Consider the following 72089-nt stretch of genomic DNA (forward strand, 5'->3'; position numbering starts at 1 on the left):
AATCGGTCCAGCCGTTTAAAAGCCTTATGGTGACAAACGTACACATAGAAGATTTTTATATATTAAGATATTAGCAAAAAATTGGATTGCGGGAAAATAATAAGATAACAGCTGTCTCATGACTTTAAGATATTTTTTAAAAAAAATCAATATAAGGGGGAAGGGAGCGAAACAAGATTTGTGCATTTGTAAAATTAAATTGATAATTTCATTAAATTTTAAAGGATTGTCAGCATAGTAAGATAAAAATATAATCTGCACCACACACAACTATCTGCAGGTATTTAAAAAAGTAAAGTTTTCAGTAACGCTATGCTTATTTTGTTTTCAATCTTGTATCTCTGAAAGCAAGAGATTAATTTCATTAGTTTATCTACAGATTTTCAAGATATCAATTGTTTAATATGGATATTAATTAATGATGTAAAATACCTGGGTATTTATTTTTAGGGGAAATACCCAAGGTATATACCCGGGTAAATACCCAAAATGGGTATTTACCCAGGTATTTATTTCAAAAATTTATATTCAACTAAAAAATACTTTTCTGTCTATTCCACTATGTATATATATATATATATATAACCAACCATATACAAAACAATACATTTTTGCCCCAAAATTGTATTTTGATCATATTTAAAGAATTATTGTGTGAAACAACTTAGCAATCTAATATGATATTCACATTAAATGTGTTGGATATGCCTAATCATTGTCCAGATCTTTCTGTTTTTTTTCACTTTTCAAAGCAAAATTTAAAGTTTTACCAGTACAAATACAAAGTGAGTGACAAACTAACGCCTCCTAAATACTAAATGCCTATCGCGGTCTCCCTTTTAACATAGAGCAAAAAGATCCCAGTAAGCATATTTTCGTAGGTCTGGCTACTGCCAACTATCGAAGGTCGAAAGCATTAGAAATTAAAAGCGGAGAAAACAATTGGTTAACTTCTAAATTTAAATTTTAAAATTGACCAATTAACGATTTGATTTGAATTGTTTGGATCCATCGTCATAGCAACACCATCCATGTATTGCCGTCAGGTAGTAGCGTTGTTTGTGTACTGGTGGAGGATCACTTTTAAATTAAAAATTTTAAAATTTCAAAATTTCAGCAGAGCCAAACATTTTCTGTGAACATTGTTCGTGCATTTGTCTATATTATGCAAGACTCTGTCCCCTTCTTTGACCAATGAACAATTTATTCAAACCATCAATTGCAGAAATGCTTTACAATTTTTTTCTTAAATATTACAGACGTACCGAGTACTCGGTAACTAGTCAGAACTCAGCCTACTTGGCCAATTTGCCGAGTACTCGGTACTCGATCAAATTTTGATCAGGTACTCGGCCAATACTGAGTAGTAGTAAAAAATTGAATATTGTTCAAAGCATATTTTACAATTAATAAAAAAGTGCAAGCATATAATATACTGCAATCATTTACAATTCAATTTTAAGAGTAAAATTTAAATTTTGAGAAGAATGGAGTTTGTTATGTTTTAATTAGGGATGCACCGGATAGTGATTTTGCCGGATACCGGATATCCGATGCCCCCTTACCTGCCGGATTCGGATATCCGGTATTTCGATTGCATTGCATGTTCCCATATTTTTCTACAACGCCTACAATAAATCAAACTTATTCCACATATCACTTCTTTAAAAACATATTAAGTACATTCAAATGTACTTTTTTTAGAGCCTCTATATTTTAATTTAGGAATTGTGCTATATATAAAATGAAACATTAAAATATTGTTTTATTTCGACAGATTTTTTTGAAAGAGACAAACTTTCGGCAAAAATTAATTCTGTATGTAATGTACACATGGTTTAAACTTTTAATTACTCATAGTTGAAATCTTAAAGGTCGTATAATGAGTCGTATTTGTTATTAGATTTGCATGATGTGTAGAAATTTTTTTAAACTTCATCATAAAGTAATACATTTTCTTGTTTCCAATTTAGAAATAACAAAAAATAAAACTTTGCTTAGAAATCATTTTTATTACAGATAATACACGTGTAAAATTTTTCTAACATACAAGTTAAAAAAGAAAATATTAAAACAGGGCCAGTTTGACTCAAAAAATATATAAATAAACTTAAATAATCAACTTAAAATTTTACTTTAATTCCAGAAATAAAGGTACATTTTCTCTAAAGATGCAAATTAGCATCTTAAATACAGGGGTGCCCCCCCCCCAAGAGCAAGGGCCCATCCCCTAAAAACCATAAATATCCCCCCAAATAGAAAGCCCTCCAAAAAAAAGAGAAAATACCCCCAAAACACCCCCCCCCAGATGGGCAACCCAGTTAACAAATTAATAAACTTATGCTAAAATAAACAACTGAAAATTTTACTTTAATTCCAGAAAAGAAAAGATTCACTCTCTTAAAAGATGCAAATTAACATCTTAAATACAGTATTAAGAGTCATTCTCAACGCGTTCACTTTTTAAAAACATTAATAAATTTACGCTTAAATAATCAACTTAAAATTTCCCTTTAATTCCAGAAAATAAGGATGCACGTTATTAAAAAATGCAAATTAATATCTTAAATATATTATTAAAAGTCGTTCTCAACATGTTAACAATTTTTTTTAAACATAAATAAAATTATACTTAAATAATCAACTGAAAATTTCGCTTTAATTTCAGAAAAAAAAGATTCACATTCGTAAATGATGCAAATTAACATTTTAAACAAACTATTAAGAGTCGTGTTAAACACGTTCACGCTTTTATAATACAGCTTCTTTTATGCAAGAAACGGTAATATATAGTTCAGAAATGGTTCAAAATAGTGTGAGAGGTATTCAGTGGCGTACCAAGACGGATGGGGGCCTGGGGCGCTACTCAAAATGGGGGGCCTATCTGGCATTCAAACTAAAGTTTCTCAAACTATGTGTACGTACCATATATTACAGTAATTACTTTAAGTGGTACATTTTTACATATTTCAGGTAGTGTTCATTTGATTTCGGACACTATTGTAAATACCACAGTAAAACACATGGTTTTAAGTGAAATTAAGTAAATACTATATTTTTAATAAAATTGTGCTTTGTCAGAAAATATCAAAAAAAGAAAAAAGTCTTAAAATTATATTGTATCTTAAAAATTTATTGCATCTGAACATCCAAGTATATATTTAAAAACATATAAAACAAATTAAAGCAACTAATTCTAATGTAGTTGTATAGAAGCAGTGGCGGATACAGGCGGCGGGTAACCGGGCGTTTGCCCGGTGGGCCGGTCATGCTTCGGGCCGATCAACTAACAGCGAAGTCTTTCGGGCCTTTCTACTAACAGCAAAATGTAAATTTTGCGTGCATGTGTTTAGAATAAAGCAAATTTGCAAAACACAACTCAGCTCCTCTTTACGCATGGCCTAAAGCTTGTTTGTGGAGGGAGGTAGGGCCGTCACCAAGAGGTGGGGAGGGGGATTTCTGAAATGGGACTTCCCAGGGCCTTATTAACACACAGGCTGACTAGGCCTAGGCCTGGGGCCCCACGTTCCTAAGGGGCCCCAAATTTTTTAAAGAATTATGCATAGCATTGCAACGATATGAAAAATACATGTATTTTTTAAAAAATAAAAAATTATGACTAATTAATTGCAAAAAAAATTCTTTAAAGGGGAATTTTTAATCATTTTGCCAGTAATGAATTTACTTGGTCACGATTATGAGGGGACCCAAAGGGGATTCATAAATGCACATAAGTGATTTATACATAGTTGTGTGATTAGACAAAGAGGCCTCCAAAAGTGCATTCGTGCTTTAAAAATGTAAATCAAACACTGCAGTCTCCAGGGGGCCTCCAAATTAATGTGGGCCCAAGACCTCTTTTTTAGTTAGACGGGTCCTGGGGCTGCCAATATATTTTTACTGGTATAATAAAAAATAAATGAATAAATTAAAAAAAAAAACAGGGAAACCTCAGCGTTTGAAAAAAAGTTAAAATACTTTTGGTCTCTTTGACGCTTTTATTTATAAATGACAATTCAAAATTGCTATAAAATGCAACTTACAACAAGGGTCGACGTGAGGTCATGAGGCAATCTTAAAGTACCAATGAGGAGCATGAAATACTCTACATTATTAAGATTACCAAATCAAAGACCAAAGGCCGCCGAAATGTGAGTTTCAAACAATTTTGACGAAACATGAAGTATTCTGTACGCTGTACAAACTCTCGGTTTCGGGCCCCTCAGTTTAAAAAGAAAATAAGTTGATAAAAACCAATGTCGAAAGAATTTCGGTGGTCCCCAGAACCTCCCCCCCCCCTCCTAATATCATCAAAGATCGTATAAAATTTAAACTTTTGGGCTTCAATAACTTCGTAAGAGAGCAGCCGAATCCACTCCCACCATAACATGGAATTCCAGTTTCGAAAATTTGCTGGAGGAAAGTATTCAGACCTCTCCAATTTTTTTAAACATTCCCAAAGATTGTCTAAAACTGTGTTTTTAAAATAACATTATCAAATTAACATTATCAAAAATTTTCTGGGAAAGTGCCCCGTCCCCTCCTCTCTCTTGGCATCATCAATGAAGAACGTTTTAAATCTCGTTTTTAGTACTTCAATTTAGAAAATTTTCCGGGGTGAGTCTACTGAAAACTCCTTTTCCTAACATCACTGAAGGTCAGCAAAAATTTCGCTTTTGGAACTTTTCGAGTAACTGCCGGTGCTCTAGTCTTTACCAAAAAAGGCTTTTAAGACTTCAATTTGAAAATTTTCTGGTGGATGGTATCGGAATCTATCTCGACTTAAAATCACCAAAGATCTTCTGAAACTGTGTTTTCAGAAGATAATTTAAAATTCTGTTTTTGGATTTCCACTTTCGAAAAACTGCAGCAGGAGAAACCCTGAACCTACACTTCCCTAACATCACCAAATATTGTCAAAAATTGAGTTTTTAAGACTACAATTTCAAAAAAATTTCCGGGGGAGAGACCTCCCAGACCCCCCTATTTCAGACTCAATGTTAATATTTCTATTAAGTTTATATTGCTAATACTTTAATGACTCCCAGAAGCCAGAAAGCTAAAGTCCACTCTCTCTCTTTGTATTGATACATGCGTTTGAAAAAAAATTAAGGGGCTGCCAAACTCGTACCCGACCCCAGTCTTGCATAATATAGACGAACGCGCAAACGGCGTTCGCAGAAAATTTTGAGCTCTGCAGAAATTTTTTTTCAAACTGCTAACGTTGATTTAAAAAAATTTTTTTTTTTTAGAGGAATTTTTAAGAAAATCCCAGAGTTTATTTCTGTTAAAGCCTTTTAAAGCACATGTGTAAAAAAAAATAATGGTTTTGGCAGTTTTCTTCAGTTAGTAAAAAATAAGCAAACTATATGTTATTGTAAAAAAAAAAATTAAAAGGTTTAAAGCACTTTTTTGTCTCTTTCATATTTGAATATAAATTTAATTTTTTATTCAAGGGTGAGTTAGGCAAAATAATTATTTGCAGAAAATTTTCCAGTTAGGATTTGTGTTCCCAGAAAGCTTTTCATTTTATCTAAGTCTGCCCGATCCCTCCCACCAGGTTTTTGACCTCGCATCGAGTCTGGGGGTCGTCAGGGTATGGCAGTGTAAAAAAAGTAATGTTTATGACAGGGCCCAGTAATACATGTTTGTGTCGAGGGACCCATCACGTTCTAAGACGACCCTAGTATTTCACCCATGAACATTGTTAGATCAGTTTCATAAAAACAGGGCAATTAAGTTACTTGTTATGACCGCAGAAAAGGACATACTAGCCAAACAGTGTTATCATTACGGAAATATTCAATCAAGTTCCGGGCATTATAAAAATACTTAAAAATGGACAATTACAATCACAATTTCCCCCCAAAATAAGGTTTAGCTAATACTGTACACCATTAAAGTGCAGAAGTGTTCCTATCTGTTGAATCTTGTTTAAACAAAACATATTTATTTGTTAAGAATAATTTCCTCACATTTAAGTGATATCCCAATCGTTAAGTTTAATACCTATAAGAGCTATGGGGCCGCTACATCTAATAATGCCAGGGCCGATTTTTTCAACCAATCCGCCACTGTATAGAAGTTGCAATTCTTCATTACAAAATTCAATTAGTACTCATGAATTGAAATATTTTTTTAAAATATTAGTAACTACATTTTACTGACCTTTTATGCATGTGTAGAAATGAGAGAATTCAAAATATAGAACCGATTTCTAAAGCGAAGAGCGTAATTTCCCCCAATTATCGGACAAAGCGCTAGGAACTATTTCTTTCGCTTGGCCGCAGCTCATTTCTCCATAGTCAAGTAAGCTTGCAATCGAGTATGGAATGGATGGGAGGAGGTATTATGCAGTCAAGGTCAAAAGTCCCGAAGGATTGACCAATTAAACAGTTTTATGCTGTCGAAAGGGGCATAGCAAAAAGGAAGTCCCCTTTGCTTGAGTCAGAAGGGGTCCGTCCGATTTGCTCTTAGAAGTTATATATATAGCTTCGGGCAGAAGACGAAACTTAAAACCACAGAAGTGCAGCTGGTAAAATGAAAAATTTATCTGGCTGATTGTTCCAATGCTACAAAGGAGAGACAACTGCTCATTTAGGAATGGATTTTCTTGGTTATATGTTTGAATTTGGTTTCAAAAATAGTGTATGAATTAAGACTAGACCATCATAGTCTTAATACACAAAACAAAACATAAAACAGATATTTTAGCTGTATACTGTAATGATCAAAAATTATAAACGTGCATCTGTTATGCATTCGTTTTTTTTTTTTTTTTATATAAATTGTTTGAAAAAAAATGCATAAAGTTTTGCTGAAAGCACTTATCGAAATAAAAGCAAACGATTTTTATAGGTTTGGTTAATTTAAAAATTTGGGGCCCCATTAAATTCGTGGCCCAAGAGCTCATGTGCCTTTGTACACTTTGACGGGTCACTGTGAAAAAAAAAGTCATATTTAACAAAATTTATGATATATACTCGCATATATAGGTAACTGATTAATATTTCTAATCATGATGTATATGACAGGTCTATTGGGAAAAAATAAGATACAATTTCGGGGCCTATGTCAAAGCGGGGCCTGTGGGACATAATTTGCCCTCTCTTTGTTTAGGCAAGAGGCACTGAGAAAATATTAATTCTGCGTAAAAAGACAACTTTTTATTTATCTAAACCATGACATAAGGCAGGTCTGGCGAAAAAGAAAACGAATTAAAACTTTGGGGCCGATGTCAAAGCGGGGCCTGGGTATCATAAACCCTCCATTGATCCCGAAGAGGAGTCATTGTGAACAAATATGATTTATTAAAAAAATTATGATTTATTAAGCCAACTTGTTTAAGCATTCAAACGAAGATATGCGACAATATTGGTGAAAACCAAAAATTGAAATTCAGGGGCCTATGTCAAAGCGGGGCCTGGGGCGGACCGCCCCCCCTTCGGTACGCCACTGGAAGTATTTACAAATGCCTAAAATTTTTTATTGTGTTTCTAAAAATCCGAATTCATACATTTTTCTACTACGCTAAATTTCAACTTACGCGAGAGGAGTAGTGGAATGCATTCCTCCCGCAAGTCGGAACTTGACTGTATTTTAATTTTCAACACGGCCGCTCCTCCAACTTCAAGCTTTTTGATATGAACCATTTCAAGGTCGACTTTTCACTTCAGCGTGTTTTAAAGCAGAGAGAGTGAGAGAGGGAGGGAGAAATTACTGGCAACATACCGTCAGCAGATTCGCGAAGGAGAGGGGGGGGGGGATGATGCAGGGGAATGCCAGAAGCTAGGTTTGAAGAGGAATGGTCGTTTTTGAACCAGCAATTAAAAGAGAAAGCATCATCGAAAAGTTTATGAAACAGTGAAAGCTTTAACTGGAATTTTTGCAAAAGTAAATTCAAAATTAAACCCTCATTTCGTACCGGATAACCCCACATCAACCCCGGATATCTCTCACGTTTTTACCAGATAACTGCCCGGATATCCAGTAAAAAACTGTCGGATATCCGGATCCGGATACCTCATAGTTCTGGATAGAACTAGGTCTTCTGGATAGAATCTAGTTTAAAAATCAACCGGATAGGCCGGATACCGGATAGTTACCAGATATCCGGTGCATCCCTAGTTTTAATGTAGTAAATCTTTTATTTTTAATACCTCAAAGTTAATGAAATTTATTTATGAAAAATTGGGCAAAAAAGGAAAGTACAGAAAATAGGAAATTTTTGTATTATTTTTGCTACAAACAAAATTATTCATAAGAAGCATAAAAAGACCATTTTTTAAAAAATAAAACAACGTTAAAAACACAAATGTGCAGGAACACAGTAGACACATGTTTTGGCATTATAAAGAACGCTTTTTTCAATGCACAAAATATGAGCTTATAGATTTAAAGACATACCACAAAAGTCGGATTTTTTTTACATTCATTAGCTCACATTTTTTGCACTAAAACAGACATTCCTTGTAATCGGGGTTGGCTTTCTGCCGGCAGAAACTAGTTTTTGCCCTGCCAGTGGCATAAACTGGTTATAATCGGCAAAAACCTGCAGAAACTGGCAAAAACTAAAAAGCGTCTTTGAAAATTCGAGTAATTACTAAATGATATTTAAGTAAACTAAAAAATGAAACTTTATTTCATCATTGTAAAAAATAAAATCCATAGCTAGTGCCGTTGATTTAGTTCAGAAAGAGAACTTTTCAACTGCAGATGCTCGTAATATTCGGATTAGTTCAACAAAGGACGAAGTTCTTATAGGTGCTTAGGAAAGAGGAGTGACACACAGAATTAAACAGGCATTACTGATTGTAATTTGCTTGCTTAGGTGCTTCATCTAAATTGCTTGTGATAGAAATTATTATGTGCTTCAAGAAGAAAGTGTCGGAATTTCAATTGCCAATACTAACCTAGATTTTGTGTCTAATGTCACAGCTTTGCAAAACAAATTGGCCCCATTTCCGTATTTTCCCAGTCAAATTTTTATCACTACCCCAGTTACTACATGGTGGAACAGTTAAAAAAATATACAACAGAAGAAAGTTTCACAAATATTGCTTGTTCCTTAATGCATTGCCTGCTATCTCTTGTGCTGCAAGAATTCTAAAGAAGTTTCTCATTTGTGCATATTAAATTGAGAAACTTTCGATTTTCGAAATCACCTTGCCTAAGAGGCAACTGCAGAGTCCAAACAATGTAACATTTGGTTTTGAATTGTGACAATATTGAAACTAAATTGTGCTTTGGTTAAAATTAATTATTTTCTCCTTGCATTTTCTATTGTACGTCAATAACTACATTTTATGTCATTTTCTGAGTTTCTGCTGCAAATATGGCAGAAAGTGGTTTTTGCTATGCCTGTTTTAACCGGTTTCTACTAGTGGTTTTAACCGCCTTGGCAGAAACTTGCCAACCCTGCTTATAATACAGAAACTTGTGTCTGCAGTGCTACTGCACATTTGTGCTTTTAACTTTGTTTCAGTTGCTTTTAAAAATTATTTACCTTTGGCGGACCAGAAGTATATAGATTGATATACAATTTGTTTTATATAATTCCAACTTGATTAACCCTACTTTTTATATATTTGTTTGTTTTTAATTTAAAAAATAACTTACTTGAAAAATTATTAACACAAACAAAATATTTTAAATAATGTGTAATTAAATTTCAGCTAGAATTTTGTTTTAAAAAACTAATATTTTGACATGGAGGTTTATACTATTACTCCAATGAGTTCAAAATTCGTCACGTATGTGTCGTTGTTTCTTCTTAACACATAATTGAAACTCGGTACTCGGCAAAAGTGCGACTTGGTACGTCTCTATTAAATATTTGTCTCAACTGTACTAAATTTGCACAAAAAACTGTTTCTTGTTAGCATTAAAAATGGCAATTTGTTGGCATCATTATTGGTTTGTAGTGCCGTCTCACTATTTGGCTTCATACTTGGCAAGATAATATTTAGAAATTATATATTGCCTTGAAAATTTGCATAGAAGAAAAGCATAAATATGTTCCACGAATTCAAAGATTTTCAGATATTTACATAAAGTATAATTGCAAAGAATTTTGAAAAGAAAGCTAAAACGAATAAGAGAAACCAACAAGATCAAATTTAGTCAAGTTTATCAGAAATTTCAAACCTAAGGGATATTAAAGAGTAAACATAAACCCCTCCTGTTTGAGAGAAAATGACATTAATATTGGAAAAGTATCGTCTCTCAGGAAAAAAATTTCAACTAACTTTAAATTAAAAAAAATAAAGAAATACACACAATACAAAAGAGAAACACACACACACAAAAGGGTTTATCCAAAAATGACATGCAACAGACTGAATTTTTTTGAAGACAAAGCACTTTTAGGCAATTAAATTAGAGGAGGTGTATCATGCATTGTCAACAGTAACACCGACCTGAGTGAATACAGAAAAAAGAGTTTCAACTTTAGGAAAGTCGAGCACTAAAATGACTTAGAGACAATTCATTAGATGAATTTTTTTAACAAAATTTGATTTTTTATTCCTCACATTGTCTCCTTATCTTAAGAAAGATATTAATGTATTGGAAAGGGTTCAAAGGCGGGCTACAAAGCTAATAAACGGACTTTCTCATTTAGACTATGATTCCAGGCTTAGAAGGCTAAAAATGTACAGTCTTGAGCAAAGAAGAGACCGAGGGGACATGATTCAGTTGTTTGAATTTATTAAAATGAAAGATGTTACGGGGTTGAAGTTTAGCACAGAAAACAGGACAAGGGGCCATTGTTTTAAGCTATTTAAATCTCAGGCTAACACGGATATTAGGAAAAATTATTATCATAGCAGGGTAGTGGAACCTTGGAACAGCTTACCGGAAGAGGTGGTAATGAGCACGGGAGTATATAGTTTTAAGAGGGCCATTGATCTTCACTGGGGATTGTAAATTGACTAGGACCAGTCTAGCTGGGCCCAGAGCCTGTTGCTGGTCGTCACTTTTGTATTTGTATTTTAAATTTGTTCATAAAACGTTTCCATAATACAATTTTTGTACAAAATTATGAAATGTGGCAACAAAACAATAATTTTTCAAGCAATTTTTGAGAAATTTTAAATACCGGCATTCCGGTATCACGTTTTAAAAAAGCCGAATATCGGTATTAAATTTTTGATCCGGTATTGCAATCCCTAGTAATGAGATTGAGCAGTTTATTAGAAGGAAAAGGAAATATGAAAGGCAACTTAAAATGAATCAAAATCTATCTCCATGACGGGTGAAGGGCTTTTAAAATGCAAGATTGACATTTGTTCAGCCTGAGTGAAAGGTCTCACGGAGGTGATAGATTTTTGGAAAGTGATAAATTTAGCAAAAACAAAAATTGTAAAGAATCGATTGAACTATCACAAAATATTTTTAATGCAATTGAATAAAATGGAAGAATATGGCAAGAAAACACTTACTTTTGGCATTTTTAAGCTTTAAATTTCATTACAAACAACCAACTTTCTTTTAAAATCAGTAGCGCGCATAGACTAATAATAAGAATAAGAGTAGACCGAGCTTTCTCATTCTTGCTGATAAAGAAAATTGGTTCATAGATGTATCACGTGACTAGTGGAAGGGCTTGGCAAAGACTTGGGCAGCATGGTTGCTAGATGGCAGCATTATCTATAGTTTGGCACTCGACATGTATTTTAAGACAATGTGTTTTCATTTAAAAAAACTTCCAGGTGCAGAGATTGAACTGTTTTTCTTTTAGTTATGCATTATTTTGACACTAGTAATAGTTTTTGATCAGTTTTTGGCAGCTTTTATTTCATTTGGAGCTGTCAGCGTTGGCGTGAACGAAATGGCGTAAACGTTTTGCGTTAACGCAAAAATGTACTAATCGGTATCTTAAATTGAAACTGTAGGTAAAAATCTTACAGTTTGCTGATTACTCTTGGTCGCTTGCATCTTTTATTGCTTAGAGTTATTGAAATTGACTAAAGAAAATGCACAATACTATCTAAGCGAAAAACTCACTATATTAACAAAATATTTACAACTTAGAATAACAAATTTACAAATCGGACTCCATAAAAGATCATTCTTCCGTGTTCCATCAATTCTATTTATTTTATTTCGCGCTGGCGTTGATCGTCTGCTACGATTAACGCCCGCTGTTGCTAGGATATCCACTAGTCACATGGTTTGGTTTATGAGCAGCAAAAGGGTTGCCATAGCTCGGTCTACTCTTATTATTAGTCTATATGGTAGCGCGTACCCGCGAACTCGTCTTTTGAAATTGGGATTACAGTTTCAGTTAAGCAGTAAGTTGCACCGGTTTTTTGGAGTAGCTGATTTTGCTTACGTTCGACGAGAATGACCGGTAGCGACGGGTTGGTTAATCACGTGACAACAATGACGTCAGCGATTACTAACCAAAGACGACTCGTATACTGGGGCCCTACAACGTAAGTAACGTTCCATTCTGGTGACGACGTTTTCTCTCTCACGAAAACCGAGAACAACCGAGAAAATAGTCGGTTCCTCCCGTTTGCTCTTACCACCATTGTATCGAGTGAGTATTTTGTCTCTGTTTCCAGCGTTCCGAGAACTACTCGCGACGCGGGAAAGGAATCTCTTCAGTCGGACTGGAGTTCTTTTTTCCTACGGCAAAAGAGGCTTGCAACTCCGTTTCCCACGGCATTTGCGGTTTCCCGTACTTATTGAGTTTTTTCAACCACAGCAACGGGGATCCGCAACTTTTAATTCCACGGCGTTTCGGGATCCGAGGAGTTATCTCATGGTCAAACAAATTGGCAAATACATTTCTTGATATGTCATAACCAACTTTTTTTTTTCATTTGTGTTTACGCATTTTATTAATTTTATTTTTGGCTTATTTTTTTCTTTTAAAAATATTCTTTCGAAAGAATACTTTAAAATGCAAAGTGCCTTTTTGTTTGCCTTTTGTTTATGATACATCAGCTTTCAAAATCTTTTCACGGTAAGTAAGCGAATAAAATTTGACAATGGTCTAGTTTTAAGATTATTCCCCCCCCCCTAAATCGTTGATAATGACTCACCCTTACTGTTATGTTTCGTAAAATTAGAAATGCAGATTTGCGAAACACGGTTGCTTTAGTTTGAAACTAGTGATTTTAATCTTCGTTTACACCAAGAATTCTCTTTTGGCATGAACTTTCATGCGCCACGTATTTAGGTGGAATCTGTTTAATAATTTTTTAAAAAAAAGAAAAAACCCCTAAGCAATTGTTATATTTTTCAAAAAAATAAACGATGGACTCGCTCTTGATTATCTTTGAAAAGCAAAACAAAGGGCTTTTAAGAACCATTTGACAGAATTTTTTGGTCCATAATTACCCGACTAGAAACCGTGAAAACATTATACCTATTAACGCAAAAACAAATCTATTGTTTAATGGCATTAACTCTTACGGACCAAGATTGTGGACACCTTACCCAATTTTTTAAAAGCCATTAATAATCGAAATTTGTTTAAGAAAAGGCTAAAAATTTTTATACTCAATTCTACTGCAGTCAATTTAGGATATAGTAGCATATTTGTAATATAGTATATTTGGGTTCTGTTATAAAATTAGACGTACTTTATTGCATTGCTTGTGTTTATGTGTTCTTTGTATGATTATGCATTTATTTTCTTTTAATTCTATCTTATGTTATAAACAGGCTCTAAATTAAGTTCTTTTCTGAGTGGTGGGAGCTACTGGCTGGGAGCTATTCAGGCTACTGTCATAGCCTTTACTCCCATCTACTCAATCAGGGATTTTCAAATAGACAGAGTGAAATATATTTAAAAGAAAAAAAAATTATTTAATGCAAATTTGAAGAATAATAGATAAATAATAAAGCTGGTGAATTCAAAAACGATCGTTTTGAATTGACTACAATGCCCTTTCTCATTACTTCTAATGAAAAAACAGTGGTCCAGCAAATCAATTTTGCTAGAATAGTGTATAACTTAACATGAAAAGTGCTGTGGGTTTTAAAGTTTATTTCTTTAAATTAATTACATGGAAAGTGTTTCGCGTTGATTTTGTACTGAGGTTACAACAAAACAATGTGTAAACATACTGCGGGAAAAAAACTGAATGCAATTTGATTCGAAAAATAAAGATTGATATTTTATGAAATGTAAAATTAAAAGACATTTGGTTGGTGAAAAATTTCTAAGGATCTTGAGGTTCTATTAACCAAAGTCTACTGACCAAATGTCATACCCTTCTATTTATTAAGGCAAAATTGTGTGTACAAAAATAAAGGGGGGGGGGACTGTAAAAATATTCTCAGTTATTTGAAAACGCCTACCTGTAGAGCAACGTTGCTCAACGTCGCAAAATTGAATCCAGCAACATGCATGTCAAAACTATCAAAATATGTAATTTAAAGGCCGAAACACCAATATGTAAACCAAGAAATGAGTCATTTCTCGCGATCGAAATTGTTAAAAAGTGTATCTATTTGCCCTCATCATAATTAATGTTTATTTAAAAACATCCATATTCGGGGAATGAGCCTAAGAAAAATATGTTCGTACCACTCTATAACGAAAATATGTTCATAATATTTTGAAACCGAAGATATTTAATTTAAATTACTAACCGATTTAAACCATGCGTCAGTGTTTAATGAAAACCATGTTCCTATAATAATATTACTATTATTGAAAGTAACTTGGCTGTAATAATTCCTAGACTTCTCCTCTTGCAAAATTACGAGCATTAAATCCCACAATTGCAAAATTTTCATCACTACGCAAGTGTAAACAGTCACACCGCTTCTCTGGCCACCGCCATCTTGACGAGGAAGCGCTTCTCGCCTCCCGAGAAAGCCATCTCACCACCTGCCAACCGGGTGAAAACGAGAATGGTCCTCGGCTTGATAAAATCTTGCTACAATATAAAGTCCCATATCCATATGGGTGTATTTCCCAGACATTTTTTAACAATCAAAATAAATAACACCTTTCTTTTTTCTAAGAAAAAAAAAAGGAAATAGTATGGAATTATGTAAAGTGAGAAAGAATAAAAATAGCGTAGAACATTGAACTATTTTCCTTTTTTTTTTTTTCCTGGAAAAATAACACCTGAAATAAAATGCACGAAGAAAAAAAGGAAACCATATGCTTCTTGTATTATAAATATTTTAATAAAACTTATCAAGGACTGAAAAGACTTTTTTTAGAATTTTTATCTTATAAAACGCATGCATTTTTTTTATTTTTTCACTGTTTTGACTTACTGTAAGTTGAGGATGATTGTATGTTAATTTTTTAGTGAATAAGTAAATAGTTTAACTAGGGTGGTTCAAAAATACACGTAAAAAAACATTTCTCGTAGATAACAGGACACCCCTCAATATTTTTAGACTTGTAGATAGTAATATACCGGAAGAATTTTGACTTCTTATTTCAACTGAAAGAGGGTGCTCAACTCCCTCCCCCAAACATTGTAAATATGGGGAGAGGCGTTAAAAATTATTGAACTGAAAAAACAATGTTACATATTATAATATACGAAATTAATGTGCATAATTGCATATACATTGCAAAAAAAAAATTATTTACAAAAACACAGCTAGGGAAATTAAGTGTTTCAAAATTTGTGACATTTTCCATGCTACGACTAATGTTAAATTGAGCACTCTCTTAAAATTTAAGTAAGAAACTAAAACTTTTACAGCATAATACTATTAGTAAGTCTAAAAAAAAAAGGGTGTGTCCTGGACTTTTGCTAATAAAAGGTTTTTTTTTTGAACCATTCTAAGTTTAACTCTTAATAGGTACATATCCAATTTAATTTATTATTTTTAATTTCATTGAAATAAGGTAATCTCGTTTCATATATATATATATATATATATATATATATATATATATATATATATATATATATACACTTTGCAAGTTCTTTCTCTTTTAATGTTAATTGCTACTATGATTTTTTTAATATTTTTCTTTGGTTTCAATTAAATTTATTTAATAACAATATTTTTTTTTTTGTTTCTTTTAGTAAGATTACTTATAATTAATACTTGTTTGTTCATTGTTTTTCTAATAAAAATACTCTGAACTTCATGTCTATCAAACTCAGCCTTTTGAACTTTTAAAAATTTTATCTTGCATGATTTTTGTGAATCAATGAATTATTTTTAAATCAACTGATTTAAATCACTCAACCCTGCTTCATAAGAGAAAATAAATAAAACTTTTATGCATCATTTTTCATTTACAATGTCACATTTATTTTTAACAAAACAAACAGTCTGCAAGATGATCCTCTAATTTTAATAACATGAAACAAATTTATTTGCACTATTTATCACTTCTGTATGTTGTATCCAACAAGAATGCTGTGTTGCATTTGAGTAAACTTCGGACAGATTTATTTATTACATAAAAAGTTAATTGTACATATTTCACAAGCAATCTGTTATCATAGAGTTCGATAATAGTTTGAAATATATTTTTATCAAATGCAAAATTGTTCATTTTTGGTAAACACTAACACAAGCATGAATAATAGATTTTTTTTTTTAAATTACTCATCTAAAAAATTTTAAACTTTGATTAAGTGCGGCTGCTCTGTTTGTGCAACTGTATAATGAACAAGATTTTACCATTTTAAAAACATAAACAAAGGCGAAAAGCAGAATTAAAATCTTTTAGTCGACTCGAACTCAATACAATGTCCTGTATTCTGTCACTCTAATTTTCCCCCTTACTGGAACATGGAACTGTTGCCAGATTCATTCTCTACCCTATTATAGAACTCTTTGTTACTAACCGGTTGTTTACGAACCAATGCTTCATCGAACGCTTTCGGTTGATCACCGGTTACTTGCGCAGACCATAGACTAATAATAAGAATAGACCGAGCTATGACAACCCTTTTGCTGCTCATAAACCAAACCATGTGACTAGTGGATATCCTAGCAACAGCGGGCGTTGATCGTAGCAGACGATCGAAATAAAATAAATAAAAATTGATGGAACACGGAAGAATGGTCTTTTATGGAGTCCTATTTGTAAATTTGTTATTCTAAGTTGTAAATATTTTGTTAATATAGTGAGTTTTTCGTTTAGAAAGTATTGTGCATTTTCTTTAGTCAATTTCAATAACTCTCTAAGCAATTAAATATTCAAGCGCCCAAAAGAATCGGCAAACGGTAAGATTTTTACCTACAATTTCAATTTAAGATACCGATTAGTACATTTTTCTGTTAACGCAAAACGTTTACGCCATTACGTTTACGCCAACGCTGACGTAGTAGTTCCGAATGAAATAAAAGTTACTGAAAACTGTAACCAAAAACTATTACTAGTGTCAAAATAATGCATAACCAAAAAAAAAAAAAAAACTGTTCAATCTCTGCACTTGGAAATTTTTTTTTTTTTTAATGAAAACGCATTGTCTTAAAATACATGTCGAGTGTCAAACTATAGATAATGCTGCCATCTAGCAACCTTGCTGCCAAAGTCTTCGCCAAGCCCTTCCACTAGTCACGTGATACATCTATGAACCAATTTTCTTCATCAGCAAGAATGAAAAAGCTCGGTCTACTCTTATTATTAGTCTATGGCGCAGACATGACGCGACGAATAACACGCATTTGAAAAATACATATAATTGGTCAAAAATGTCACGTGGTTCCATCAACCAATCAACCAACTAGAGTTGCGGTCGACCGGTAGATCAACCGGTGAGGCTCATAAAACGATATTGGAAGTAACCAGGTAACCGGTAGTTCTCAACAACGCTGTGGTTAGCAACCGATTAACGCCGACCGTCAAACGCAAGCTTTGCTCAACCGGTAGCGACCGGCGATTGATCACTTGACATCTAATGATGTCAGCCAATGCTACAGCTTAGGAGGTGACATCATTAGTTGTCATATGATCAACCCAATGGTCAGCCACAGGTCGCCTAAAGAACACCCCCCCCCCTCCATTGCTTACGTTCGACAAGCGCTACCGGTAGCTACCGGTGCTTAATCACGTGACAGCAAATAACATCACCGTATGCTCAGGCATTGGAGTTGACGTCATTATTTGTCATGTGATCAACCGAACGGAGAGCTACCGGTCGCTCATCGAACGCAACCTTTGAGGAGTGCTTGAGTAGAAACTTCTTGTTGGAGTCGCTATTATTGATATCTGGAGTAGTGACTCTATTCGGAACTCCAGCGCTCGAATACGCTACCTTGCGGTGATTTATAAAACTGCCGATGAAACTAAAACATTGCCACGTTGCGTTCCACGTGTGTCTGTTGACGTAAACACAGGCAGTTTGTTCTGAGTATTTATTAACGCAATCGATGTGTCTTAGTTTGCTTTCAGCTACAGAAATTAATTCGTCCCTTAGTAGTATTCTCGAGCTTCTCAAAATAATGTTAGTTTTCCTTATTTCCTTCAAAAAAGTATTAAATGGTGGAAGCGTAAACAAGAAAACTCTGGATTAACAAAATTGGATAACGTTATACCAGGTAAAATTTTTTATTGTTTTGTATGAATTTGTAAGAATATGAGTTTTTTTTAATCTTAAATTAATTTAACTAATCATATTTTACAGCAGCATTTAGTTGGAATGGACAGTATGCAAAATATTTTCTTGAATTTATTATCGTAGAACAAAATGAAAAATGTTTAACCGAGAAAGAATTTACTTTATTGAGCAATCACGATTGCTTATTGTTCTCACTTGACTGTCCTTGATGTTCCGGTTCCTTTTTCAGCTTGGACCAGGCCTGCAGCGCCACCGTCCACCGGCGGCGGCGCGGCTGGTCGGTGGTGCTAATTTTACCTGGTAGCACTGTCCCCCGGAATCCACTTTTGCTGGGCGGTGGCGTCCATGTCCTACACATACATGCCTGCACACAGACACAAACACATGCCTACATACACACACACACACCTTTTTTACTACAGTATCCTACTGAAATAGACAGTATGCAAATAAATTTTCTTGAAAATATTTATCGCAGAACAGATTGAAAAATCCAGAAAGAACGTTAAGAATTTGAACAATAAAAAATAAAGGTTCGCCAAAAATCTGTTTATAGGGTTATGGTTTTAAAATTGTGTGAAAGAATAATGTATCTTGACAAGATTTCGCATATCAGGTAAATCATTTCCATGACGAATGAATTAAATGCATGATTTCTTTGGATATCCAATCATATAGTCATAGAAATAAATTATCTAGTGTTAAACGTTACTCTTGACAGTCTGCCACGTATGTGCACTATGTGACAAAAATGTCAACAAATGCCGGAAATGTCACGAAACTGAACTTAATATGTACTAATGTATAGAAAAAACGGTACAAAATGAAAATGCCGTTCGAAGCGAACCAAAAATTTATGAATTCCGAATTCAACATAGTGAAAATGGCTGCTTCAGAACAACTTACTGTGTGTTCTGCATTAATTGTTTACTTTCGTAATACTTTTTGGTTTCTAATCTCTTTCTATATGGGTCAGAATAACCAAAAGACTTTGAAAAATCTTTTCAAATGAATAAAGCGAAAAATATCATACATACGAGCAAAAATCACAACACTTTTAGCATTTTCTTCGTTACCCCATGCGTTTGTTTTAGTTTTTAAGTCGGCCATTAGGCAGTGACTGCAGTGCCCCCTATAGTTCGTTGGAGTTGCGAATGGATAGCTGCTTTACTTTTTTCTTGTAAAGGTCAGAAAAGAAAAAAAAAGCATGAAAGAAGGCTTAAAGCATCATAAAAAAATATCACTAAAAACAAAAAAAAGAGTCAAAAATAAATAAAATAATTAAATAGCAATCGAAAAATTAAAAATTGGAAATTAGGGTATTGAGATGGGGGAAAATGTTTGACGGTTTGCCTGTTTGTCTGTCCGTCTGTCCCTTCCCCTTCCTCCAAATAACTTTTGAGAAAAAAGTCCAATTTGAACAATTTTTTTTACCCGACGACGGCAAAGCCGAAACGAAGAGTTATGATTTTAGCGGTCTATGAATGTTAGGATTTACGGTGTGCCACGGTAGCGCCTAAACTATTCATCCGATTTTGATAAATAAGGTGTCATTCGTTTCGTAATTGTGACACGAGTGACGCAGGCTACATTTTAACCGACTTCAGCAATTCGCAACTCCAGCGCTCGAATACGCTACCTTGCGGTGATTTACAAAACTGCCGAAAAAACTAAAACATTGCCACATTGCCTTCCACGTGTGTCTGTTGACGTAAACACAGGCAGTTTGTTCTGAGTATTTATTAACGCAATCGATGTGTCTTTGATTGCTTTCAGCTACAGAAATTGTTTCGTCCCTTAATAGCATTCTCGAGCTTCTCAAAATAATGTTTTCCTTATTTCCTTCTAAAAAGTGAGTTGATTGAGAAATGGTGAAAGCTTTAACACAAGAAAACTCTGGATTAACAAACTTGGATAACGTTATACCAGGTAAAAATGTTTATTGCTTTGTGTGAATTAGTAAGTATATGGTTTAAAAATAAATTAATTAATTAACTAGTTGACCCGTGCGGAACTCCGCACTACGCTTCAAATCGTTTAGTGCGGCCTTCAATTCTCTAAAAGTTTGGAATAATGACATTATGAAGAAGTATAGAAAATTTAAACGGGTGTTACCATAAAAAAAGACATGCAAGTAGAACATCTCAGAACAAATAAATGTTACAATTTATTTACAGAAGTAATATAATAAAACATACCGATAACATTTATACATTTACAAAACCTCTTTATATACAATGTTGGAAGTGATGATGTGATCATCGTTCACTTTTTGGCTGTATGTATCTTTAATACACACACGAATATCATTATTTTGTTTTACTCTTGAAAAAGCTACATATAATTGTCCGTGCGAAAAAACAGGTTGCGGCAAGTATAACCCTGCCTTTGTAAGTGTTTGACCTTGTGCTTTATTAATTGTCATGGCAAAGGCTACCTTTATTGGAAATTGTTTCCTGACCAGTTTGAACGGCATAGTTGAATCAGAGGGAGTGAGTATGATTCGAGGAATTATTGCTGTTTTGTCAGAATCGAGGAATTTTGCAGTTATTGAGTATTCTCCTAAATTAGTTATTAATAATCTTGCACCATTAATTAATCCATGTTTAGCGTTAAGATTTCTAATTAGCATTATAATAGTACTAGTTGACCCGTGCGGAACTCCGCACTACGCTTCAAATCGTTTAGTGCGGCCTTCAATTCTCTAAAAGTTTGGAATAATGACATTATGAAGAAGTATAGAAAATTTAAACGGGTGTTACCATAAAAAAAGACATGCAAGTAGAACATCTCAGAACAAATAAATGTTACAATTTATTTACAGAAGTAATATAATAAAACATACCGATAACATTTATACATTTACAAAACCTCTTTATATACAATGTTGGAAGTGATGATGTGATCATCGTTCACTTTTTGGCTGTATGTATCTTTAATACACACACGAATATCATTATTTTGTTTTACTCTTGAAAAAGCTACATATAATTGTCCGTGCGAAAAAACAGGTTGCGGCAAGTATAACCCTGCCTTTGTAAGTGTTTGACCTTGTGCTTTATTAATTGTCATGGCAAAGGCTACCTTTATTGGAAATTGTTTCCTGACCAGTTTGAACGGCATAGTTGAATCAGAGGGAGTGAGTATGATTCGAGGAATTATTGCTGTTTTGTCAGAATCGAGGAATTTTGCAGTTATTGAGTATTCTCCTAAATTACTTATTAATAATCTTGCACCATTAATTAATCCATGTTTAGCGTTAAGATTTCTAATTAGCATTATAATAGTATTCTTTTTTAAAAGCAATTTATGAGGTGGCAAACCTGAAGGATTTAGAGAATTCAGAAACTCTAATGGGTACAACTGATCGCCGGTTGTTTCCTCTTCTTCAACCGAATCAGAACTGAAATAAACTTTTTCGTCTCCGGGTAACAAATTTGAAATCACATAGTCATTTATGTTTGTACAATCATCGTTTTTCGGACACAAAATGGCTGTTGAATAGAATTGGCTTACGTTTTGATCAGTGATTTGTGCGGCATTGAAAACGGTAGCAATAAGGCTGTCGTAATCGCAATAACAATGCTTGGGAATTTTTATCGCATCGTTAGGGTATTCCCTTTGAATTTCTAAAGTGCCATTCCCTAAACTAAGTAGCCAATCTGTGAAGACGGGGTCATCATTAGCTCTCATATTTTGAGTCAATCGTCGAGTTTTAACGTGTGACCATAAGGGGGAGCATTTAACTGAATTCTCGACTATGCTTGTTGTACTGGCATTCATTAGAACGGGCAACACTTGACGAAAATCTCCGCCGAACAAAATTATTTTACCTCCAAAAGGAAGGTTGTTTTTCATGATTTCCTTGAGAAGTAGGTCTACAACGCGAAGAGCGTCTTTGGGAAGCATCGAAACTTCGTCCCAAATGATAAGGTTTGTCTCACGGAGAAGTTGTCCATCTTTTGAGTGAGGTCGGATTGATGAGCGCGAGTTGTCCAAGATGGGCACGGGCAATTTGAAAAGGGAATGTGATGTGCGTCCTCCAGGTAGAAGATTGGCAGCAATGCCAGTCCACGCAACTGCAGACACATTCTTTTTTTCACCTCTCAAAATGTGGCACAACGTTGTATAGAGAAATGTTTTACCGGAGCCTCCTGGTCCGTCAATGAAGTAACAGCTGTGAATGTTATTTTGTACTGCACGTAGGACCTCATCAACTATTGCCTTCTGTTCTTCGTTCAATTTTTCGTACGCCGTATTCCCGTTTGTTCGCTCTGCTTGTACGTCGTAGGTTTCAGATGGATCTCGTTCAACAACCGCAACAGGGATCGGCAAGTTTAATTTTTCGCAAGATTTGTTGTGTTGTTTAAAAACCTTTTCCAATTCTAGCAGTGTGAGATTTTGTGCTTCAGGAAGTGTGTGATGTCTTAGGAAATCCTCTGACAGTCCGCCTTGAAATGTTCTCCATAACTCGGGTATATTTGATGGAGCACAGAATATGCATATGATAGCGAATAGCCATCGGAGTTGGGTAGGCATTTGGTGGCCAACAGCCTCTTGCAAGCATTCCTTCCATTCTGCATCATTAATGACTAAATGTAATTTTTCCGCTGCTTGTCGAAAAGAATCGCACAGTATCCCATCAACTGTGCGGAGATCTTCAAAAGACTGTGGACCCTTGACGTGCAAAAGTAGAACCCGAAGATAATACCTATCGATGTCGGCTGGATTGACAGTGTATATCCGTCCAAGGCATTTACTGTTTTTCTGTCGTCTATTCCACTGACCTCTTGACCAGACAAAATGTTTAGGAATTTCGTGGTACAAATATTGGCGAGCGGTAACATTTTCTGCGCACAATGTAAAAAATGCCATGAGTTTGGATTCTTTGTCACGGTCGACGTCAGCTTCACGTCCGGCTTGAAAATAAATCATTTGTTCTTCGGGCAAATGAACGGGGAGTCGCTCGATTGTGTGAGATCGCTGGAATAGTCGCCGTTCGTGTAGTCGCCACATTGCTTCTGGTAAACTAACATAGCGACAGTTCAAATAAATATCCACTTCGTTGACAGTGAGTTGTTCTTGACCCTCTGAATCAGATTGCAATCGCAGAGCTGCACAGTCATGACCCTTATATACGTATTTGTACAAATACTTGACAGATTTGACTGAAGAACAATTTTCAACATTAATATGAGCATGGTATTTTTTACTTAGGAACCTACAGTATGGAACAATCCAGCGATTGTCGGCAGTAAATGAGCGCACGTCCATTGTAACACCGTTATCGCGTCGCATATACATCGGATAGCCATCTACATTCAAATTAGTTTCCTCCAGAAAATTTTTCGGATAACCTTTAATACACTGATCTTCCTTCATGCAGGGACTGTTTGGATTGATAACACCGCACGGTCCGTGTACCATGCATTCTTGAATAACTTGAAAAAGTTCTGGCTCAGTTTCTTTATTTGGAATTTCAGCACATATTAAAGAGTTAACATCTTCCGCGGAACGTAATTTATCTTCATCTGAAAGAATGAGCAGAATGTGCGCATGGGGGAGTCCTCGTTTTTGAAATTCAATCACCGAAACAAAACCAATCACAACATCTAGTACATGGTTCTTTAAAATATCAACATTTAGTAAAGCTTGTAACTTGAGGTGAAAAACTCTGGAAACCAAATCAGGTCTGTGTTCAACTCGTTCGTATGGTTTTAATTGAGATGTAATTTCCGGCCATTTCGGATTACAAGTAAATGTGACGAATAGGTCAGGTTTTCCTAAGTGGGCAACAATGGCCATTGCATCTTGGTAATTTTGAAGCATGTTGCGAGGGCTACCGATGTAGGTTGAGGGAAGAACAACAGGAATTCCCCCAATTTGTCCTCTTTGCTGAGCAGCACTGTTAAGGAAGTCAATCAAACCTTTGTAATTTTCAGCTCTAAGTTCTTTTTGGTGTGATTGTATGAACGCTAACCTTGACCCTTCAACTTTGACATAACTGTCAACCACATATTGTTGAAACAGTTTTCCTGAAGCGTGAAGTATACTAAAACCGTCTCGAACTGCTAAACGATAGCAATAATATTGTAACTGAGTTGTTGTTGTTCTGAGTGCAGTAGCATGAACAGTAACATGTTGCCTACCAGTAGACCATCCAGAATCCCCGCGGTTAAATAGCAATGGATAGCACATTGGATCCGAGTGTGGGTTCAAGTAAGGTATTTTAGTAAGTTGACCAGTGCCTTTCGAATGCATAACAAAATCCACATTAGCCGGTGGTGTTCCGTCGTTAGATACAAAGACAGCAGCAACTTCACTCACTGTAGGAGCGTTGGACCTTCCATGGTGGAATGCATTGTTAGTAGTGAACTGTAACTGCAAATTTGGTGCACTGCGTGCAACATCTTTGACATATTTAAATAACTGTGCATACGGATTATACATATCAAGCATTGCTTGCAATTTCGCCATTAATGATCTACGACAATTTCGATTGATTTCATTATCTGTCCGATGTTGCAACGCAGTGTCAAAATCTAGAATAAAAAGTCCAGCGTAAGTTGGTGTAGTTCCTATAGGAGGTTGCAAGTTCCCGACCATATGATACACTTGACCATGTAATTTGAAACAATATGGACCTCTTCCAGGAATTTTGAGAGATTCCACATTGACTGAAGCGAAGGCTAACGCATTGTTGAACTGTCTAATATTGTCTAGGTAGTTCTTAGTGTTTCCATCATTTAGCTCTATCAGTGTCTTAAGCTCTTCACAAACCTGAATTGGTTCTAACAGAATTTTTCCTTTGTGACAACATAAGGTGGCTGTATTTTCCCTAAACTCTCCTGGAAACAACTTTGCAGCACAATGCACACACACTTTGTCCATATCTCCAACACTATGAGTTTGTACTTCATGTTCATAAAGGAAAAGACGTGCCGAACAATAAGTTTTTGGAAGCTTGTGCTGCTGCCTTCTTGCATTGATGATTTGACGCAGGTTAAATAGATAAGGTGAAGGCACAGAGTTGTTTTGTCGCACAAAATGTAGACGTCGAGCATTGAGTCCTTGTTCCCTGTGAAAACGCTCAGCCTGTCTTCGTTCTTGGAATCGAAGCTGCCGTTGTTCTTCACTCTGGGTAAGATATCTTCTGCGCTCTGTGACTCCTTCCAGTGGTGCAGACCTCCCTCTGACTGGTGGTCTCCCTCTCGGTCTGCTTGTAGGTACCCTGTTCCTTGGCATCGTTAAATCATTTTTTCATTTAAATTACATTGCAAAAAAATACGTATCATTGGTACGATGATGAAAATACTATTAGTATACTAAGAATGCTGAAGGGATAAAGCAGGTTTCTTTCAGACACGCTAACGAACAGCAGGCATGAACGCAACAGGCCACTCTCAGCTCGAGAGAGGCTTTTTATACACAGCTGAAGAATGTTCTAGAACAATGCAGATTAGGGTGTTTTACATATATTTACATACTTTCGACTTTTCTATAAGCTTAAACAAAGCAAGGAAAGTAAAAGAGGAATTAATCGAAAGTTGAACCTGAGGCCCGAACTCAGAACCTCTTCGTCCGCAGCCCAGCGCTTTAACCGTTCAGCCAACCGAGCGCTAGCTCGCAGAGCAATTTACAAAAATATAAAGGTAAAAAGAGGCTCTGCACAAAGCACATGCTTTTGTTGAATGGATCTTGAAGACAGAGTTGTATATGAAAGAAACAATGCAAGTCAATTCTAGTTTTGCATTAAATGGAAGTTGAATTTTCTTCAATAATAATGAACCTGCATTGTGAATTAAGAATTTATCCAAGTATTGAGTATTCTGATTAAATGATGCAAAGAGAAGTAAATGTATGAGGTAATGTTTGTGTTTTATGTTCGTGACATAAAATATCAACAGTAGTTTCAAAAGTGCTTACATATAAGAAAAATCTGACGTGCCAGAAGCTTTGGTTAAATGGCTTCTTGGTGGATATTTTTGGTTATAATAAAGCATCCTTAAAGCCTTCTTTATTATAAGTTCTTTATCATACGTTCTGATGGTTTGTCGTTATAATTTCCCAGACAGGCTCCTTGAACAGTTATTTCATAGATGGCAGCACTTGTTCTCCTTTTAGGCGAATGTGTAAAATGCAAAAGCAATTGAACCGAATCCGTTTTAAGCGTTGTTTTTCCAACATAGCCCAAATGTGACAGCTGTATATTTTTCGTCGAAAGTAGAAGGAAAAAAAGTGATATCTTACTTATGAATTTGATAGTAATTTTTATGCTTTCCTTTATATTATAATATTTATTCTCAGGTTAACTGGGTAAAAAGTGTAATTTCAATTTGCTATTGTAATTTTTTATTTATACGAAAGGTCAAAACCTGTCATTAGAAAAAAAAGCTACATTTCAGTATTCAAAGAAAAATGTTTTTTTTTTTTTTTTTTTTTTTCTGCACAAAAAGGATTCTCGTAAAGAAGTTGAATTTTTAGACCTGATGCTTCTTCTCCTGAATTTTGCTGAAGGAAAAGATACATTAAAACGAATGTTTCCAGACGGGAATCGAACTTGCACCCTTCGCGTTATAGGCACGACACTCCAACCAGCTGGGCAGTCGTATCTTTAGTTTCCAATGCTTTTCATGGATGTGATGTGTAAAAAAAAAAAGAAAGAAAGAAAAAAAAACAGAAAAGCCAATTTTTAGACCGTGGGTCTATTTTTTCTCATTATACGATACGATATGCTTTAAAAGGAGGGTTTAATCATGGAATTTGATTAAGAACTGGCAGTGATTTCGCGTAGTGACAAAAAACTGGCTACAGAAATAAAATAGAAGATAAGGTATTGAAGAGAAACGTTTTTATTCTTACAAATTTTTACAATTTGCTATAGCAGGCTGCTTGAACAGTTACGGCTTAGAAGGCAGCACGTGCTTACCTTTAACCGAATGATTAAATACAAAATCAATTGAACTAAGTGCTATTTTAATCGTAATTTTTTTCGAATGTATTCAAAATGTGACTGCTTTTATTTTGCCGAAAGAAAAATGATACCTTACTCATGAAGTGGATGCTTTTTTTTTTTTTTTTTGCTTTCCTTCGTATTTTAAGAAATATAGTCGACCCGTGCGGAACTCCGCACTGTGCTTCAAATCGTTTCATAAGGCATTTCGCTCTTTAAAAATTTCACAGGAAGAACATTATGACGAAGAACCGAAAAAAAAGTAAGCGCAGAAGAGAAGGCATGTAATTTAAAGACATCAGTAACAAAACCTCGTTAAATACAACGTTGTGATAATTTGATCATAGCTCCCCTTTTAATCGTACATATTTTCAATGCAAACATAAATGTCATTAAAAGTGTGGCTGAGTGGTGACTCGTGAAAAAGCAATAATTGTGCATGTGAAAAAACAGGTTGTGGCAAATACAGTCCTGCACATGTCAGCATCTGACGGGAAAAAAGAAACATTAAAGAGATATTTATTGGCACGTATTCGAATTGGCGCCATTCTGACTAACAACCCGACACCCCAACAAACCTAGCAATTGCGCCTTCCTTTTCGAAAGCTATTCATTGAAGGAATGCGTAGTAAAAAACAGCAAAAAAGCTTTTTGGCAAAAAAAAAAAATAATAATAATAAGATCATGCATCTGTGTTTTGTCATTAACCAGCATGATACGATTTAAAATTATTCGCAAAACATGGAATTTGATTAAAGAATGACGAAGATCTCACGTAGCGATTGAAACAAACATTCTAGAGAAGTAATAAATTTGATTGAAAATAAGTGTTTTTATCTTTGAATATTGAACTATTTCACATAGAAGGTTGCTTTAACCGTTACGGCTTAAATGCCCTCACATGTTTCTCTTTTAATCGAACACTTAAAATTCAAAACCAAAACCAGTTGAACTGAGTTCGTTCTTAAGTGTAATTTTTCGAACGTAGACAAAATGTTTTTTTTTTTTTTTTTTTCAGCAGAAAGCAGAGGAGTAGAAAATAATTTCTTGCTAATGAAGTTGATAATACTTTTAATGCTTTATATCGTATTCGCGCGAATAAAAAATTAAAGGTTTACTGAGTGAAACTCGTAGTTTTAATCGGGCGTAGTATTTTTTCATTTGTACAAAAGGTCGAACACTGCTATTAGAAACATCTACATTTTAGCATACAATAAAAATGTTTTTCTGCACAAAAAGGATTTCTTTAGGTAAATCTAATACTTTTTTATGCTTGCATTATGTTGAGTGGTCTGGATGTAGTCAAAGAACACAGTTCGATTAACAATCAACTTATCCGAATGATAACTGTAGCCTGCATAAAGGAGTCGAAACACCAAGTAGCATTCCCACTGCATTTATTTTATTAGGTGTGTATGTTATGAGCATATGTAATGCGTAATACTAATATAAATTTGATATTATGTCGGACAGCCCAAGCTTGCCTGAAGTTCAGATAGTTTATAGCCGAACGCTCTACCGAAAAAAACTTATCAATTAAACCGAACAACTAAGTCCAGTGCTGTTAAGCTTTATTAAAATATAAACACACACACAGGCAATTTTTTTTTTTTTTTTTTTTTTGCCGAAAGCGACGTAAAAAATTTAAAACTGCATTAGAACTTTGCTTTAAAAAATGCATAAGAACTACAGGCAGCATCAAGGTTTTGAAACAGCAAGAGGCGATTTCGAAAACTTGAATTTTCGACCGTAAGTCTTTTTTTCGTCATTGGCCAGCCTGATAAGTTTTAAAATGAGTAGGGTTTTAATATATAAGATAATATATTGAAGAAAAATGTTTTTATTTTTGAAAATTTTTACAATTTGTTATCGCAGGCTGCTTAAACCGTTATAACTTAGATGGCAGCACGTGTTCATCATTTAACAGCACGGTTAAAATACAAAATAAATTGAACTATGCTTTCGAATGTAGTAAAAATGTGATAAGCTATTTGTTTTTTAGCAAAAAGAAGAAAAAATATATATTTTACCCTTCAAATTGAGGTAGTATTTTATTTATTTGTACAAAGAGTCAAAAACTGATTAGAAGAATATATATTTCATTATACGATTTATTATTTTTTTTCTGAACAAAAAACAATTCTATTGTAGTCTGAAATCTTAAACCTGTTACTTATATTTTCGCTTACATTATGCTTTAATTTTCTTTCCAGAGCCAAAGCTTCAAAAAAAAAAAAAAAAAAAAACACGTGCAATTTCGAAGTAATTTAGCACATAATCACTGAATGTTTTCATATCAGCAAGGAGCATTTCCTTCTCATTTATTTTATGCCCTCATAGTTGTTATTCATTTAATTCAGTGTTCATGTAATGCGCGATATTTCTCTAATTTTTTTGTTGCAGATTGTTCGGACGTGGGCCCGAACACGTAATCTCCTGGTTACGAAGAGAACGCTCTGCCGATCAAGCTACTCAGCTCTGTCGGTCATAGCGCAAATTAAAGTTATAAGTTTGACCGAAAACCTTATTCTGGTTCTTTAAAACAGGTTTTTCGGCTAAAAGAAACAATTTTCAGACCTTGGGTCTATTTTTCGTCAGTAGCCAGCACCATAAGCTATAAAATAAGCCGTAAATCAAAGAAATCGATCAAGAATTGAGGGAAATTTGGCGTAGAAACCAAAAACAGGCTACAGAAATAATATATAAGGATTTAATTAATTTAACTAATCATATTTTACAGCAGCATTTAGTTGGAATAGACAGTATGCAAAATATTTTCTTGAATATATTATCGTAGAACAAAATGAAAAATGTTTAACCGAGAAAGAATTTACTTTATTGCTTTTATTCTCAGCTGAAAGGTTTCACCAAATTTGTTTAGGGTTATAGTTTTAGTATTGTGCGAGCAAAGTACCCTTGGCGAGATTCCGCATGTTAGTTAAACCATTTTTAATTTTTATCATGAGTGGAATAAAATGGTAGAAAGATTACAGAATTCGATAAGTAAAAAGAAATAATGGTAGATCAACTGAAAAGAAAACTACCACCATATATCGGTGAGAATTTTGTTGATGATTTGCATAGCATGACATAGTTAAATCATAAATCAGATATTAAAAACATTCGAATCAGAAAAATTTTAAATTAACCGATTCTAGAATTTGAGAAAAAGAACTCAGCTACAAATGCAAAACAATAAGCGCTAGCCAAGCAAGGCAAAAAAGTATCATCTTCTTTTGATAATAATTCGTAATGTCATATTAAATTTTCTAGCATTAATTGTTATTCTTGTCAGGCCACAATTATTATTTAGTTTTATCAGGAATTGAGTAAATATAGCATTCAACATCGTGGAAATGGCTGCTTAGAACTACGAACTGCGTAATTTGCATTAATTTCTAACGTTTAGTAATGCTTATTGAATTCTCATTTCTTTCTACGTGGGCCAGAATATCCACAAGACTTTGAAAATTAATTTAAAAAGAATAAAGCGAAAAAATCATGCATACGAGCAAAAATCACTAGACTTATTAACATTTTCTTCGTTACCACGTTCGTTTGTTTTACCTTTTTCGTCCGCCATTAGAAAGTGGCTACAGTGCCCCCTATAGTTCATTGGAGTTGCGAATAGGAAAAGCCGATTTTTCCTTATAATTCCTGATTTTAAATAATTTTATTCCTTTCTCTTTTTAGCACGGGTTTTAAATAAATTTATTAAAAACTGTAACCACAATACTTAAACACCATCAGAAGATAATCAACAAGTAAGGTGTTGGTTATTATTCTAGTCTTATTAAGTGAGAACACTCTTTTATAATCTACGTTTTCTACCAGTTTTGTATATTAACATTATAATTTAATTGACCATTCTTGTGTGTTAAATTAAGATGCTTATTAATTTCTTCTATATCTAGTACAGCGTTTCTTAATTTCTTTGATTAGTGGAACCCTGGTGCTTCAATAGTTTGCAGTGGTGTAGCCAGTATTCACATTAACAATTTGTCATTAAATCGCTAATTAAATACACATAATTATAGATCACTTTAATTATTGCATTTGCTAATTGTTGTTTCTTATTGTAAAATGCCAACACTCCTATTTGGGATTCTGAGAAATACTCAGAATTTTTAAAAGGGATAGATAACTTCAGAATTTATGCATGAGTTATATGAATAAAATCCTTATATATTATTTCTGTAGCCTGTTTTTGGTTTCTACGCGAGATTTTCCTCAATTCTTGATCGATTTCTTTGATTTACACCTTATTTTAAAGCTTATTGTGCTGGCTACTGACGAAAAATAGACCCACGGTCTAAAAATTGTTTTTTTCAGCCGAAAAACCTGTTTTAAAGAACCAGAATGAGGTTTTCGGTTAAACTTATAACTTTAATTTGCGCTATGACCGACAGAGCTGAATAGCTTGATCGACAGAGCGTTCTCTTCGTAACCAGGAGAATGCGTGTTCGGGCCCACGTCCGGACAATATGCAACAAAAAATTAGAAAAATATCGCGCATTACATGAACAATGAATAACAAATATGAGGGAATACATGAGGTAAAAACGCTCCTAGCTGTTATGAAAACTTGATGCAACACGGAGCTAAATTAATACTCAATTGTAAGGTTTTTTTTTTTTTTAAGCTTTGGCTCCGGGAAGAAAATTAAAGCATAATGTAAGCGAAAATATAAGTATCAGGTTTAAGATTTCAGACTACATTGGAATTGTTTTTTGTTCAGTAAAATGTAATAAATCGTATGTTGAAATATAGATTCTTCTAATGAGTTTTTGACTCTTTGTATAAATAAAAAAAATACTACTCAATTTAAAGGGTAATATATATATTTTTCTTCTTTTTGCAAAAAAACAAATAGCGTATCACATTTTTACTACATTTGAAAAGTTACGCTTAATAAAGAACTTAGTTCAAATTATTTTGTACTTTAACCGTGCTATTAAATGATGAACACGTGCTGCCATCTAAGTTATAACGGTTCAAACAGCCTGCGATAACAAATTGTAAAAATTTTTAAAAATAAAAACACTTCTCGGCAAGAAAAAAAATTTAAAATTACCTGTGGGTTTTTTTTTTTTTTCGGTAGAGCGTTCGGCTATAAACTGTCTGAACTTCGGGCCAATTCGGGCTGTCCGACATAATAGCAAATTTACAGTAATATTACGCATTACATGTACTCATAACATACAACAGATAACACACGTAATAAAATAAATGCAGTGGGAATGCTATTTGGTGTTTCGACTCCTTTATGCAGGCTACAGTTATCATTCAGATAAGTTGAATGCTAATCGCAGGGTGTTCTTCGCTTTTTTTTTTAAGCTTTGACTCCGTCTAGACCACTGAGCATAATGTAAGCATAAAAAAAAAAGTATTAGATATACCTCAAGGGAATCCTTTTTGTGCAGAAAAACATTTTTATTGTATACTGAAATGTAGATTTTTCTAATAGCAGTGTTCGAACTTTTGTACAAATGTAAAAATACTACGCCAAATTAAAACTACGAGTTTCAACCAGTAAATCTTTAATTATTTATTCAAATACGATATAAAACATTAAAATTATTATCAACTTCATTAGTAAAAAATCATTTTCTACTCCTCTGCTTTCGGCTTAAAAAAAAAAAAAAACATTTTGTCTACGTTTGAAAAATTACACTTAAAAAACGGACTCAGTTCAACTGGTTTTGGTTTTGAATTCGATTAAAAGAAAAACAAGTGCGGGTTTTTAAGCCGTACAGGTTAAAGAAGCCTGCTATGGGAAATTGTTGAATATTCAAAAATAAAAACACTTATTTTTTCAACCGAATTTATTACTTCTCTGCAATGTTTGCTTCAATCTCTACGTGAGATCTTCCTCATTCTTTAATCAAATTCCATGTTTTACGAATAATTTTAAATCGTATCATGCTGGCTAATGACAAAACATAGACGCATGATCTTATTATATTTTTTTCGGGAAAAAACTTTTTTACTGTGTTTTATTACGCATTCCTTCAATGAACAGCATTCGAAATGGAAGGCACAGTTGCTAGGTTTGTTGGAGCGTCGTACTGTTAATCAGAATGGCGCCAGTTCGAATCCGTGCCACTAAATATCTCTTAAATGTTTCTTTTTTTTCCGTCAGATGCTCACATGAGCAGGACAGTTTCTACCACAACCTATTTTTTTTCACATTCAAAATTACTGATTTTTCACGAGTCACTCAGCTACACTTTTAATAACATTTATATTTGCATTGAAAATACGTACAACCAAAAGGGGAGCGATGATCAAATTATCACAACGTTGTATTTAACGAAGTTTTGTTACTCATGTCTTCAAATTACATGCCTTCTCTTGTGCGCTTACTTTTTTCCGTTTACTTTTTTCGGTTTTTGTTCATAATATTCTTTCATTGAAATTTTTAAAGAGCGAAATGCCTTATGAAACGATTCGAAGTACAGTGCGGAGTTCCGCACGGGTCGACTAGTATTCATAAATGAATATTTGAGAAAACTTGTATGAATTTAACTAATTCTAACATTTTCATTTCTAATCTTACTCATGTTTACTGCATATCTGGAAGCATATAATTTTTATATGTACACAAAATAACAAACAGTAATAATTTATTTCAATTTTGCTTTTTGTCTGATAATCTCAAAATAAATGGGTGAAAGGGGGGATGCAATGGGGTCGTTTCCGAAATTTTAAAAGTATTCTTTTTCTGAAAGAGCATGCTTAAAAATAAAGGTTTTAACCATTTTTTAAATAATTTGAAAACATTTAATATTTTTTAACTATTATTTTAATCGATGCGCAGATTAAAATTCATTTTCTACGCTTCTGCACATGGCATCAAAAGCGATAAAATGCCATTCACTGATGTCATTGGCGCATAACGCAAATTATCATAACCTGGAAACATGGTTGACCGAAAGCGTAAAAATTTTGTTCGGCTATGGAGTAGCGCGCCAAAGTAAGTCACTTGTAACGTCATAAAGACCACGCTTTATTTTCAAAATCAAACATTTTAAAAAGTAATAATAAAAACTAACTGTCGGGAAAATTAAAGGTTTTTTTTGGCTCAACATTTTTTTTTTCTTATTCTATCTATTTCAGTGACTAAAAGTAGTACTTTTGATTGAAGGAAACAACCCCATTGAGAGAAACTGGAGTGGTCGGCAAATTGCTGGCTTGAATAATTTTATTTTGGATACCATGTTGTTTTATGCTTATCCTATGCAAATGGACATTTCCCTACTCTTTGTTTACGTATGCAAAGGAAAAACATTTTTCGCGCTGGCATTGGAAACAAAAAATTTCACGCCAATGGATAAAAATCGCCAATCATCAATTTTAGAATGGAATGAAGCAGTAAAGCTCAGTTTATACGTAAAACTTCTGCGTGAACAATATTACTTATAAAACTTCTACTGTTATTGAGTAATTTGCTTTGACACCATCATTGGAAATATAAATTTCTAAGTATGAAATGAACTAACTCTTCTCGTGGCAACATATAACTGTCCATTCGAAAACATTGGACGTCGCAAACAAAGTACAATTTTAAAAAAAGGTCGTCTTTGAGATTTGATTATGGTTAAGGACGGTGCATAACTGATGTCACTCCTTTCATCACTTTCGACCCTCTCCCCCTTTTGTCACAAATTTTGCACTTCACCATACTCCCTCTTCCCTTAATCACATGTCACGCTGTTTTCCATAAACGTTCCAAAAAAAAAAAAAAAAAAAAGCTTGTTGTCACATTCTCCCCATTGTATGCCCCTCTTGTCATGTCTTTCCTCTCCCTTGTCACAAACTGTTACTATTTCGTGAACCCCACCTTAAAGCGGGACTTCATTCGTGGACAGCCCCTATTTTTTGGCAACCGTATGCAAATATATATTTCCCTACTCTTTGTTTTCGCATGCAAAGTAAAAACATTTTTCGAGCTGCAATTGGTGCAAAAAAATTGACGCCAATAGATGAAGAGCGCCTGCCAATTTAACAATTATCGAATTCCCGAATGAAATGATCCTGCAAAACTCAGATTATACGTAAAACTTCTGCATGAACAATGCTTCATTTAATAAGTTTAATATTATTGAGTAAGTTGCCTTGACCTCTGCCGTTAGAATTATTAAGTTCCAAACAGTCAAATAAACGAATCCTACTTGCTACATTAAAAATTGTCCATTCAAAAACACTGGACGTCGCAATAAAAGTGCTATTTTTAAAAAAATCGTGTTTGTGATTTGTTTACAGTTTAGGAGAAAACTGACAAATGCACTTTTCAAAATTTTTGATCTCTCTCCCCTTTGTCGCAAAGTTTAACACTTCACCATAAACCCACCTTCCCTTAGCCACATATCACACTGTTTTTCATAGACGTTCTTATATATAAAAAAAAAAGCTTGATGTCTCATTCTCCCCATTGTATATTCCTCTTGTTATGTATTTCCTCCGCCTTGTCACGAACGGTTAAAATTTAATGAACCCCACCTTAAAGAGGGACTTGATTCGTAGCCAGTTCCTTGCTGTTATATATATGTTTATGAACTTAGATGGTTTTGAAATAAGGACATAGATGAGATTCAGTAAGATTAAGTTTAATAGTGCTGCGTCATAAGCACGCACCGCATGATGGATGATGAAGTGAACAACAACGTTGGTCAGGGAGCGGTTGCAGTTAGAGGTAGAATAGCGATTCCGATTAAATAGATACATGACTAACTATAATACATGACATCTCCCTTTTTTTTTTTTTTTGGAAAAAAAAACACATATATATATATATAAAGAACACACAAAAGTCGTTGAAGAGAAAAAAAAAATTCCGAATATAAAATACAGGTGAAATCAAATATAATAATAATAAGAAAAATTACAATTATCATCATTATTATCTAAATACCAATGTTTAATTGTCTCTGAACCTTGATGGGGGTTTAATTAATCGGCCCGTACGGGTCGTTAAGGTTGTAGCAGCAGGAGTCTGAGTCACAGTACAAGAGCTAGGTGTTACAGTTACTGGAGTAATAATCTGGTTGGTTGTTGGGACTACAAACAGATCCTCTGCCGTTGATTCATTGTTGATGGGCTGTGCAGATCTAAAAATTTTAATGTGAAAACGATTTCTACGATAAACTCTACCGTTCTCAGCTCTCACGCAGTAAGACCTAGGCTGAGGTCCAACCTTGCAAATTTTTCCTTTGCACCATTCTTTATTATGCTGAAACAATACTACTTGGTTATTATGCAATGGCTCTAACGGGCGTGTATGCAGGTCATATTTATGTTGACGTTGTTGCCTCAGATGTAGACGATTTTGGACATCACTACAGTCGTAATGAGGTTTGAGCAGTGACGGTAGAACTGGAATCAGGGTGCGAATCCGACGACCCATCAAGATCTCAGCTGGAGAAGGCAGACCATCCATGGGAGTGTTTCTGTACTCCATCAAAACTAGATGAGGATCCTTATTGTCTTGAGCAGCTTTGTTGAGGCTTGATTTGATGGTTTGTACACATCTTTCAACCTGTCCATTTGAACGGGGGTATCCTGGGCTAGATGGGTTGTGGAGTATATCCCAACTTGTACAGAATTCACTGAACTCTTTGGAATCAAATGGTGGTCCATTGTCTCCGACAATTTCTTCAGGAACTCCAAAACGAGAAAAGCAAGTTTTCAAAGCATTAATAACTGTGCTAGCTGTTGTGTGGTGCAAATGTTGCAATTCAATATATTTGGAAAAATAATCAACAATTAAAAGATATGTTACTGATGAGAGGTGAAAAAAATCAATTGCAACCTTTTGCCATGGTCGCTCAGCAAGCTTTCTGTCTAACAGTGGTTCTTTGATGTTTGACCTTTGGTTTTGTTGACAGATGGTACAGTGTGAAACCATATTTTCAATGTCGGTGTTCATACCTGGCCAGTAGAGAGATTGACGAGCAAGATTTTTGCATGACACTATGCCTCGGTGCCCAACATGGAGATGTTGCAAAATATCTTCACGACAAGACTTGGGAATCAGCAATCGCTGTCCACGACAGATGAGGCCATTCTCTATATGCAGTTCAGATTGGCAATGCCAATATGGTTGTGCTTGTAGAGTCACACTGTGTTTATTCTGGGGCCATCCATTTGTGATGTAATTTCTTACACTTTTAAGTTCTGCATCATTCTGCGATTCCAGACTGATTTTATCAAGCTTGGATTTTGATGCTTGTACCAGCAAGGAAACCATTAGTTGAGCAGAGTCAATATCTGATGTTGAGACAGGATGTGCTGGCAAGGGTGCTCTGGACAAGGCATCAGCGACAGCTAAATATTTTCCAGGAACGTGTGTTAGTTTGAAAGAATATCTCTGAAGCCTCAATAACAGTCTTTGCAGTCTAGGTGATATTTTTTCAAATGGTTTGTGGATTAAGCCTAGGAGGGGCTTGTGGTCAGTTTCAATTTCTACATGCTGGCCAAAAACAAAATAATGAAAATGTTCACAAGCATGAACAATAGCAAGGAGTTCTTTTTCGATTTGAGAATACCTTGACTGAGCCTCGGAAAGAGTTGCAGAAGTATATGCAACTGCTTGGCGATTCTGGAGAAGAACTCCACCAATTCCAAAAGAACTTGCATCTACAGAGAGCACTATGGGTTTATCTCTGTCAAAAAATTGGAGAATTGTAGATGACTGTAGCAAGTCTTTAACTTTTGAGAATGCTTCATCATGATGAGAGTCCCAAATCCAATTTGTGTCTTTCTTTAGCAGATCTCTTAAAATAGACGTTTCCTGTGAGAACTTAGGCACAAATTTCATGAGATATGTGGCCATACCTAAGAATCTCATTAATTCTTGTTTGTTGGTAGGAACAGGAAAATCGGATATTGCTGAAACTTTTTTAGGATCAGGAGAAATACCATCTGGTGAAATTATATGGCCTAAATATTGTAGCTTAGAAACAGCAATCTTGGTCTTATCTTTGTTTAGTTTCAAACCACTTTGCCTAGCAATTTGAAATACCTTTCTTAGCTTTTCACAATGGTCTTCTAGGTTTGCACTGTACACCATAATATCATCAAAATATGGAGCGATGTCTGGACAACCTTCAAAAATGTTGTCCATGGCCATTTGGTACACTTCCGGCGCACAGGATAAACCAAAAGGCATTACGAGGAAACGGAATCTACCAAATGGTGTAATGAAAGTACACAGATCAGCACTTTCTTCGTCTAGTTGGATATGGTAGAAGGCATTTTTTGCATCTACAAGGGAAAAGATTTTTGAGCCCTTGAGCTTTGATAAGAGTTGATCCTGCGTTGGGATTTGATAGTGTTGTCTCTTGATGTATTTGTTGAGAGGACGAGGATCAAGACAAACTCGTAGAGAACCGTCTTTTTTAGGAACCACAACTATTGGATTAACCCAATCAGTCGGTTTTGTCACCTTTTCAATTATACCATTGTGTTCCATTCTCAAGAGTTCATCCATGAGTTTATTTTCTAATGCCAATGGGATTTTGCGTGATGCAGCTATAACGGGAACTGCATTTTCATTTAAAATGATTTTATGTTTCCCGGGTAGGCGACCCACACCCTCAAAAATGTCACTATACTCTTCAATTAATTTTGACAGCTTAGGTGTATAAGATGTGTTAGGAGGAGGAACGCTATTATTAGATGAATTAACATTTGAAACACACTTGGTAGAAACACTGTTGATGCACTTTCCACTTTCTTGTGATGTGGTGTCGATTCGTTTGATGAGATTTAAATGACTGCATGCAGCCGCACTTAGTACTGGCTGCACACTAAGATTCACTATGTGGAAGGTAAGAGCATAACACTGATTATTAACTTCACACTGTAAAACACTTTTACCAACAACTGGTAAGGCATCACCCGTATATGTACACACTTGAAGAGATGTTTGAACAAGTGTTGGCGAATTTTTGAGACTTTTAAATATAGAAAAAGGAAGCACATTTACTTGAGCACCGGTATCCAACTTGAAAACAATGGGGAAACTATTTACAAAAATTTGTTGAAGCCAATCACAATCAGATGATGTTGATATTGTCCCAATGTATGCCACATTAGGGTTAGAGCATTCAATTGTTGACACTTGCGAGTGCTGTTTTGGATGTCTCCTTTGCTGTCTGCAAACGCTAGCAAAATGGTTTTGCATTTGGCAGTTGTGGCAGGTTTTGCCATAAGCTGGACAATTCCGGGGAGCATGTTGTGACCCACATCTGGAGCATGGTCGTTTTCTCTGCACTTGAGATGCATTTTTCTTGGCAGGATTTAGCTTAAATTGGTGTGTACTTGTGCTTGAGTTACCTTGACCCTGGAGCTTCTTGGATTTTTGATGGCTGATTGCATCAACTTGCTTAGATGAAGATTGCTGTGACATTGCAAGAGAGTGCAATTTTGAGAGCTCAGCTGACTTGCAGATTTCTACAGTCTTTTTTAATGAGAGTTCTGGTTCCCTAAGCAGGCGTTCACGCAAAACATCATCGCGTAACCCCTGAATTATGCGATCCTTAATGTTCCGATCGTAAGCAGCATCGAACTCACATTGATCTGCTTGCAGCTTGATTTCTGTAACGAACGAGTCGAAGTTCTGACCTGGTTTCTGATACATATTGTTGAACACAAAAGTTGCGAGTGTTACGTTACGATATGGTTTGTAGTGGTCATCAAATTTATCTAAAACTTGCTTGACAGTTCTTGTCTGACCAGCTGTAAGGGTTGGAAAGTCGAAAGTTAAGTAATCTTTGTATGAGGATTTTCCAATGACGCTTAGCAACAAAGCGATTCGAGTTTCGTCATCTTCCTTGCTGTACTTTACTGCAGTTTCAAACAGTTCATATTTCTGTCTCCAGTCGCTCCAAGCCTCTGCTGGGTTATCTCCAGGAACGAATATTTCCATCTGAAGAAGTTGATGCGCCATGCTGACTCTAGATGCTTAAGTCCACACAACGAAAAATAAGTTTAAAAATATGGCACTTTTCGAAACCTGCAAGTAATATCCCACTTCTGACACCATGTTATATATATGTTTATGAACTTAGATGGTTTTGAAATAAGGACATAGATGAGATTCAGTAAGATTAAGTTTAATAGTGCTGCGTCATAAGCACGCACCGCATGATGGATGATGAAGTGAACAACAACGTTGGTCAGGGAGCGGTTGCAGTTAGAGGTAGAATAGCGATTCCGATTAAATAGATACATGACTAACTATAATACATGACACTTGCAAATAGACATTTCTGTACTCCTTTTTTAAGAATGCGAAAGAAAAATATTTCTCGCCCTGTCGTTGGTGCCAAAATGAATAAAGTTCGCCCATTTCACAATGGAGTCGTGTCCAAAATTTTAAAAGTATTTTTTTTTTCTGAAAGAGCATGATTAAAAACATGGGATCTAACCATTTTTTAAATAATTTGTTTAAGTTTAATATTTAAAAAAAATTACTTAACCCCTTCAGACCTGGTGTCCGGTATTCCGGACATACACTTTAAACAGCTGCTAATCATTTAATAATTGATTTAATTTGTTGATTCTTTTTTTTTTTTTTTTTTTGCAGTTGAATCCTTACATTCTATTTGTTATAATCTGCGAAGACATTTTTCGTTTTGGGATTGACAACACTGACATATAAGGATTGAGAGATAGAGAGTGGCTAATTTTTCCAACCATGGATTTTCATCTGAAAAGCGAGTTTTTTTTTTCCTGATTTTTTTAAAAATATATAATCTTTAATTAATCGTTTCAAACGCTTATATTATGTTTTATAATCGTTTGTAGAACATTTTATATTGAAGTTTGTTCGGTATTTTATCGTTTTTGTGTATGAAATATTGATTTCAAAAATATAAGTCCGGAATATTGGACGTGCCATAACTCTTTTAATTTTTCTCCTACAAACTCAAAATTTTGTCTATAAGATACCCTTTACCATAGTACACTGTGTACCAAATATCAACATTTTGGTCCAATATTTCACAATTCCGACTGAAGGGGTTAAATCGGTGCGCTTTCATTATTTACGCTTCTGCCGATGACATCACAAATGATGAAATGCCATTCAGTGTTGCCATTCACAGAGCAAAATATTTAATTCGCATCTTTACTCACGTGCATTGGCAACGATATGGTTGACAGCAAGCGTAGAGCACAATTTTAATTCGCTTCTTGATTATCATAACGTGGAAACGCGATAGAAAGATGCGCCAAAGAGCATCATTTGTGACGTCATCAAGACCACGCCTTGTTTGAAAGATCGTACATTTTAAAAAACTAATTAAAAAATAAATGTTAGGAAAATAAAAGTATTTTCTGGGTCCATTTTATTTTTATTATTTTATTAATTAATTAATTAATTAATTAATTAATTAATTTATTTATTTATTTATTTATTTTTTGCTTATTCTATCAATTTCAGTGACAAAAAGTACTACTTTTGACTGAAGGAAGCAACCCCATTATTGAAGTCGTTCTGAAAAGTAGGCATGATCTTGCCGTTAAATTAAAATTTCCAACAGTCAAATGAACGAACTCTACTCATGGCAACATGTAATGGGGTCGTTTCTAAAATTTTAAAAGTATTTTTTTTTCTGAAAGAGCATGCTTAAAAACATAGGATCTAAACTTTTTTTTAAATAATTTGTTTAAGTTTAAAAATTACTTAAATCGGTGTGCTTTTATTGTTTACGCCTCTAACGATGAAATCACAAATGATGAAATGCCATTCAATGTTGCCATTCACAGAGCAAAATATTTAATTCGCATCTTTACTCACGTGTATTGGCAACGATATGGTTGATAGCAAGCGTAGAGCACAGTTGTAATTCGCTTCTTGATTATCATAACGTGGAAACGTGGTGGAAAAATGCGTCAAAGAGCATCATTAGGGACGTCTTCAAGATCACGCCTTGTTTGAAAAATCTGATATTTTAAAAAATTAATTTAAAAATAACTGTTGTTAAAATATAAGTATTTTCTGGGTCCTTGTTTTTTTTTTTTTTTTTTTTTTTTTTTTTTTTTTTTGCTCATTCTATCAATTTCAGTGACAAAAAGTACTACTTTTGACTCAAGGAAACAACCCCATTGTCCACTGGACGTCGTAATAATGCGCCAATTTTATCAAAAGTTTCACCTTGAGATCTGTTTGTGGTGATAGCAAACGCAGGTATTATTGGGAGCTGGAACTGAAAGCCGTCCCTCACTCCGTAAAATGATTTATTTAAATATTAAAATCGCGAAAACATAATCAAAATGAAAATAGTTTAAATGTCCGTAGTTACCCATCAAAAAGCCTCAATAGTAAAAACAAATGCAAGAATTTCATTTCTTTATGCTCAAGCGAGAATTGGCAACATCACAATATTATCCAGCAATTTCTGCACGCTAACTATGTCGCGTGAAAAAGCAAATAAAAATGAATGTTCACTAACTTTTAATTGCTTCTCCGCGTTTTCTAGCCCTTTTAGCGGATTGGCATTTTCGAACGGTAAAATGGGTAGAACGTGTTTTATAGTATTTTGCACGAGCTTTCCAACCATACCAAGCACGAAGCGCTAAAATGCATATTTCATGTAGAAATAGCTATTTAAAAAACCAATTAAAACTTAATGTTTCACGCTTCCAACAATGAATTTCAACAATGGAAAAGAGATAAAATTAAAATTTTTGAGTTTCGCTAAAAAACGCGTGTATCTTTTTTCTAGTGGATTTAGGTTGTTGGACCTTGGGCGCAATGACAATTTCTTCGTTACGAGTATTTTTTAAAGACCTTTCCAACCATATCAAATTAGAAAAAATTGGACCATCCGTTCGCGTAGAAAGAGCAATTTAGGACGAAAATGCGTTTTTTGTTAATATCTCCTTCAATTAGCGTTCGATTTCAAAATGTTTTATTGATGACCCTAAAAGTCGGCAACAGCTACCGAACAAAAAAAGGATGAAGGAAATCGGTTCACAAACAGAGGAGAAATCGGTACCGAAAGAAAACGGCTTGCCTATCAATATATAAAGATTAATCTTTCTAATTGTTGCATTTATAAAGCTATTTCTATTCACAAAAAAAAAAAAAAAAAAAAATCAGCCCCCATGGAGCGATTGGCGCCAAAATTGAACCAATGTCTGTTTATATATGGATTCACATTTCTTCTAAATTTCATTCAGAATGTAGCATTACTTCTTGAGATATGGCACTCACAATGGAAACAAAAGAACGTTCGATTGCGCCACCCCCTTTTCAGTTATTGACACTAAAATAGAATCAGCTCTTATACCTTCTAAGGGCACTTGTCGATAAGTTTTTGTATGATTCCGTGCATTATTTTTAGAGGGACAGCAGTCACAATTGACGGCAAAAAACGTTCTACAGCTCAACCCCTGTTTGAGCTTTTGACACCAAAATTGAATCAGCACCTGTACCTGTTAGGGGCAACATATGGACCAAATTTTGTTTGATTCCACCAGTTACTTCCTGGGGAATAGCAGGCACACATAACTCAAAAAACGTCCTATTGCTCCACCCTCCTTGGAGGAATTCGCGCCAAAAACCAATGGGCACCAGTTCACATAGCGGCACATATGTATACCAAATTTCGTTCGTTCGATTTCATGCGGTAGTTTTTGCTGTAGAGCGGTCAGAAAATACTGGTCACACACAGACGTGACACACACACACACACACACACACACACACACACATTTTCCAAAAATGGTCGAAATGGACTCAGCACACCTCAAAACGTTCGAATCCGTCAAAATTCGAAATTCGAAAATTTGCACGAATCCAATACTTTCTTCTATATATTAGATATAGAAGAAAGTAAAAATCGTAATTTATGGCAACATTTGGTAATATTGTAGGAGAGGGATTCGGGATGCTTTCCCGAAATTTGTTCAACATTGAAGCAACTTTTAGACTATTTTTGGCGGTATTAGAGAGTCATTAGCTTCTTCCGAAACTTTTTCAAAATTGAAGATTTTTTAAAACCCAATTTTACGTTATCTTTGGAGACATTAGGTGAAAAATTGGCGTTTTGGGATTGATCTCGAAATAATTTCGAAGTTGAAACCTTAAAAGCACCATTTCATGCTATTTTTGATAGTCAAAAATTTGCATATTTTAGGAGAGAAATAAAATTGTTCCTACAGTGGCTAACCCAGATGGGTGCTTAGATGCTTAGATTAGATGCGAAAGTGACCGCAAATGTATTTTTGAAAAGACGTTATTTTTGTCGATTTTTTTAGTGACAAATTTGAAAGGTGTGAAAAAAAAACATTAAAATCTCATGGAACCCCTAAGAGAGCTCCATGAAACCCTGGAGTTCCGCGGAACACAATATAAGAAACGCTGATCTAATATATAGAAGAAAATATTGGATTCGTGCAAATTTTCGAATTTCGAATTTTGACGGATTCAAACGTTTTGAGGTGTACTTAGTCCATTTCGACCATTTTTGGAAAATTTGTGTGTGTGTGTGTGTGTCACACCAGTTTTTTTGGTCTCTTTACAGAAAAAACTACCGCATGAAATCGAACGAAATTCGGTACACATATGTGCCACTATGTGAACTTGTGCCCATTGGTTTTTGGCGCGAATTCCTCCAAGGGGGGGTGGAGCAATGGGACGTTTTTTGAGTTATGCGTGCCTGCTATTCCAAAGGAAGTAACTGGCGGAATCAAACAAAATTTGCTCCATACGTTACCCCTAAAAAACCCCTCTGTAAAACATGCAAGGAAAAAGTTTCGCTTTTTAAAGCTCCAGCAGATGAAGAAAAACTAAAGAAGTGGAACTCGTTAATTCCCAGGTTAGATAAAGTTTTTGATGAATATTGCTCAATTTGTGCTCTGCATTTTGAAAACATTTTATAGAAACGCATTTTAAGCATATTATAAATGGTGAGGAAGTTTTGATTCCTCGGGGAAAACCTTTTTTGAGAGGTGAGGCAATTCCGACAATTTTCCCAAATCTGCCAACATACTTTACTAAAAAATTACCAAAGAAAATGTCCATCAGGAGTTATGCAGTTAAGAAAAATGTTCCCTGTTTGAAAAAAGTAAACCTCGATCTTTCCGCAGATGAAACTGAAATAACCACGTATAAATCTATTATAAATGAAATTGTTCATATTAATTTGCCTAACGAATATTGGGTTTGTATGAAATTAAAAAAAATCTCCAAATATTGTAGTTTTTGTATATAATGAAAATTATGTGGAAAATAATATTGACAATAAAAAGATCGTTATTGAAGTAGAAGAAAATTTACAAATCAATGATACTATTTTAGTCAAAGGTGTAAAAGAAAATTACCCTCTCCTTAAATCAGTATCGGATGTCAGAAAACTTTTTATTGACGTTGAAGCTAGAATCGTGTGCAATGGGATGGGTAGTATTACGAAAATTCAACAAATAATCAAGACAGCTGTTCGCCAATTGCAGTTATTTGAAAATTAGTATGTAGTTATATATGTGATCGGAGCAAGTGGTCCTATTTTTTTTTTTTTTTAATGTAAGAAAAGTCCTTGAAAATTTAAAAAAAAAAAAAAAAAAAAAAACAGGTCGGAGTCGGTACGTTTTCAAGCGACTCCGACTCTTCGACTCAGACTGAGAAGCAGCTTCAAGAATTTAGAAGCAGTTTTATTTTGAAACTAGCGTAACCGCATGGCTTACCCATAGTAGAAAATTAAAAGGTCATTTGATTAGCCTGTACATTTACAAATAATGGATGATGAATTTCTCGCCAATTGGCTATGTTCATTCGCTCTTCCCATGTTACGGTTCCACGTCATGATCATTTCGTAAATTACTCGTCCATCTTATGATAATTTTGCTCCGGAAAATATTCTTAAAATTGAAATAGAAAAAGAACAAAATCGAATTTTCGAAAAATCTCTTCGAGGTGCACACCCCCATGCTACAAACTAACTTTGTACCAAGTTCCATGAAAATCGGCAGAACGGTCTAGGCGCTAAGCGCGTCACAGAGATCCAGACATAAATCCAGACAGAAATCCAGATAGAAATCAGACAGAAATCCGGACACAAATCCAGACAGAGAGACTTTCAGCTTTATTATTAGTATAGAAATAAGAGACGCGCAGTTATTGAATACTTATAGTCTACTATTTTCATTAAAGATAAATTAGCATTAGGTTAATTTATATGCTTCAAAAAATAAATGAACATCCATGTAACAAATAGCACTTATTGCAGAATTCGTCTTTTGCGCTGAAATAAGTTCAATTCGAAAAACGGGGCTTTTAAACTGCGAAATCAGCATGCAATCGCTGATTTAAAATGAGTCTGACTGAGGAACACAACGTACTCCTCGAGCGCAGCGCCATCTGGATTTTCCTTAGATCTGACCTCACTTTTTTTTCCGGCGATCGACACACTACTCTTTAATGAAGTTAAGATTTCTATCTTAGAACCGCAATTCCATGAGCAGTTCAATGTCACTAAAAATACCTCTGAAATCTGAAGTACAGCATGGATGACACAGAATGCAATGCATAGCCGCAATAGTTTCTGAATGATTGTAAGAAAATGCTAAATCCTCGTCTATAAATGTAGTGCGTTTGAGTACTTAAATATTTTATTTCCAAAAACCTTTTTAGCACGTCTATTTCCGTGATGTTAAAGGGATTATTTCCAATTGTTAGCTAAACAAACTTTGAAATTGAAACTAATTTTAGTTTGAACCATAAACGGCTCCTATGGGTTGAAAAGGGGAGGGGGGACTCCCTTCTTACTTCCTAAAGGGACCTTGTCTCCCTTAATTTTCACGGTCAAAAATTAACGATTAATTTTTTCACGGTGGATTGAATAATTTGACTAAAATAAAACTAAAATTTCCAAATAAATGGATTTCTCTCATGTTATTTGGAAACTGAAGTTTCAGTTGGAGGAAAGGAGGGAGTCTAAAGGGGACATCCATCCCGAATTTCGAGGCCACACTCTACATTTTTTCTAGTTCACTGAATCAGTAATAATTCATTATAGCACAATTTCACAAAAATCAGCTTTGGAAGGGTCGCGAGCCTACGGATTGGGGCTAACTTAAGTAGGGGGCGTTATATGGCTGTAATCAGAGTTTGGGTAGCTTTCACACTGCTACCAGGTTAGGTTTGCCCCAACCATAGATCACTATTTAAATTCGTTGTTCCTGAAGAAGCAGCGTAAAGAAGAATCAGGGGTAACAAAACTTTTTTTTTACAAAATAAGCATGTTTTGTGTTGAGCCATATGACGCGTTGCATGCACGCAAAGTCAGAAAATGATGGATGAGAAACATTTAATACTAGGGGGCTATCGCCCCCTGCTCGCTATCGCTAGCCAACCCCCGGAACTGCTTACGCAGTTCCCTGTGGATCGCTTCGCGATCCATGCTCGCTTCGCTCGCTCGCTGTATGCCAATACATTAGCCTAGCTAAAATTTTCCGTAAAAATTAAAGTTGGTAATTGCATTTAGGTCACCATCCATTTAACCAATATGAAAATCACGTTCATAATGTTAATTTGTCTGCTTTAGCCAGATTTTCGACAGTTTAACTTTGCTGTATGTAAGATGACTGCCTTGGCAATGTGCACAACTTTACCATTATAGATACAAAAGTGTCTGTCATTGCTTTGGAGAGATTGCACTTCTACCTGTTGGTCCGCGGAAGGTATTTTATTTCCCTTCTACCACCCATTGGAAAACCAATGAAGGCATTCCCCTATCCGCCACCTGGGGACGCGCCCTCTAGGGGTTACAGGCTCCCCCGAGGGATGTATTTACATTATTTACACTCTTATATATTTACATATTTACACTCTTATATATTCTAATCTGAGAAAACTTCCTCATATACACAATTAAAAATGTCCCGTTTGGGAGCCACAACTGACACTGCTTCAAAAGATCTTGTTCTTGATAATGCCACATAGAGCTGGCCATGACTAAAAACAGGCTCAGAGAGCACCAAACATATTTTCTCAAACGTTTGCCTTCTTGTTGTTATTCTGAATCCTTGCCACGTCACGAACAAAAAATGGTTTAACTAAAAACGCGAAAACTCGCCAAGGCTACTTTGCTTGCACAATACTAAAACTACTATAACCCTAAACAAATTTGGCGAAACCTTTCAGCTGAGAATAAAAGGAATAAAGTAAATTCTTTCTCGGTTATTCATTTTGAACTGAACTGTCGTACTGAAGCAGAGAATAGACGACGCTCAAAGCGCCTACGCGTTCAAAACAACATTGCCGATGAACATGATTGTGGAGCAATGTGTGAAGAATGCGAATTTTGTGGTGCTCTTTATTGGCAGAAAGAGCGTAATACTGCAAATAAATATACTAAATGTTGCCATGACGGAAAGGTGCGGTTACCGGCATTGTGTGACGCACCTGATCTGTTGAAGGAACTGCTGACTGAAAATTCCCCAGCCGCTAAAAATTATCGGCAGCGAATCAGAGAATACAACTCTGGAAATGGCTCGTCTTAAATTGGATTCAAGAACGGTTTCCTGCCTTCTTTGAGCTTTTCTTTGCTGATTAAGGTTGAAATGGGCCACAGCCCGACTCAAACTCATCTCAAAAAAAAAAAAGTTCGTTGAGTATTCTGTGATTCAAGATTTCAAAACAACGTAGAAGTTTGTTTACATGATTTATCGGCGAAGTGTTGCCAACAGAGGTTTAGAAATTCACCCCTTCATTTGCCGGCACGTAAGAGAATTATATATATAGATATTTACTAGAGATGTTCCGGATATCAGTATCCGTATCCGCGGATATCCGAGGGAAAATAAAGATCTGTATCCGTAGGAGCCGTGGTAGCCCGATCGGTAGAGTGTCGGATTCGGGGCCGGAGGGTCCTGAGTTCGAACCTCGATGGTCGAAGACCCACCGTCGTCATTAAAGGGGACTGGGCGACGTTAAATATGCTCGTGGTCTCAATGTCCTCCAAGTGAAACGATACCTCTGGGGGTGCTAGCACTAGGTAGCTATCAGCTCCTGGTCTAGTTCTAAATTCTCATTAACTGTTCGATCCGGTGATGGTGCTGCCATCTATCGGTATAAAAAAATAATGGAGGCAAGGCACTTAGTATGCAGTCCTCGACATAAATACAGTTGTAGTCAGTTGTGACTCGGAATCGAAATCGAAATCGAATCGAAATCTGTATCCGTATTCGTATCCGTTACTTTTTTTACGGATCTTAAATGGATCTTTTCTATTCTCAAAATTCTTAAAAATTTGAATGAAGGACTCTTAAATTACTTTTAAATTAGGTTTTATTCCCGATTTAAATAATAAGGTATCATTTCAGAAGCCACTTCGCACCTTCCGTCGCAAAATGGAAGGGGTAATAAGTTTTCAAAGTGTGTTTCTGGGTGTCTTTTTGTGGCATTGAAGCTTCTAAACAGATGAACCGATTTTGATAGTTCTTTTTTCATTCAAAAGGTGCCTGGATCAAAAATGTTCTTAGCTTGGCCACATTTTTGTAGAACTTTAATTATCAGAGATATTAATTAAAAACCGGCTTAAACCTTTTTCAGAATTATGGTAGTAAAAACTTACCCGTACATTCAAACTATTGACCCTAATTGAAAGAACGAAGTTTTCTGCGTTAAATATATATTTTTTAATATATTTTAATATATTTTGTTTGGAACTTCCGAGTTATAACGTCAGGCTAACCGTGCGGCTAGAAAAAAAAACCGAACTAGCACAGGTGAAACAATAAAACGAATGCAATAAGGCTGAAAGTCGCCGCCTGGCCTGACTCTTGCTCCGCCTACTGCTCGAGTTTCATCCAAAGATAGTAAAAGTACCAAGATTGGACACTGCGTGACTGCATTGTCGAGAAAACAACGACTTCTAATAATGATGGTATGACACAAAAGCTGACATTCAGGGAAAGTGAGCGCACGTTTGGCGCCAATGTTGAACTGGAGTTTCTCGATTGGCAGAGGTTGCTATAGCTTTTGACTCGGAATTCCAAGAAAAAAGAGGGGCTCAAGTTTGTTGAGGGGAACACATTACCACAGACACGACAGGACACTAATTAGCACACCGATTTCCGATCAATAACAGCAAGATAGGTTTTTGTGACCGTTCTGTATTCCCGGAAAAATAAAGAAAGAATGAATGAAAAAAAAAAAAAACACACACACAAAATGATTTATGTTTAAACTTTATTTAAAATACATTCATATTAATACGTACTGAAATAAGAAGATTAATTTTGATTATTGGCTGAATATGTAGTTCCAGAAAAATTCTTCAGCCATTATTTTCTTGTAGCCCAATAGTTACTTTAATTAAAATGACCTGCTTCTCTTGCCTAAGGAATCATTTATGTTGTAAGTCACGAGACGCGGGAGCGTCCCGGCAGCCAAAGAAACCAACCGTCAGCAGCCAACAAAAGCAAATCCACCGCCAAGAAAGATAGAAAATAAACGCGACTAAGAATACGCGACGGAACAAGTTGGGATTTTCTGGGTTTTTCACCCCTCTGTATCTCAGCCCCATGAAGGTGGCCCGGAGTTGATTTTTGTTATACTCAATATCCAGTGGCTCCTGACGATGTAAACCAAAATACAATCCCCTGGACCATCAGGGGGAGGAGGAATTTAATTTACAAAATCGCTGTTCAAAAAAGTTCTCTTTTTCTTTGAGAGGGCTACAGCCCAGACGAAAAAGAAATCAAGCTGAAATTTAGCATACACATTCCTTGTGCCCTACTGATGTGCCTTTTGTGCCCATTTGACCCTCCTCTCCCTCCCCCCTCGTTCCCCCCCCCCCCCAAATTGTACCTTTTGGGGTTCTATCACAGATTCCCGGGAGGCTATGGTAATGATTTTTTGTATACATATTCTTGGGGGGGGGCCATTGAGTACATATACAAAAATTCAACCCCCAGGAACATCATGGGAAGGAGTAATTAAAGTTTGAAAATCACTAATTTCCCCTAAATTCCTATGTACTTACTCTCAGCTCATACTTTTTGTTAATCTCGGACTGCAATTGCAAGGTTAGAATAGATCTAACAGTTATTACAAAGTTTTCTTAGGAAATGAAATTCAATCAAGACTAAAACAGATCCAACAATTGCAACTAGAAGTTAAATCGCGGATATCGCAAATTTGCCACAGCGACTGCGCGTGCGCGCGGACTTAACTCATTGGGCTTTCTGTTTTAAGATTCCACGTTGTTTGTTTATATTTAAGCAGAGAAACAAGTTAATGAATGAGATTAGAATGCTGCCCCCCCCCCCCCCCAAGTTTTACCGATACGAAATTTCCTCCCTCCTTTTTTTCCAGTTTTGATATATTTAAGGGGGGAAGAAATTTTAAATGTCGGCGTGAAACTGGGGTTAAACCATTAGAATATTTTGCGTGACATATTTTATGAAACTGTACGCATATAAATACGACACATATGACTTTTTAATTGAAAGCGAAAAACAGCACTTTTTTATTGGTTTGCTTCTTTTCTACTTAATGCATTTTTCACAAACAACACATTATGAATTGAAAATATATGAACTACTAGCAAAAATACCCGGCGATGCCTGGGTCAGCAATAATTATGAGAAAAAATCGTTACTTGCTTTTGTTTTCTGGTTTAAGTAAAAGAGTTTAAAACACATCTTTTTGACGTGATTAAAAATCGAGTTTCTTCCTCACCCATAAAAGTAAAATAGCAATAAGTATAAAGAACGAAATAGTATTGATTTAGAAACGAAAGCACTATATTTAAGCATATACAAATTTCCGAAACATGAAGTTATTCTTCTCATGTTTAAACAGATTAACCTGTTGATACTTTTTTTTAACATGGAGTCTAAAACCTTCTCTGTATAACTATTGAAGTTGCTCGTAATCCCCTTATACTTGCTTTAGTTATTTTGGGAAATTTCAATCATTGTGGGCTCTTGGTGCGATTTTACAGAATTTGCGGGAATCGTTTTGGGGTACCTTCGATGATGCTCCCTCCTCCTTTCCTTACTTTGTAAAACGATATGATATTAATTTTCGTTACAAAGATATTATCGTCAGGTGCTGAGATACTTTTGGTCACCATAAAATGGCGCTAAAGAGTTTCATCCGAAAGGTTTCCAAAATAAGTAGTAACATTTGGCGATTGTTTGAAATTGTGCAAAGAGGAAAAATTAATGAAAGTTTTTGTGCTGTTTATGGGTTTGCCTAATTTAGTTGCTGGATTATTTAACACAGTAAAAAAAGTTTTTTAAAGATTCTTTGATTGGCGATATTTTGTTTACATGGTGAAAGCTGAAAAACATTATGACGTAGTCTTCGGCTTCAAAAACAGCGACGTTGAAAAAAAACTGCCAAATGCATCAGCTATGGAAATTTTTCTGCAAAAATTTTGGCGATCCGCTGGTTGATTGGATAATGAGTAAGTGTTCAATCAGCATAAATAATAATAAAAACCATTAATTACATTAAAGTTCCGTTTAAATGGAAAATGATCAACCAAATCCTATATTATTTGCCAATCTTGTGCAAAAATCTTACTTCAAGATTTGACTTGAGAAAAGCCTTGAACAGTCACGAAAAGCAAAGATAGTGAACAATACAACAATTGTCGCTATCGACAGGGAGTTGAGATGGTACACTAAATATTGTATTGAGTTTAGGAAAGCCTTCGAACATGGAACTAAAAAGCTCATAACTCGTTTTTTATTCTACTTAGAAATTTCGAATAGGTGCCATCTTCAACAGAAAAATCAGAGCTTTCGATGGACATATAATGTAAATATGTGCAAGTATTTTTTCATCCCTATATTAGAGAATTTATACGAAAATTGTATTTTATTGCTCCCCTCAGGGGGTTTTGCCCCCCATAACGGGACGAAAACTACCCTATGTGTTACTCTGATGCATAAGCTATATTATTGTAAAGTTTCATCAAAATCCGTTCAGTAGTTTTTTCCGTGAAAGAGTAACAAACATCCATACATACATACAGACAAACTTTCGCATATATAATAGTAGTAAGACGTGTGTGGCTATCCGTGCTTTGCAGTAATTTGCTAGTAGACAAAATTTTTGCAATTAATTTAAGCAAGACTTTAATTCAGCTTAGTCCGCGCGCATCATGCGCAGTCGCTGTGGCAAATTAAGGATATCCGCGATTTGACGTCAAGTAGAGTTGTATAGATCTTCTGACACATTCAAATTTAAAATATTTAATGGCTTAGGTTTTTTTTTTCGCTTGGTGAAACATGCGTTATTTCGTCTTTTTAATGAACTTTTAAACAAAACTAGGTATTAAACAAGACAAAAACTTTCATCAAGAGAAAGATAAATTACCAAACAATTAAAATTATCCCATAAAACGTAAAATAATCCACGATTTAAGAAAAAATGTCATTAAATAAAAAGTGAAAAGCTAGATTAAAATAGCCCGCAAGCTGTAAAAGATTTAAAGAAACCTTCATGAAAATGTTGAATAATCCGTCAAATAAAGAAACTAATCGAATTTATTGCGAAGTTGTAAAATACTCGAAAACAATATTATTTAAAATATAGTATTTTAGTATCTAAGAAGTTTTCTTTGCAACAGAGAGGATACACGAATTGCAATAAAACTTAAACTGCCCGTTCTCGCAAACGAACATAGAATCTTAATGGTCAGAAAATAACTTGACGTAAAATTAGGCTAGCCATTATTGTTCCTTAAAAACACAAAACAGCGTTGTTTCAATTGAAAACTTTCAGACTTGAAGTTCTCAGTTCTAAAAATACAGACAAAGTAATAATATCAATGCAAAAAGATGTGATATCTCATCAAAAACAACCCTGTTGTAAAAATTTCCCCGCCAAGAAAACCTTTAACTTTTCCGTACAAAAAAGAAAACCGGCATCCTAAACCCAAAAATACTCAGCCTTAAAAAATTATGATATCTAGTTTGCCTGCCAAGTATCTGCCAAACTATCATACTCCCTCTTCTCCTCTTTCATCACACCTACTTCCATTAGAACCTCCTCCCACCTTCAACTCCTCAGAAATATGGATAGATCCTTTAAATTGTTTATCCCGTTTGGCGGGAAGCTTTCGAAAGTGAAGTGGTTGCTTCGTGAGCATTTGTTAAAAAGAAAGAATAATATGGATTGCATATATATTTTTGAATGTTTAATATTTTTGATACTTTCTAAGCAAATATAATAAGTAAACTGCATTTGATTTGTAAGAAGTTAGCTTTTCTATTTATAGTAAATTTAATAAGGTATAAGTTAGGACTTTTATTAAGTACTAAAATTTTTAGAGCATGTTACAATAAATACATGAAACATTTGCTTGATTCAAGTTGATGACTACTAAGATTTCCTTACACTGTCAAAAATGAAACGCTCAATTTTAACGATTCGGCAATCCTCGAGCACTATTTCGTTATTTTCGACGATCCTTTCGTCACCGAATCACGTGATATTTGACGAAACCAGAAATCTCAAATTTTTCACTAAATTATTTCGTCTCGATTTCGTCACATTGCAGTGCATTCTGGGAGTTTTCGTTTCAATCTTGTACTTGCTCGTTAAATTGTCTTACCTCAATTTATTCTCAATGATTCATAAAAAAAGGTTAGTATTTATTGAAATTTGTATGTGCAATGTGCCTTCTTTTATGTATTGTTACATTTTTGTTTAGTGTTCTGTTTATAGTTGTATTTAAAACACATTAAAATTGAAAACGAACGGTTCGATTAGGTTTAGAATTCTGTGTGTGTTAACTTTGAGTCACCTCCACGTTAGGCTTAGCTAGCGTTGTTTTTTTTTTATTTGTAAAAGAAAATGTTGGTTCTTTGACATTTGTTTCCAAAAGCGTACTTCCTTTATTTCGTTAAAAAAATTACAAACATGACTAAAGAGTTTGTACGAATTTAAACTTACAAAAAAAAAAAAAAAAAAAAAAACCCTCCACCGTAGTTTAACTAACACAGATGTTAAATACATTGCTTTTATGAAAGGCATAATACTTTGAAGCTTTTAATTTCAACATGGAATATATTACATGGTTATGTGTTTTCATTCTTCTCCATGAATTTAACAAAAATTATTCTGTTAAACGAAGTGTATATTTAAGTTTAATAGTTCAAATTTGTTTCATTCTGCATTTTTATTTTCTTAAACAAATACTATATACCAATCCCCCAATATGCTTACCAGCTTACCCCACGTTGTTTATATAATTTTTTTCCCTGCGGCAAATGTTTCTAGCAATAAGTGCTTATGTTCATTATTTGTGCAGCCTTTTTTTTTACTTGCATAAAACATGAAGTAAAGTAAATATCAATTTGATAAAATCATTTTAAGATAGAGAAAATATTAATTTCCATAAAGAACTCTGTCTTTGTGCTTGATATTTCAGCAGAATATTTTCAATATTTTTTCAATTTTTCCGCAAATTAAAATAAATTATTGAAGTGAAGTTTTAATGTTTAACCTCGATTTAAAAAGAAAAAAAGAAAAGATAGTATAGCATGTTTGAAAATTGTAATAACAATAATAAGCATTTTTAACCGACTTCAAAAAGGAGGCGGTTATCAGTTCATACCGTATGTATGCTTTTTTTTTTTTTTTTTTTTTGTCCACTCACAGCTTCTCACCTAGTGAACCGATTTTGATGATTATTTTTTTAATGGATAGGGGATGGCTCAACTTAGGTCCCATTACTTTGTTTGACCATATTTGTCCTTTAGAAAAAAAGTTATGGGCAAGAAACAATAAATTTCATGCAATTTCCATATTAGATTAAATATGAAACCCATTGTTATGAAAGTTTGGTGCCATACAACAGTAACATTAATAGTAATTGTAATGATAATTTTGAATGAAGGCTTCTCTGAAGCAAGCATCAAATTTCTTCAAGGGATATTTCGATAATGGGAAATCTGGCGCTGTCGTCTCATTTTTGGCGTAAATAATTTTATTTTAGTAACCCTGTTGATTTATAGTAACCCTATGGGAATTATCAAAATCTTCCTTTCTTCAGTGCTATTGCTGCATAGTAGGGGTAAACCTAACCTGGAAGCGAGGTGATGCAGTGATTAGGATCTGCTTAGCCTACCATTAGGTTTGCCTCAACTACTCTGTAGTATTTTTATCGTTATCATCTATGCCGATAACAGATGATCGGGGCTAAGTAAGAAAATACAGGATTGCATCATGAGCAACTTAGATGCTGTGAAATGTAAATTAGTTAGGAAAAACGCAATACATAAATGGTTATAATTAAATTGACTACACATGATTTCCAGAGAGGAACAAAGATAAGTTTTTAGTGCCAATCGCTTCAAGTTTAACGCGTGTCATTAGTTTTTTTTTTTTTTTTTGGTATGGAGCATTTTTAAGAAAAAATGTGAAGTTTCGTGATGGTAACTTCTTACTATTTCTGAAATACCTACATTTACACTAAAAAGAATGAAATAAAAAAATTTTGAAAAAAAAAAAATAGAACCGACTTCAAAATTGCTCTAAAAAGTGAAAAATAATTTTATTCTTTAAACACCATCAATAATGCTTTTAAACATAATTTTTGAAGTTGGCGCAAAAACGATAGATAAAATCATTCACAGCCAAAACTAAAATACAACTATAAATTTAACCAGGCCCAGTTTCTTCACTATCACATGCATTATGCATTGATGACAGCATATTTGAATAACGATATAAATGTTTCGTTCGTAACTTTGGACGATTTTCTGAAAAAAAAATATGAACGAAGTATGGTTACACTGGATTTTACGTTTTTTTTGCGCCAACTTCAAAAATTATGTTTAAAAGCATTATCGATGGTGTTTAAAGAATAAAATTATTTTTCACTTTTTAGAGCAATTTTGAAGTTTGTTCTAATTTTTTTTTTTTTTTCAAAAAAAATTTTTTTTTGTTGTTTATTTTCCCACTTCATGTACTAAATTTATAAGTTTTTCTATGTCAATTTGTGTTACATGATTTGTCATAATTATGAATTTTTCCATTATACATAGTTTCTACAGCTAAAATAAATGCAGCATTAATTTTATTGCCATATTTGCCGCCTCAAGATATAGTCAACAAAAAGTGAGAAATCCAGGTCTACATTAAACCAGACTAAGAAGCATTTTATAGATGAACTTCCAATAAATCCAAATCTTTTAGTTGGAGTTGTGATTTTGCTGGATATAAAGTAAAATGTCTGAAAATTTAACCGAACTTCAATTGAAAAATTGAAAGGATATTGAAAATATATGAAAAATTAAAAGGATAATGAAAATATATGATAAGCTTTATATATGTAACAAGCTTTGCTCACCACACTAGTCCCTATTTTCATTATATACCTTTGTAAAAAAATCCATTGATATCAGTCAATTAATTCTCAAGACACAAACAAACAAGAAAATGCACTTTGTTATTGGGTTTCCCCTATCTTTGGCAGCTCTTCTCCCTTGGCGTTTTTTTAATTACTGCGTGAAAATTGCATATTTTAAAAATCAAATATGCTTAGTTAAAAGGTGATACTCCCTTCGTCTCCGTCCCAAACTAGTAAGTAGAGCTACGTTTGAATATTTTTGTACTAGTGGTTGATTCTGATGATTTTATGATTTTGTTCGAATATTTTTTAAAGATTTCAAGATACTATACTATCAATTAACAACTTTACTCGGCAAGCATTCCCTCTTAAAATCATTAGCAGCTGAGTTAAAAAAAAATCCGAAGTACACACGCCTCTAAGCTACGCCCCATTTTGTATACTCTACCCCCAGTATAGCAGAAAAATCAGTTTTTTTTCCTACTAAATCCCTATCCATCAACTAGAAGGTAGCTTTATGTAATTGCTAGTTAACTTATGAAATGGAGCGTGGCTTCGAGTGTTGGAGCCCTGGGTTTTTGACTCTAATTTGATAGTGGTTTAAGGAGGTAAAGCTCGGTAAGTAAATGTTGTTTATTGATAACATAGCACAATAAAATCTCTGAAAAATGTGCAAATAAAATCATAATCACCAGTTTCAGTACTACTTAATTCATAAGTACTTTATTGAAACTAATTTGGGTAGGGGGGGGGAGAGTACTTCAGAAAACATTCGTGAAGAAAACGGAACACGAAAATCTGAAAAAAAAAAAAAAATGTGTATTTTGGCTATCGGTTAAAATGAAAAATAAATTTAAAAAAAAATCACAGATCAACAATTTTCGCACTTTTGATTTTTTTATAGCTCAAAAAATGAAAATTCACGACTTGATGTGCAAAAGAATTAACTCGTTTAATGGCTAAATAATGCTGATTCTCGATAAATTGTAGAAACTCTAATTCTAGAATATTATTCAGAAATTAATTTCAGAAACTATCTGAGAGTCTAGCTGCCTAAATAAAAATTTTGTTCATCCGCTGTAAAAATAACTCATTCTTGCAATCTGCTTGAAAAAAAGCTGTCAGCATTGAAATAATCATATATTTTGAAAAATACAAAAATTAAATCAGATGTTTTTCAAAGTCACAAGCGAATCGTAGCTTTTTAACTTAAGAAAAAAAAACTCAGATTTTGAAAGAAATCGTGAAAACATGTTTTATTTCAGAAATAAACTGCTGAATTTAATCGTAAAACTTTCCTCGAAATAGAAAAAAAATCCATGTGCATGATGGCATACACCCATGGACTTAAACCTTTACTTATTATGTATATATTCTTTTTAAAACTTTTTAGGATGGATCCAACATTACGGAGATAATCGGAACAAGGACAGACGAAGACCTTTTCATAATTATAACAATATTCTAAATGTTCGTATATTATACATTGATTTCATGTTACACATGTTTGGAAATAAAAATAAAAACTTAGGGGTAAAAAGCAAAGGTATGTTTTTATAATTATTTAACAAACATTACACTAAATTAATTTTGCCAAAAGATTTATTTCGCATCTGCATTTTTTTAAGATTTATATTTTCAAATACCTTTTACAATTTTGGCAGAGAATTGTTTTCAAAGTATGAAGTATGAAATGCATGCAGTAATAAAGTTCCTGTATTAAACATAAATTTGGCCAAATAAACATTCTACATACAAGCAAAATCAATAAAACAAATAATTAATTGGAAAAAGAAAAAGGTAAGCTTTTTCTTAAGATTATCTAATTTTATTTTCTGTATCTAACTTTAGAATAAATATGTATTAACTTAAAGTTGTCCATTTTATTGTACTTTTTCTTTGAAATTTGTGGTATAAGTTGGATAAAAATCTTTTTTTTTTCTGGAATTTTTTCATGCGATGCAATGAAGAAGAAACTTCTCAGCAATTTTCTCCCAAGCATATATCGATCTAACTGTGCATAAAAGTGGCACATGATTTATTTTTCCACAACCCAATGTCTGCTGAGGAAGTAGCACTTTTATATTCCCAGTAGGGACAGGGCGATGTAGGAATATCTACATCGTGATGCATCGCCATCCTTACATCGCGATGTAGCGATGTAGGTCAAACAGTTTGAAATATTCTTTCCGCTTTAGGGGCACCCCCCTCCCCAATTAGGGGAGTTTTCCTTACAAAAATCCAGGCTTTTGTCAGATCTTTTTCTAATTTGGCACATAGGTTCTTCAATCACATGGGGTAGTACCCCGTATGAATACTACCCCATGGGAAACTATCCTATGTGGATTTCCAGCATCAAGGGATATCTGGGTCGAATCTGGAAAAGATCCGACGAAAACTGGATTTTTATAAGGAAAACTCCTATGGGGTTTGCCACACATAGCGGGACGAAAACTACACTATGAGAATTCCGAAACATCAAAAGACAAATGTACCAAATTTGGAACAGATCAGACAAAAACTGGGTTCTTTTAAGCCCCCCCCTCCACACATACGTGGTTTCCCACTCCATAGCGGGACGAAAACGGGAACTCCCGAGCGTCAAAGGACATCTGTGACAATTTTGGAAAAGACATGATAAAACTCGTTTTTTTGTAAGAAAACCCCTCATTTGGTGGTTGTCCCCCACTAGCGGGGCGAAAACTACCCTATGAGAATTCCTGAGCATCAATGAACGAACCTCTATGCCAAATTTTAGAAAGATCCGACAAAAAATGAATTTTTTTCAAGGAAAACCCCTATTGGATTTGCCCCCCCCCCCCCACACCCATACATTGACAAAAGCTAACCTCCTTGAATTCCTGAGCATCAAAGAACCTCTATGGCAAATTTAGTAAAGATCGGACAAAAACTTTTTTTTTTATATAAGGAGAACCCCCAATGCGGGGTTGCTCCCCGCATTGGGGGTTCATGCTATCATGTGTGAATTCCCGAGCATCAGAGGACCTCTGTTCCCAATCCCGTATGGGGGTTGCCCTCCATAGCGGAAAGAAAACCATCCTATGAGAATTCCTGAGCATCAAATAACGAAACTCTGCCAAATTCGGAAAGATCCAACAAAAACTGGATTTTTTGTAGGAAAATTACCATAGGGGTTGCCCCCCCCCCCCATAGAAGGCCGAAAAATACCCTGCTTGAATCCCCGTGCATCAAAGAGCCTATGTGTCAAATTTTGGAAAGATCCGACAAAAATTGGATTTTTTCAAGGAACCCCCCCCCCTCCCCTTATAAAATGATGAAAACTACCCTGCGTGATTCTTGAGCATCTAAGAACCTCAGTGGCAAATTTAAAAAAGGTCGGACAAAAACTTTTTTTTAATACGGAGAACCCCCAATGCGGGGTTGCCTTTCCCCCCACCCCCCACATAGAGGGACATAAACGACCTTGTGTGAATTCCCGAGCCTCCAATAACGAACCTCTGTCCCAAATTTGGAAAATATCCGACAAAAATTAGATTTTTTGAAGGAAAACCCCCATTATGGGGGGTTTAATTAGATACCGTGGAGAGTTTATTCTGCAATGATTTGTTTTACCTTTTTCAAGAAGTTGTTTGTTTGCATTTTTACATAAATAAAAATTTGCTTGACATATTTTATGTGCCTCTTTTTTTAACAAGTACTTGTCTTTTTTTGATGGGGGGGGGGGGGGGCTGCAGGCCCGTTGTTTCAATTTTTTCCCAAATATGACAAAGAGTCTGTACTCAATAAAATTTTTACAGAAAACGAACTAAAACAACGGTCAGTCATGTGTAAAAACATGAATGTTCAAAAATCAAGACGGGAGGGGGGGGGGGTCAATTGACCCCCTGACCCCGTAAATGACGGGCCTGTGAAAGTGACTATACGCAATAAAGTGGTAAGATTCTGAAGTTAGAATTTGATCACACGCACACAAATCTTATAAAATACAGTCGAACCTCGTTATAACGAACTTAAAGGGACCAATAAAATCGATTATTATAAAACGTGGTTCGCTTTATCCAAAAGAACAATAAACAATAAGGCAAGGATTGCAAAAAAGTTCATTTCAGCAGTTATTTGTTTTTAGCGTGTTCGAATTAACGAGGTTCGACTGTATTCTCAAAAAAAAAAAAACTAATGTGCTCAAAGAAAAAAAATTCTTAAAAATTTACGAAATTAACGTCCTCATATATGACGAAATTAATTTGACGAAACTAATGCTCTCAAAACTACGAAAATGATTGTTAATTTGACGAAACTAGAATGAAGAAATATTTCGTTACATTTGATGAAATTCGCATCCTCAAACCACTAACAAAAGCAGTTTCTTCAATTTGACGAAATGTTCGCTCGGAGCATATCCCTGGAAGTGGTTTCGTCAAAAACGAAGAAAATTTCGTCAAATTTGAAAGTCCATTTCTGAGAGTGTAGGTGATTACTGTGGTCATTTAGCGAGAAACATTTTGAAATAATGTGCAAAATAAAAGAGTGTTAAGACTACACCCCGCCCCCCACCACAACCATTTTGAATTTTTTAGTAAAAGTGGGCATTGTTATTAATGCAGTACTATTACTGCTTATTCTTTCTGCTTAATACTGTTATTAGTATTTAAATTATTGATCGCTAAATCAGTGTACATAAAATGAACACAAAGATTACAAAAGATCGTTTAAGTTTTTAAAAATATAGTTTTGGATGTAACACTAATGCAACTGCTTATAATAATGAAAAATTTAAAACCAAACAGAAGAATATTGTCAAAGCAACAAATTCGCCCTTCCAATTAAAACATTACTTATTTGCATTATTTCAAGCTGTGAATTTACCAGATTTTCATTTTGTAACGTTTAAATTAATTAGAGCATGAATAAAATATCCCACTACTTTAAATTTTTTGTAATGGAGTTAAGCCTATCGAACTGAGTCAATCACAAAAATTAGCCAATAATAAAAATTTTCTTTAACGTTATTTAATGTTTTAAAATCAATATTTTAAGACCACTAAATCTTCATTCCCGTGACATTTTCCTTAAATCTTAGAACGCTTTCAGTAAAATTTAACCATTTGATTCACTCTGTTTTGGAACATTCAAATGAAAGTATTAAGTTACCCGATTTATTTTACACTTTATTTATTACAAACTAGGTAGGGTGTCCGAGAAAAACGGAAAACATCGGATAGCGGTCCACAGAGAGAAAGAGCTTTGGAACCTCTGGTTAGTTACAACTTGAGTTACCTGTTTGTGGCGGAGAAAGCAACGTGCAGGGGCAAGCTAGATTATTTTCTTCTGCTTCTCTTTTGTTCTTTATTTTGCTTTTCTAGCTTTTAAAGTTAGAAGTACCGCGTGGTGGAAAAAGTGTGCATCAAAATATTTTTTATTTATCGAACAGATTCCTTTCGGCTCAATAATGATTAAAAAATATTTTTTTTTTTTTTCTGATCCCTCCCCATGCTTGACGAGGAAGCAATATTCCCAACAAAAACAAAATTACACATGCAAAAACTTGACGACCATCCCAATGTCTGAATTATTGCAAAAGCAAAGCAAAGAGCGAAAATTGAAAGTTATTTTAAAAGCTATGCTTGAATTAATTACAAATATTTTATTTGTTAACAAACATAAGATGGCAACAGTTAAAAATTTTAAATCATTGAGATAATATTTCCGATCATTTCCATACAATTAAAATCACGAGAAATACGCAGACGACAATCTATTACGATTTATCTTTCTTATTGTTGCATTAATAAAGCTATTTTTATTCGCAAAAAAAACTAGTATGTTGTGGCCATCACGAAACGTTCTTCTATATTTTTCCTTTCTTTGATCCCTCCCCATGCTTGACGAGGAAGCAATATTCCCAACAAAAACAAAATTACACATGCAAAAACTTGACGACCATCCCAATGTCTGAATTATTGTAAAAACAAAACAAAGAGCGAAAATTGAAATTTACTTTAAAAGCCTTACTTGAATTAATTACAAATATTTTATTTATTAACAAACATAAGATGGCAACAGTCAAAAATTTTAAATCATTGAGATAATATTTCCGATCATAGACTAATAATAAGAGTAGACCGAGCTATGGCAACCCTTTTGCTGCTCATAAACCAAACCATGTGACTGGTGGATATCCTAGCAACAGCGGGCGTTGATCGCAGCAGACGATCAACGCCAGCGCGAAATAAAATAAATACAATTGATGGAACACGGAAGAATGATCTTTTATGGAGTCCGATTTGTAAATTTGTTATTCTAAGTTGTAAATATTTTGTTAATATAGTGAGTTTTTCGTTTAGATAGCATTGTGCATTTTCTTTAGTCAATTTCAATAACACTCTAAGCAATTAAAGATGCAAGCGACCAAGAAGAATCAGCAAACGGTAAGATTTTTACCTACAGTTTCAATTTAAGATACCGATTAGTACATTTTTGCGTTAACGCAAAACGTTTACGCCATTTCGTTCACGCCAACGATGACAGCTCCAAATGAAATAAAAGTTACCGAAAACTGATCAAAAACTGTTACTAATGTCAAAATAATGCATAACTAAAAGAAAAACAGTTCAATCTCTGCACCTGGAAGTTTTTTTTAATGAAAACACATTGTCTTAAACTACATGTCGAGTGCCAAACTATAGATAATGCTGCCATCTAGCAACCATGCTGCCAAAGTCTTCGCCAAGCCCTTCCACTAGTCACATGATACATCTATGAACCAATTTTCTTTATCAGCAAGAATGAGAAAGCTCGGTCTACTCTTATTATTAGTCTATGTTTCCGATCATTTCCATACAATTAAAATCACGAGAAATACGCAGACGACAATCTATTACGATTTATCTTTCTTATTGTTGCATTAATAAAGCTATTTTTATTCGCAAAAAAAACTAGTATGTTGTGGCCATCACGAAACGTTCTTCTATATTTTTCCTTTCTTTGATCCCTCCCCATGCTTGACGAGGAAGCAATATTCCCAACAAAAACAAAATTACACATGCAAAAACTTGACGACCATCCCAATGTCTGAATTATTGTAAAAACAAAACAAAGAGCGAAAATTGAAATTTACTTTAAAAGCCTTACTTGAATTAATTACAAATATTTTATTTATTAACAAACATAAGATGGCAACAGTCAAAAATTTTAAATCATTGAGATAATATTTCCGATCATAGACTAATAATAAGAGTAGACCGAGCTATGGCAACCCTTTTGCTGCTCATAAACCAAACCATGTGACTGGTGGATATCCTAGCAACAGCGGGCGTTGATCGCAGCAGACGATCAACGCCAGCGCGAAATAAAATAAATACAATTGATGGAACACGGAAGAATGATCTTTTATGGAGTCCGATTTGTAAATTTGTTATTCTAAGTTGTAAATATTTTGTTAATATAGTGAGTTTTTCGTTTAGATAGCATTGTGCATTTTCTTTAGTCAATTTCAATAACACTCTAAGCAATTAAAGATGCAAGCGACCAAGAAGAATCAGCAAACGGTAAGATTTTTACCTACAGTTTCAATTTAAGATACCGATTAGTACATTTTTGCGTTAACGCAAAACGTTTACGCCATTTCGTTCACGCCAACGATGACAGCTCCAAATGAAATAAAAGTTACCGAAAACTGATCAAAAACTGTTACTAATGTCAAAATAATGCATAACTAAAAGAAAAACAGTTCAATCTCTGCACCTGGAAGTTTTTTTTAATGAAAACACATTGTCTTAAACTACATGTCGAGTGCCAAACTATAGATAATGCTGCCATCTAGCAACCATGCTGCCAAAGTCTTCGCCAAGCCCTTCCACTAGTCACATGATACATCTATGAACCAATTTTCTTTATCAGCAAGAATGAGAAAGCTCGGTCTACTCTTATTATTAGTCTATGTTTCCGATCATTTCCATACAATTAAAATCACGAGAAATACGCAGACGACAATCTATTACGATTTATCTTTCTTATTCGCAACTCCAACGAACTATAGGGGGCACTGCAGTCACTGTCTAATGGCGGAATTAAAAACTAAAACAAACGCATGTGGTAACGAAGAAAATGCTAAAAGTGTTGTGATTTTTGTTGTTATGTATGATTTTTTCGCTTTATCATTTGAAAAGATTTTTCAAAGTCTTTTGGTTATTCTGACCCATATAGAAAGAGATTAGAAACCAAAAAGTATTACGAAAGTAAACAATTAATGCAGAACACACAGTAAGTTGTTCTGAAGCAGCCATTTTCACGATGTTGAATTCGGAATTCATAAATTTTTGGTTCGCTTCGAACGGCATTTTCATTTTGTACCGTTTTTTCTATACATTAGTACATATTAAGTTCAGTTTCGTGACATTTCCGGCATTTGTTGACATTTTTGTCACATAGTGCACATACGTGGCAGACTGTCAAGAGTAACGTTTAACACTAGATAATTTATTTCTATGACTATATGATTGGATATCTAAAGAAATCATGCATTTAATTCATTCGTCATGGAAATGATTTACCTGATATGCGAAATCTTGTCAAGATACATTATTCTTTCACACAATTTTAAAACCATAACCTTATAAACAGATTTTTGGCGAACTTTTATTTTTTATTGTTCAAATTCTTAACGTTCTTTCTGGATTTTTCAATCTGTTCTGCGATAAATATTTTCAAGAAAATTTATTTGCATACTGTCTATTTCAGTAGGATACTGTAGTAACAAAGGTTATTTAAATCATTTATGTGGAATTAGGTTAAGGAAAAGTGTCCAGTCAATGTTGTTAAGTTCGTTTTTTTTTTCCATCGAATTGAAAAACTGATATTTATTCAAATTCACTCAGAACAAAATAAATAAAATGTGCACTCACAGTTTATATATGGTGGTAGTTTTCTTTTCAGTTGATTGACCATTATTTCTTTTTACTTATCGAATTCTGTAATCTTACTATCATTTTATTCCACTCATGATAAAAATTAAAAATGGTTTAACTAAAAACGCGAAATCTCTTCAAGGCTACTTTGCTCGCACAATTCCAAAACTATAACCCTAAACAAATTTGGCGAAACCTTTCAGCTGAGAATAAAAGGAATAAAGTAAATTATTTCTCGGTTAAACATTTTTCATTTTGTTCTACGATAATAAATTCAAGAAAATATTTTGCATACTGTCCATTCCAACTAAATGCTGCTGTAAAATATGATTAGTTAAATTAATTTAAGATTAAAAAAAACTCATATTCTTACAAATTCATACAAAACAATAAAAAATTTTACCTGGTATAACGTTATCCAATTTTGTTAATCCAGAGTTTTCTTGTTTACGCTTCCACCATTTAATACTTTTTTGAAAGAAATAAGGAAAACTAACATTATTTTGAGAAGCTCGAGAATTACTACTGAGGGACGAATTAATTTCTGTTGTTGAAGGCGTTCTTAGACATGCTGGAATGCGTTACTCAGAACAAACTGACCGCGTTTACGTCAACAGATACACATGGAGCGCAACGTGGCAATGTTTTAGTTGCATTCGCAGTTTTATAAATCACCGCAAGGTAGCGTATTCGAGCGCTGGAGTTCCGAATTGTTGCATTAATAAAACTATTTTTATTCGCAAAAAAAAAAAAAAAAAAATCAACACCTCTTGGAGCGATTGGAGTCAAAATTGAACCAAAGCCTGTTTACGTATGGATTCACATATATTCCAAATTTCAACCAGAACGTAGCATTACTTCTTGAGATAGGGTACTCACAATGGAAAAAAAGAACGGGCGATTGCGCTACCCCCTTTTTAGCTGTTGACACCAAAATAAAATCAGCTCTTATACCCACTAAGGGCTACTTGTCAAAAAATTTTTGTTTGATTCCGTTCGTTATTTCTTGAGATACAGCAGTCACAATTGACGACAAAAAACGTTATATAGCTCAACCCCCCTTTGAGTTATTGACACCAAAATTGAATCAGCACCTGCTCCTGTTAATGGCAACATATGGACCAAATTTTGTTTGATTCCGCCAGTTACTTCCTGAGGAATAGCAAGCACAAGTAACTCAAAAAACGTCCCATTGCTCCACCCCCCTTGGAGGAATTCGCGCCAAAAACCAGTGGGCACAAGTTCACATAGGGGCACATATGTGTACCAAATTTCGTTCGATTTCATGCGGTAGTTTTTGCTGTAGAGCGGCCACAAAAAACTGGTCACACACAGACGTGACACACACACACACATACACACACACAGACAGACAGACAGACATTTTCCAAAAATAGTCGAAATGAACTCAGCACACCTCAAAACGTTCGAATCCGTCAAAATTCGAAATTCGAAAATTTGCACGAATCCAATACTTTCTTCTATATATTAGATATAGAAGAAAGTAAAAAAAAAAAAAAAAAATCAACATCTCTTGGAGCGATTGGCGTCAAAATTGAACCAAAGCCTGTTTACGTATGGATTCACATATATTCCAAATTTCAACCAGAACGTAGCATTACTTCTTGAGATAGGGCACTCACAATGGAAAAAAAGAACGGGCGATTGCGCTACCCCCCTTTTTAGCTGTTGACACCAAAATAAAATCAGCTCTTATACCCACTAAGGGCTACTTGCCGATAAATTTTTCTTTCATTCCGTTCATTATTTCTTGAGATACAGCAGTCACAATTGACGACAAAAAAAACGTTCTATAGCTCAACCCCGTTTGAGTTATTGACACCAAAATTGAATCAGCACCTGTTCCTGTTAAAGGCAACATATGGACCAAATTTTGTTTGATTCCGCCAGTTACTTCCTGAGGAATAGCAAGCACGCGTAACTCAAAAAACGTCCCATTGCTCCACCCCCCTTGGAGGAATTCGCGCCAAAAACCAATGGGCACAAGTTCACATACGGGCACATATGTGTACCAAATTTCGTTCGATTTCATGCGGTAGTTTTTGCTGTAGAGCGGCCACAAAAAACTGGTCACACACAGACGTGACACACATACACACACACACACACACACACACACACACACACACACACACATACACACACACACACACACACACACATACACACACACACACACAGACAGACAGACATTTTCCAAAAATAGTCGAAATGAACTCAGCACACCTCAAAACGTTCGAATCCGTCAAAATTCGAAATTCGAAAATTTGCACGAATCCAATACTTTCTTCTATATATTAGATACTAGCTGACCCAGCCACGCGTTGCTGTGGCAAAGAAGTTGGATTAAAATAAACTTTTACTCATTATTTTGATAGAATCAAATAAATTTTTAGTTGAGCTTAAAATAGTATAGCCGATTTTAAAACATAAGAGATTGATAATGGGCGTGATTCAATGTAAAAACGATTAATAAATGTTCCTGGAAAATTATGAGCAGCTCATGTAGCCAATTTCTGCCAGTAACATGTCATGCCAAAACCCGGAAATTTTTCCGATAAAAGTTAATAACCTTCCTGAAATTATCTCGGAAGCCTTTTGAAAAATTCGAAGATCTTCCTGTTCGAAGCTAGTCGTGTTTCTGGAACTTTAGTGTAAACTTAGGAAGGGATAAAAAAAAAGCTTAGCACCTTTCTAATTTATTAAGGAACTTGTATAAGCAGTAATGCAAACATAGCCAAAGCTTAGCCAGAACTGCAAGCAAGTATCGAAATTTTTACTCAGTAATGTTTCGGATTTTTTTTTTTTTTTTACAATGCAGGCTGAAGAAAGTACTTATTGAATTCAGTAAGTACTAACTAAGTTTTCTATGGGAAAAGCACTATACTTACGCTTAGTAAATTTTGAAAGTATGACTTCGGCGAAAAAAAAGCAAAAATAACTTGAAAGTGATAGTAAATATCGAAACTGATTGTAAAATAACAGAATGTAGAAACTAAGAGTAAACCACCATACACTTTTAGATTCTACTCTACATTTTATCACCTCAGCTTTCTCTATAGTTTGTAATCAATAACTTCTTTACAAAATACACAAACTAAATTAAAAACATATAAAAATTAAATTTTTTCAATGAAGTAGATAACATTGACTTCGAACTATTGTTTCTATTATTTGAAAACTGAAAACTGTCTAAGCACTAAGTTGTGCACAATGTTCTTGCTTAACCAGTCTTTTGATAATACGAAAAGTATGATAACTTTCCACTTGTGAGAAAGGCGATATATGGTTGCCCATGAGAGAAATATTTATGTTTCAAGTCCAAACAGAAAGAAGACATTGTTTGTTCTTGAGATCTATTTATGGTCTTTGCAATAGCTAAACGAATCAAAAATTGAAGCCTTTCAAATGTGTTTGAAAATTATGACGCTATTAATGGATTACGTGGCAACACAAATATTTCTCTTTTAAACTTTCCCGTCAAAATTGTTGACTTTTGATGAAGAAACGTGTACCGTTGCGTAATTTAGGTGGGTTTAAATCGCGAAAAAGAATAAATTGTTGGGCCAATTTTCAACCGGAAATCGTGCAGTCGCATTCCTGCTGTATCCAGGAAATTTAAAAATTCAGTTGGAATGTTTACTGCTTTGTTTTCATCGACAACTGTATAGGGTTGTTCAGCATCAATGGGGAGCTTTTTTTCCAGCCGTCAGTAATGGATCATTATTCGCAATAATTGTAGCTAAGACAGCGTCATTGCTCAGTTGTTATACGTTACAAATCAGTCAGTTGTTAGTCGGTGGCCCAACTACCAAGTGACGGCATATCATAATAACTAAGTGGCAAATTTGAAATTGAAACGCAAAAACCTTCAGTTAAAACTAAAGCTTCATATTCATCTTTGGTGTAAAATCTGGATTTGGACATTTGTGTGTTTGTTAAACTTTATGAAATACGTCTTCAAACGTGAAAGTTATATAGTTTCTCCTTAAAAATAGTATGTCGTCAAAATTGTTTTAAACAGTTGACGAATAGTAATTCTCCTTATGTCAAACCTGCATTAGAAAATGTCAACTCCAATAACTTAGTACGACCAATAAATACAATTTGCGACATGCATCGGGATATGTATTTGACAATCGACAATTGACGATCCACAAATATTTCTGTCTGTTCGGGAATGTTTACCGAAAACAAAACTGCTACAAAACCAGTGCGATTACAGAGGCAATTATGATTTTAAAAAAAATTAAATTTATCTGGGAATAGACTCTCAATTAGTTCACTTTTCGTCTCAACGGCAGTGTAGAAATTGTCTGGCTATTTGTTGTACTGTATATTTTGATACAGTTCAATTTCACCGTTTCCAATACCCAGCAATTGCTTAGAAAATACTTGTGCGATTAGATTATTTTGCTTTTATACTCGCATGTTCATGGCCAATCGCATTATCTCGACATTACGCTATAAAACCGATTGTTTTAAACATGCGTTGATTTCATCGGAATAACTGGTAATGTCTGCCGGAAGTCCCCAGACAGTATTCAGACAATTTCGCCTAGAAGTTTATCGTTGCCGTTTAAATCTTGCACAGTCCTATGATGGGCTTCGAATGAATGCTTTTACTCATGAGCCATAGTACACTTATCCCAAATTATAATTTCACTCTCTTGCAACACTACAGCCATTCTACGTTTTTTTTCTTTAATGTTACACATTGCGTTTTGTTTGTTATGAATATCTAATAGGCAACTTTAAAGCTGAATGTGTTGTTCGTCTACCATCTAAAAAAAGTAGCAGCAATGCCTGACGATGCAATTGTCACTACAATTTTCTGTTGCGAACGTATCTTTGCAAGAATCAATGATATTAAAAATTTCTTGGGGAAGAAAATAATTGTTTTCCGCTTAAATTCATTAACCTTCCAGAAACTAACCTGGAATATTTTTGAAGATTTCAGTAGTCTTCTTGGTTAAAGGCAAAGAAACCTAACGCAGGTTTAAAATAATAAAAGCTTGGAACCTTCCTGCTTTTCTAAGAAAGATCTCAAAGCATTAATGCACGCATTGCCAACGCAAAGGCAGACTCTCAAGCAAGTAGCTCGAATGCAACTCCTCTGCAACTCTTGTAAAGCTTCGTGATCCAGATATCTTTTTGCACACATTTGGTGTTAAGTCAATCTGGACGAACCGTACTCGCTCCGAAACCGATACACCTATTAAATGCATTTAGTTAATCTTGATACTGGTGGAGAAAAATATGTTTCACAACGGTGTGAAATCTGCAATTTGTAGCAATTCAAGGAAACGTTTTGAAAAATATAGTTGATTTTCTCAGGAAGTGAATAATAACCTGTAATATCCCGAAACGTTATATGGAAATTCTA

The sequence above is a fragment of the Uloborus diversus genome, chromosome 8, assembly GCF_026930045.1.
Source record: "Uloborus diversus isolate 005 chromosome 8, Udiv.v.3.1, whole genome shotgun sequence".
In the NCBI taxonomy this organism is placed as follows: Eukaryota; Metazoa; Arthropoda; class Arachnida; order Araneae; family Uloboridae; genus Uloborus; species Uloborus diversus.